General features: G+C 45.1%; 7 protein-coding genes and 1 non-coding gene across 10 annotated transcripts; 5 read left to right on the top strand and 3 right to left on the bottom strand.

Annotated features, from left to right (window-relative positions):
- The first annotated feature begins 1,533 nt into the window (after positions 1–1,533).
- Positions 1,534–13,790, top strand: LOC133924249 (kinesin-like protein KIN-7E, chloroplastic). Of its 2 annotated transcripts, none has more exons than XM_062369697.1 (25): positions 1,534–2,135; positions 2,249–2,346; positions 2,948–3,037; positions 4,182–4,234; positions 4,495–4,560; positions 4,664–4,717; positions 5,085–5,144; positions 5,427–5,505; positions 6,167–6,234; positions 6,584–6,643; positions 6,787–6,891; positions 7,354–7,458; positions 7,648–7,755; positions 7,834–7,980; positions 8,246–8,428; positions 9,168–9,335; positions 9,411–9,644; positions 10,190–10,330; positions 10,464–10,589; positions 10,843–10,893; positions 10,991–11,038; positions 11,114–11,347; positions 11,448–12,113; positions 12,288–12,377; positions 12,575–13,790. In XM_062369697.1, exons 1-25 carry the CDS (start codon positions 1,756–1,758, stop codon positions 12,593–12,595), a joined length of 3,435 nt encoding a protein of 1,144 aa, XP_062225681.1. In that variant the 5' UTR covers positions 1,534–1,755; the 3' UTR covers positions 12,596–13,790. The 2 variants fall into 2 exon arrangements, with proteins under 2 accessions (XP_062225681.1, XP_062225680.1); XM_062369696.1 differs by having other exon boundaries at positions 1,535–2,135; positions 9,408–9,644.
- A 2,411-nt stretch (positions 13,791–16,201) lies between these two features.
- Positions 16,202–17,575, top strand: LOC133923503 (zinc-finger homeodomain protein 8-like). The gene has a single exon (XM_062368788.1). The coding sequence runs from the start codon at positions 16,471–16,473 to the stop codon at positions 17,287–17,289; it is 819 nt and encodes a 272-aa protein (XP_062224772.1). The 5' UTR covers positions 16,202–16,470; the 3' UTR covers positions 17,290–17,575.
- A 6,414-nt stretch (positions 17,576–23,989) lies between these two features.
- LOC133923502 (uncharacterized) lies at positions 23,990–26,134 on the bottom strand. The gene is made up of 2 exons (XM_062368786.1): positions 24,749–26,134; positions 23,990–24,656 (listed from the first exon to the last, which is right to left on the bottom strand). The coding sequence occupies exons 1-2, from the start codon at positions 26,054–26,056 to the stop codon at positions 24,297–24,299; spliced, it is 1,668 nt and encodes a 555-aa protein (XP_062224770.1). The 5' UTR covers positions 26,057–26,134; the 3' UTR covers positions 23,990–24,296.
- A 601-nt stretch (positions 26,135–26,735) lies between these two features.
- LOC133924248 (uncharacterized) lies at positions 26,736–30,256 on the top strand. Its single transcript, XM_062369695.1, has 11 exons — positions 26,736–27,018; positions 27,128–27,166; positions 27,348–27,439; positions 27,780–28,029; positions 28,209–28,328; positions 28,416–28,491; positions 28,585–28,793; positions 28,919–29,027; positions 29,167–29,259; positions 29,351–29,511; positions 29,600–30,256. The coding sequence occupies exons 1-11, from the start codon at positions 26,854–26,856 to the stop codon at positions 30,137–30,139; spliced, it is 1,854 nt and encodes a 617-aa protein (XP_062225679.1). The 5' UTR covers positions 26,736–26,853; the 3' UTR covers positions 30,140–30,256.
- Positions 30,257–30,440: 184 nt separating this feature from the next.
- On the bottom strand, positions 30,441–30,512 carry TRNAM-CAU (transfer RNA methionine (anticodon CAU)). The gene has a single exon. It is a non-coding gene; the product is annotated as a tRNA-Met (tRNA).
- Positions 30,513–32,441: 1,929 nt separating this feature from the next.
- Positions 32,442–40,458, top strand: LOC133924247 (uncharacterized). The gene is made up of 8 exons (XM_062369694.1): positions 32,442–32,667; positions 33,707–36,953; positions 37,519–37,642; positions 38,494–38,579; positions 38,689–38,927; positions 39,080–39,166; positions 39,284–39,383; positions 39,798–40,458. The coding sequence occupies exons 2-8, from the start codon at positions 33,756–33,758 to the stop codon at positions 40,074–40,076; spliced, it is 4,113 nt and encodes a 1,370-aa protein (XP_062225678.1). The 5' UTR covers positions 32,442–32,667; positions 33,707–33,755; the 3' UTR covers positions 40,077–40,458.
- Positions 40,459–42,697: 2,239 nt separating this feature from the next.
- Positions 42,698–49,790, top strand: LOC133924246 (uncharacterized). Of its 2 annotated transcripts, XR_009910790.1 has the most exons (4): positions 42,698–43,054; positions 43,176–43,489; positions 49,114–49,439; positions 49,535–49,790. XR_009910790.1 is itself a non-coding variant. In XM_062369693.1 (3 exons), the coding sequence occupies exons 1-3, from the start codon at positions 43,033–43,035 to the stop codon at positions 49,330–49,332; spliced, it is 555 nt and encodes a 184-aa protein (XP_062225677.1). In that variant the 5' UTR covers positions 42,698–43,032; the 3' UTR covers positions 49,333–49,450. The 2 variants fall into 2 exon arrangements, 1 of the variants encoding a protein (XP_062225677.1); XM_062369693.1 differs by lacking the exon at positions 49,535–49,790 and having other exon boundaries at positions 49,114–49,450.
- A 15,342-nt stretch (positions 49,791–65,132) lies between these two features.
- Positions 65,133–66,541, bottom strand: LOC133923501 (COPII coat assembly protein sec16-like). Its single transcript, XM_062368785.1, has one exon. The coding sequence runs from the start codon at positions 66,353–66,355 to the stop codon at positions 65,756–65,758; it is 600 nt and encodes a 199-aa protein (XP_062224769.1). The 5' UTR covers positions 66,356–66,541; the 3' UTR covers positions 65,133–65,755.
- Positions 66,542–68,089: the final 1,548 nt, after the last annotated feature.

Here is a 68,089-nt window from a genome sequence, read left to right as displayed (position 1 = left end):
TATTAAAGGGCTAAGATTTGGGGTTATTAGAGAGAGTCAAGCTATTGTAGATACTGTTCATGTGAGGTCTTAAGTATGTATACATATATAGATATTGATGCGTATACATGTATGTATACAACTACACATGTACATATGCGTATATGTGTACATACATATATATGGATACATACGTATGCATATATTATGCATACACATATGTACATGTATACAGTAGCTACTGTAGGGTTTAATTATTTTGTGAAATTCTAGAAAAATAGCGAAATGAATAATAGTTATATTGATAAATCAGCTGAAATAATCTAAAATGCATAGGAAAGTATCTAAAACTCAAAAAATATGAAACAAATTTAGTTAGGTTCGTATTATTATTGTCTATATATTAAAATTATGTGCATGCATGAAAGTGCCACGGTTTTCTCCATAATTAAATGAATGTGTTAAATTTTGATATATTCATAAAAATAAATATTGAGATGCCTAAAATTGGTGAATCTAATTTTTTTAGTCTTCTTTTGTCATGCTCTATGCAACAAAAAATAGACACGACTTAAGCGCGCCAATCCACCTATATATTTGTGTAGACAATGCTACTTCCAATTCACATACAAATTGTATTGTGTATTAAAAGTAGAGCGCTCCTAGAGCAAGTGGATAAAAACAAGCGAATTTCTCGGATCCAATTCGGACCCCTCCCTCTTCATCTATGGTGACCTTGTTGGTGGCGAGAGGGATAGGGGTAGTCGCCTCCGTAATAGTCTAGTAGATCTAGTCTTTCTCTCGAAGTTGTGCATGTATGGGTGTTGTGTGGTTGCGCACGCTCTGCCATTTTGCCCTCGTCATCTTGCTATGTGTTGTTGTGATCGTTGGTACTATCGCCGCGCCACCATACTCTAGGAAGACAAGGTGAGAACGAATAAAATAAATTCTCTTCATGGTAGTTCCGGTGATGGTGATGTCGATGACATCAGCAAGATCCCCGATGATACGCTCTGGAGGTTAGTGTATCTCCATCTTTTTTGTGAGGGGGAGTTTGATTTGTCATCCCCTTAGATGGGTTGTTTTTCTGCGTCATTGGCAACGGTGGATAATGTGTTCTATGTTGCTACTTTAAGATTTGAAGGTAACACTGCCAAATTACTTGTTCGTCCATTTCGATCGGCGAAGGGATGATTGATGCTCTTTGACCAAATTAGATGCGTCTTGGTTTGAGTCCTAGGGTGTTGGATCTCGCGGTAGTTCTAATGTTTGGAGTCACTCGTCGATTGAGTAGGAGGATTTTACTCTGTTTGTGACGTTCATCGATGACGAATGCAACTAGAGATGATGAAGAAGAAAACTAAGACCTGAAAGGATCTTTTTGTAATTTTCTATTTTCAGGTTCTATGTGTAAAATGATGATGTATTGTGCTACCTTCTTAATAATATTATTCCCCTTTTCGAAAGAAAAATAATCGGTGCTAAAAGCCTCCATCATGCTCATCAAAACAACCTCAATCTGGATACGGACATTTTCTGATCCCGAAAAAGCCGCGGTAAGCTCACCTCCGGTGGGCCTAACCCAAGGAAACTTCAGAGCTTTTAGACCAAAAACACCAAAAAAGGCGGCACCCGGGCGCCTCGGACTCGGAGGAAGACGACGACGGCCCTCCAAAGCAACCCCACGAGCTCGTGCTCGCCTCCTCCCCTCCCAAACCCCTAGTCCTCCGCCTCAATCCCGGCTGCGCTCCAAGCTCCATCCGCCGCGGCTCGGCAATGTCGTCTTCGAGGTCGACGCGTTCCAGCATCTCCCCCTTCCGATCCCGCCGCTCGGCGCCGGCAGCGTCGGCGCCGGCGCCTCCTCCCCCGGGGAGGACCTTGTCTGGCGGGCGTCCGTCCACGCCATCCTCTTCCTCCGGGCGGCCCACCACCCCGTCCTCGTCCTCCGGCAGCCGCTCCGCCATCCCGTCCGCTGCCTTCGCTCGGCCCACCACACCGTCGTCCTCGGTGCGGCCCGCCACGTCGTCCTCCACAGCCTCCGCGCGGCCCACCACGCCCTCGTCGGCCTCCTTGCGTGCCTCAGCAAGGGCGCCGCCCGTGGACGCGGCTAATGCCAAGGAGAACATCATGGTCACCGTCCGCTTCCGGCCCCTCAGGTGTGCTTCACTCTCACTTGCGCGCTTTGTGCTGTGGACGGCGTGAGGTTTGTGGTTTCGTGTGATTCGAGCTGGGTGTTGTGTCTCATGGGTTTTTGTATTTTATGGTGTAGTCCTAGGGAGATCAACAAGGGGGACGAGGTTGCGTGGTACGCGGATGGTGACAACATGGTGCGCAACGAGTACAACCCCAGCATTGCCTATGCTTTCGGTGAGTGCTCTTGAGCACATTTCGGCGAAATACTACATTGTGTAATAGGTGATGATGCGCAGGAATTATACCTCTTTGTTCAAAAAGTGGGGATAAAATACTTTGACAAGTAAAGCTTGCCCCTACTGCTTAGTCGAGGAATAAGGGCAATGGGTATGACATATTTGGTAATAGAGTGCCAGTAGAAGCTCAAATTCCTTTTCTGGTGTATACCTGGGCATTATAATGTTGATACATTGTCGCAGTAGAGCGTAGAGGCTTAAACTTTGAAAACAATTCTCTAGGGTCAGCGTCCTAAAGGACGAAGAGAAGCAGATTTCTGCTTCGTACTGTTTGCCACTATTGTTGATCAAGCAGGCTCTATCGCATGCAAAATCAAGAGTGGTGTGGTTTTCATGCTTGTCAGTAAAAAGTTGCAACAAATGGTAAAGAATAAATGTGTTTAATTCTGTTATTGTTTTGAATCTGAGGTCAAGTTCCAGCCCAAGAACCTTTAATCAGATATGAGTTATACATTACAGTTACATTTGATATTCACCAGGTCTGTAGAGTTTACTAAACCATATGCATCCTTTTTGTTTGCATTTTTTCACTTTTGCAGATAAAGTTTTTGGCCCTGCTACTACAACTCGCCATGTATATGATATTGCTGCTCAGCATGTTGTAAGTGGTGCCATGGAAGGAATCAATGGTATGTTTCAATTTTTAATTCTCTTGCTTTTACTAGAAATATAAGTGATGTTATAGCTAGTTGCGAGACTGGGAACCGTTGTTACACACCTATTAGACTTTTGAGTGGGACGAAAAATTGATAGTCACTTCCTACCATAGCTGCATGTCAGAAGAGCTTTGTAGACATCATATTTGGCCTATGGGAAATGGAAAAAGTCTGTTGTAAAATGCAGATTGGAAGGCTCTGCAGCCCTTCTATAGAGACTTTGGGGGAAAGCCACCTACTGCTTGTATATCCTCTGAAGTGCTCCCTGTTCCTCTGATCACAAAATTTGACATAGCTAGCAGTTAGTGTTGCATGCTTTTTGTCACTGCCACCTCTGCTTTTGATTATGACTTAAGCACTGCTGGTTGCTGGTGCAGTGGTGCTGCATGCTTTCTTTTCTTCTATTTTTTCTCTAATTGGCAGGAGAACTGCCCGTCATTATATTAAAAAGAAGTAAAAGGACAATGTCCACAAGACAGAGCCAGAAAAAGGCCAAAACCAAAACCAAAACCAAAACAGAAATGGAGAAGAAAGAAAAAGGACCGATACGGTCCAGCTAACTAGGAGACTACATGCGCTGCGGAACAATGGAGCATGACCGATAACAGGCACTATGGTAGCAGCTCCGACAGGCCCTTTATGCCCGTCTTGATCTAGAGCACCACCTCATCCCATATGGCATGTTCCAGCCGTCACACATCCGGAGGCACACCCTCAAACACACTCATTCCAATGTTTCCATATGAGTCAAGCTGTTAGGATAAGCAATGTGCACTCATTCTGATGTTCCTTTTATTCTATTATACTACCTCCAGGCTTCAGTCCAAAATGGATGTCATCCTAGAAACGTGTGCACTCAACCTTTCGAAACTTTGAATCTTTGACCATTACGACATATAGAAGTACTTAATTTCGTTACATGGAAAATGACACAAATGGATTCATCATCAAAAGTACTTCTATGTCATCATGATTTTGTTAAACATACACTCTTGGAAAAAAACATGTTAGTTGGAGACCATAACAATATCCTAAACGACAAGTAAACTGGACTGGAGGTGGTATATTTACTCGCTGAGATTTATTCAGTTTCCTAAAATTTCTCTGTTCCTCACAGGCACTGTTTTTGCATATGGCGTAACTAGCAGCGGGAAAACACACACTATGCACGTAAGTTTCTGCTTTGGTGTTATGTCTATGCATCTACTATCATCAACACTTTTAGTGATGTACTGCTGCGTACTTATTTGTTCAACACAACACAGACCTTTATTGTTTAGTGTATGGCTACCATCGTCTTCTGCTTCTTAGTTCTTACGATATCAAGATAAAGAAACTCGTTTTTTTCATCCTACAAGAATGGGCATGACGTTTTTATTAGTTTTGAATACTGAACTTCCTTTCATGGTACACTTGGATTATTGTTGCAGGGAGAACAAAAGTCACCTGGAATCATTCCATTGGCAGTGAAGGATGTATTCAGCATTATTCAAGATGTAATTTGCTCATTTTTGTATCCACTGTTTGACCCCCCCCCCCCCCCCCAAAAAAAAGGCTTGCATGACATTATCATCTCTTTTGTTGACATCATCACATCAGACACCTGGACGAGAGTTTCTTCTGCGAGTTTCATATCTTGAAATTTACAATGAGGTGACTTCTCTCTTCAAGCCGTGCATCTGCTTGCTACTGCTTTGCAACACCAAGATCAATTACAATTTCAGCTCCCTATTGGAGCTTTGATTGCATACTCTGGGTACCTTCTAGATGCCAGTTTATTTCCTATCCATAATTCCATATACATTTATGATCACTTGATCAGGATTTCCATGCTGCTCCTGATTATGATGCAATTGATAAGTTTTCTGATGTTATTATTCAACTTGAACCCCTAAAAGTAATGGAATGGACAAGTTCAAAGTGGTAAAATATATATGGTGAAATGAACTGACACACAACTCAATCGTGGAACTGTTCAGTATTTGTTCACACGTTTGATTTTATCTTTATCATTTTGCAGGTTATCAATGACTTGCTTGATCCGACAGGACAAAATCTCAGAATTCGGGAGGATGCACAGGTACCTGCTGTAGTGGTATTTATTAGAATCTATTGTGTGATTACTCAGTCATGTCCATTTAATCCTATAAAACACAGGAAGTTAAACTGTACAGGGTTTCTTTTAATTACTTGATATGAATTGTTGCATATTCATCACTTATCTGTTCTTGGTTTATTTTGTCTAATGACCGGGTCCTTTTTCTCATTCTTCTAGAGAAAGATAATCTTGTACATGAGTCAAGTCTTTCCTTAGCTGATAAATTATTGTACCCTTATTCTTTCTATTGATATAATGATTTAGGGAACTTATGTAGAAGGGATTAAAGAAGAGGTTGTTTTATCACCTGCACATGCGCTCTCTCTAATAGCATCTGGAGAAGGTATTTGTTTCTATCTAGAAACAACCTTTTATCTTTATGTTGATGTATATTGCCCACCCTTCAATAGATTAAGCCTTAGGGTGAATTGGCTGGTGCATGAATCCCGATATTGTATCAAATCCAAGAGATCTAAGTTTGGAACTTGGTTGATGCAATTTGAAGAAAAAAATAAAAATGGGGCGCACTTCGATTGTATGTTTTAGGCTCGTGTAGTCTAGGCATATAGGGAGTGTTGAAGTACACTGTCCACCTTTCCTCAATAGCTTAAGCTTTTGGATGAACTGGTTGGTACATGAAACTCAATACTTCCTCTCAAATTATTACCAAGACACCAACTGCACCCAAGGATTTCTCAGGTTCCATGCGGTTGAATTTGTTAATGTACACAAGCATTAGGATTTGGGTCCACATTGTATTTCCTTTTCTATACTATCTCTTGTATGGTCTACGATTATCAGGATTGGTGTTTCCCCTGGAGCGCTTCTGATGTCTTTTTGATATAGAATTCAAACATGGAGAACAATTGTGCCTGCATATCTGTGTTCACTTATGTGAACGCATGTGTTTCAACAATTCCTTTTTTGTTATGTCTTTGTAGTTTGTACACATCAGAATCAAATCAGTCTTGTACTGAACTACTGATGCCATTGCTTTCTTACAGAGCACAGGCATGTTGGATCCAACAACTTCAATCTTGTCAGCAGTAGGAGCCACACTATCTTCACATTGGTACGCCCCCCTCCCTCTCTTTTTGGTTCATTAAACTTGCGTTATGGGTTGAAGTCTGGTGGTCACCTAAATAAGCTCATGTACATACTTGAATTCACCATGCAAATTTATGGACTTGCGGTGTTATTTACTCCAGATAATAAGTACAATAACAAACGCTTGTTAAGTCTGTGAAATACTGTTAATTGTCTCACATAGTACTTTACTGGATCTCAAGCTCTGCTGTTTCTCCTAACAGAAGTTTGTTTGATAAATACTAGTTTAACAAATATCAGTTATTTTCCCCAAAAAATATAACAGTTAAATCAGGTAGACTTGTTAATCTTATACTGTCACAACATGTCTGCAGACTATTGAGAGTAGTCCCTCTGGTGAAAATGAAGCAGAAGAAGTCAGATTGTCTCAGTTGGTAATTCCTCTCCTCCTGTATGCTTATAATTTTATTCTATTTCAACTGCTTTATGTCTTGGGGCATTTAAGATACATGAGCTTGGTTAGAAATTCTGGGACATCTACATGCTCTTACAGTATTCTTTTATATCCTTTTGTCAGAACTTGATTGACCTTGCTGGCTCTGAGAGTTCCAAGACTGAAACAACTGGAATACGACGCAAAGAAGGTTCATACATAAACAAGAGTTTGCTCACCCTTGGAACTGTAAGTATCCTATGTTGCTAAGGATTTCTCTTGTTACTTTGACTTACTCATAAATATAAAGATTAACTTCGTGACCCATTTCATAGATTTGTGCCAACCAGTGTTCCCTTGGTCTCTAGGAGCTAGTTGGATGACAGACTAGTGCCTAGTACCTAATCGGCATTCAGGCAGGCCTAGGCGGGATGGTGTTGCCTATCAGCTAGGCGGCCGCATAGGGGAACACTTGAACTGCCAACTGCCAAATTTAGTAGAATTAACTTGCAGTGATACAATCATTCTACTATTAGACATATTATGCTCCTTCTTGCATGCTTCACCTAATTGCTACAACCTAAATTTATTTGCTAGTCCTTAAATATAACTGGCCAGTAGGGAGGGGTACTGAGAAAATGGTCATATTCTTTGTTCATCTATTTGGTTGTTCTTCTCTTGGTAAAATTGTCGTCAACATTTTCGTTGCAGGTTATTGCTAAACTTACAGATGGTAAGGCTACTCATATTCCCTATAGGGACTCAAAGCTCACACGCTTACTTCAGTATTCTCTGAGTGGGCATGGACGCATTTCTGTGAGTAGTTCTTATACAATATACCTTGTGTTTCCTATCTTGCGTCGCCAACCCCCCTTTTCTTTTCTTTATATTTCGCTTTTGCTTTGTGGAAAAATATCTCTACATATACAATTATGCATGGTGTACCACATTTCATAGTGCAATGCAGCCTATGTTGCTATGTTCTAACCCTTATCTTTGTTGCAGCTTATTTGCACAGTTACTCCTGCGTCCAGCAACAGTGAAGAGACACATAATACATTAAAATTTTCCCACAGGAGCAAGCATGTTGAAATAAAAGCTTCGCAAAACAAGGTAATAATTAATTAGTCTGGAATCCATATTATTTTGCACTATTGTGCTTGCCTAATGTTCATGAATTTTCTTTTTCAGATAATAGACGAGAAATCCTTAATAAAGAAGTATCAAAAGGAGATATCTTGCCTAAAAGAAGAGCTACAGCAACTGAGACGTGGTATTATGGGAAATGGGTATATTATTCCTACGGATCAAGAGGATCTTGTTAATTTAAAACTTCAGGTTTGCTTTGCATCCTATTCAACAATTCATTTAACCTTTGGTGAATAATTCTGTTTTCTTTCTTGCTTTTTGGAAACTATTTTAGAACTGTAAAAACATGCAGCATCACCGCATGACTAGCTTTTGCTTTCATCTTACGTGTGTATATGCTATGGAATATCTACATATATTTGTTAATTCTGGATGGCATCCTTTGGACATCACTTATTGTCCATATTTCCGTTCGCATAGATTAATCTATTGCATGACATTTTTTGTGTGATAGCTTGAAGCTGGGCAAGTCAAACTTCAATCAAGGCTAGAACAGGAAGAGGAAGCAAAAGCAGCACTAATGGGTAGAATTCAGAGGCTAACAAAATTAATATTGGTATCAACCAAAAGTTCGATATCCTTAAATGTTTCAGGAAACACTAACCTCCGGCGACGGCATTCATTTGGGGAAGATGAGGTTTTTGATCCCATGCTCTATTTGTTTTGTTTGTTTGATTGCAACATTTTGTTCTCTTAATCAAACTCAGAACAATATATTTGATTAAACTTAACAATAGCATGTCGTAGAAACTAAGAAATATAATGCAAGTGTGAAAGAGCAGCATAGGTACCACTTTTCTTCTGTTATCGTGGATTTAATTTGAGAATATTGTATGATGCTATTCTTGTTGAAGTGATAATTCCTAGCTAGTTGCAGCTTTCTTTCTGACTAATATGTAATACTGTGAGACAACTGCCTGAGATTGCACTTCTGCTGCCTAATACACAAGTAGAAAACTTGTGCTATATGTTTCATGTTTGGTATAAACAACAACATATTAAGATTGTTTTACCCCACATGTTCCCTTTTAGCTGAAATGTGTGAAAGTATAGTCTGCCATCACACTATAGTGCTTTCAGGACAGTTAATTAATCCTGCGTGTTAGTATTTATGAGGATGTAGTGCCTAAGATGTTAACAGTATGCAATGAGAACAGATCTCTTCATGACATTGTTTCACCTGAAAAATGGTTACATAACAAGCTGGATGGAAAATGAAAAATTGCTCTACACCGTGATATTTTAGTTTTTGAAGCACTTCGTAATATGATTATTTTGGTTTTGGCACATAATGAAGCACTATTTCTCTTGCATAATTTATCTTTTTCCTGTGTATTGGAGTGTACCTATTGTTCTTATTCTGTTTTAAATTGCAGCTTGCGTATTTGCCTGATCGAAAGCGGGACTTTGTAGATGATGATGATGTTAGTCTTGATTCTGAGCTTTCGCTTGAAGGGAAACTTGATTCAAGCAATCCTGATGAGTCAGTCAGGTTTGACAGAAGGAATCGCAAACGTGGAATGCTTGGTTGGTTCAAACTAAAGGTATACATGAATAAAGGCAGTCTAGCCATATAGACTATCTGCATGAATAATTAAATATATTGACTTATGCAGAAGTCCGACCAATTATCTGGGCTATCATCTAGTGTGGATGGTGAGAGCACTGCTAGCGGCTCACCTTCCTGCTCTAAATCATCGCAACAAAAAAACTTGCTGCTTGACCTGAAGGATGGTCGAAGGAAATCTATGACTAGGAAAGGAGATGACTCAACACTTGCTGATTCTTTTCTTGAAAGGACTCAAGCTGGTGATTTATTTAGTGCCGCGTCCAGAGCACGACACCCTCCGCCGGTGAGTTGAATTTCTAATTTTTACTCTTTTTCTCTTTTGATTTTTCTCCCTGCTTCCGCATTCACTGTGCATGCATTCCCTTGTCTCAACAAGCAACTTAGCTGGCACAAACTATTTTATGAAATATGGGGTCGGGGAACATCGATGTTAAATTGTAATTGAGGTCTGGTACTTCTCGGATTGTTGCTTGCTGGAGGACAATGGCATTTTGGGGACATTTGCACAAATTTTGTGGTGCTGCTGCCCATCAAGGATAATGTGATACCAGACTATAGTGAGTGAAAGAAGCTGCCAAGTGGATCTGGGTCTGAAGTTATGACGGAATTGATTTCATGCTAGCTCTGAAAGTTCGATGGTATTTCATAGTCCTTATTTTCTTTGCCTGGCTACCTCGTCTGGCCAGGAGCAGCAGCATGACCATGCCGTCCTTGCTAATAGGACCTCCAATCATGTTGGTTTGGTCTTAGCATCTTGTACTACCTGCGTACTGTTTCGGTGGGTATTTGCTATATTCATCGACACTGACTGCCATGTTACCTTTTTAGAGTGGAACAACCATCGTGGATCAAATAGATCTTCTACAAGAACAGGTCAAAACGCTGGCTGGGGAAGTTGCACTTTGTACAAGCTCACTCAAAAGGCTGTCAGAGCAAGCAGCCAGCAACCCTGAAGATTTGCAGATTCAGGTAAATTTTCTGATAGTCCTTTTGTAACCAACTAAACATATTTCTGTGATCATTGTCCTTATCATATTTGCCTATCCCAATTTTGGTACATTTTTACCAAGTATTTTTTTCCCCTTTATGTCTTATGCTGCAGGAGCAAATTGAGAAGTTGAAAGATGAAATCAATGAAAAGAAATCACATATACATATGCTAGAGCAGCGGATGATGCAATCACTGGAAACTACTGAAGACCCAACAATTAAGACTGAATTATCCCAGGTAATAATTCGTATAATGGCTACATGATGATAAGCTGGAAGTTTAACCTCATCTTATTTGGCTTACATGCAATTTTCTATCAATTATCATTTGGACATATTCTAATTATTGCAGTAATTAGGTCTAATTTCGTTCTTAGCATTTTAGTTGCTAAACTGTGAGCCAATCTCGCATTTAGAGAAATTTATCTTTTGATGGTCATTTCCTATGCCAATGATCTGACGATGTTGTGTAATCTGATGTTTTCTCAAAGACCTTTTCAAAGTTGAGCACACAATTGAGTGAGAAGACATTTGAACTGGAGGTTTGTCCACAGTCACTTTGTCAGCTAACATTTGTGTTTCAGTTGATATTTATGCTGGACTATTTTCTATTTTCTTTCTGACTGGTCGTTTCTCTAGATTATGTCTGCGGATAATAGAATTCTTCAAGACCAGCTACAAGCAAAGGTGAGCGAAGGGTGGGGGCATAATTTTTTTGATGTTCAACATATCAGTTTGATTTCCTTTTTCCTGTTCAAGCAGGTAACAGAAAATGTAAAACTCCAAGAAACAGTTGCGCAGTTGAGGCAAGAAATCAGCAACTTGTTGAAAGCTGCCAGAAGCAAGGATAGCTTTGTTAGTATGCAGTCTAGTGAACCATCAATGACGAGCAATGATCCCAGGGATCAGGCAAATGAAGTCTCAAATCATTCACATGTGCCTTCTAGAACAACTGAAGAAAACGAGTCTGTGTTAATATCTCAAGTGCTGACGCAGGTAAAGAGCATATGCCCCTCGCTCATCACCTCCCACTGTAGTCAATCTGCTTCATCTTCTTTTGTGATATGTCGATTGAAACCTAAAACCGGTGCTGCAGGCTTCAGAAATTGAAAATTTGAAGCAAGAAAAGTTGACGTTAGCAAAAGAGAAGGATGGATTGGAAATGCACAGTCAAAAGCTGGCTGAGGAAGCATCCTATGCTAAAGAATTGGCAGCTGCCGCTGCAGTTGAACTAAAAAAATTGGCAGAAGAGGTCACAAGGCTTTCTTATGAAAATGCAAAGCTGAACGCAGACTTAGCTGCATCAGTTTCAAGGAGTAATATTCACAATGACACAAAGCGACGCGATCATGAGAATGGAATTTCAGTTGATGAGTTGCAGAAAGAGTTGGTTGGTAGTTGTCAAAGGGAGGCCGTGCTTGAGGACACAATGTCCCAAAAGGTCAAGCGAGAGAGTGAGCTTCTAAAGATGCTTGATGATGCCAAGTGCCGTGAGCATGATTTGGAAAACGAACTGGCAAGCATGTGGGTTCTTGTTTCAAAGATAAAGAACAAAAGCTCTCAAGAAGATTTATTTGAATTCAAAGCAAAGCAAAACGGCTTTCACTCACCTAAGGCTGATACTGGCAGAACGTTAAGTGAAATGCAAGCTTCAGGTAACGGGAACTGGGATGGCCTCAGTACTTTGGAAGAAGCAAGAGCTGCATACAGTTTCGAAAGGAGACGCTGCAAAGAATTGGAAAGCGTCGTGTCTAGATTGAAGGTTATTCTAATCTCTTTATCCTTGCAGTAATTTTTCCAACAGGGAAGATGTTAGCTAATCTACTTTTGTGCTCTAAATTTTCTCTTTGCCAGATTACCTTGAACAGTTAGCAGAATTTTCTGAAATGTTAGCTTGTCGTGCTTCTATTCTACTGATGCGAGCTTTGCTTTTCAGGGTGAGGACCTCAGGGGTTTAGATGTTAAAGTTCTTGAAGAGCTACAGAATTTCCACGTAGAAGCGCTGTCAAGGATTTGCCAAGAAAAGGTATTCCCTTCCAATTGCGACGCCCCACACAGCTCTTGAACACGCACACGGCACATGGCACATGGCACACCCAATCTGCGTGTACTCAAAGCTCGGACCTGAACAGACCGTGACTCTTTCATGCATACTAGGGTATTTGAAACCAGCGTCTGTAGGTGTCTCCTCCGTCTTAACACGTCTCTGTTCGTGCTATGCAGATGGCAAATCAGGTACTATAGCAGTAGCAGGCCTTGCTTGCCTTGAGCTCAGAAGCTGCTTTCATCCGAGGTCACAGCTTTGCAGCCCTGCAGATGTCCCCTCATGCCCGTCGCTCTGATGTCTACTCACAATTTCACATCACTGCTGCTACAACCGAAGCAACCTTGATTAACCCGCATTTGGACATTGATTGCCCTCGTTTAACCGGAAGGAGCGAGATGAGGTTAGACTGCTGGCGCTGATGTTTAGTTAACATGCAGATACGCTCTCCTGTACAGCTTATTGGACCAGAAAGATAGTATTGGTAGGAGTACTCGATTGTATCCACTGGTAGGAGCTAGGAAGACGCCGAAGGCGGAGTTTCTGTACCTGAACCGGTGCTCTGTCCCCATTCCCGTGTAGAGCCGAACGGAGGCAACCGTGTTGCTGATCTGATGCGTGACTGCCCTGGATCTGATGCCGTACCCGACGTGAGCTTTGACTTCACTGATCAGCCGAGCGTGGCCGCTGTATGGCTCTGCCTCGCCAGGCTTGTGACGCTCTGACTGTTGCGTCATCTGCGCAACTGAGCGGCGGGATGGCGTTTCCGTGCTCCGAATCTCGCCATAACCATCTAGCCGTGGCTCCTGGCGTGTACGGATAGGTCGTCCACTCGTCCTCGCCGGCGATAGGCATCCTACGGCTCAATCCTGGAGCTGGAGGCCAACACGATGGATTAGCCTTTAGCCTGGACACGTTCCGTCCAATGTTCCGTGGCTGCACCCGTGTACCGCCTTGAACATGGAAATAAGCTCACTGTGCTCGTGTAACAGCAGCTGCCATGTACAAGCAGGCCTGTGTCGACTATGTAAGGTGCCCGGTAGCTGGTTCAAGCCTTTGGTTGAGGCGATTGGTACGTTGGACTCGAACCAGATCAGGTCGGGTGCAGTTGATACTTTCCTTAAACGATGCACTATGGAAATTTGTTCAAAGAAAAAGGAGAGCTGAAGGCTGGGCATCCAATTATCATGTCTTGGACTTGTGGAGGACAGACAGGCTAAAAGGCTCTCCAATTTGCAAAAGAAGCTGTTGAGATGGAAACCTTGGCTGAGCTTCAGTGCATTGGTCAATCATAGATGTCCTGACTCCTAGCGGACGGAAACTTTCGACCGTAGTTAGAAAAGGGAAAATATGCCGGCCCAAATGACAAGCGGAGATTATAGGTTCGCCTGTCCGGTCTTTCCATGTGCTTTTGGCCTGGGAATGGAGCACCAGAGCTTTGTGTAGCTGTAGGTCGTATTGCTGCCTACAACGTTTCCTTCAAAGAAGTCTGTACCAACACCAAGGTATACTACTCCCTCCAGTTCCATATTAAATATCATTTTAAATAGAACTTAGATATCAAGATGGTTTAAATAAAGCTTTTTCGTTACTATTTTACCCATCATAACTCAATTATCTGAGAGTTATTCAATACATCAACAAAGTTTGAATGAAGGTAATAGTGCATGTAAGACTGAAGTAATTACAGAGGTAAAACAGACTGAATGACCCTAAAATCCTTAAACTACCACTTTTCAAGCATCCCAACCAAAAATCCTTACACCAGTATATCTATGCTTTAGTACTCTTGGATCATAAATAACTGTCGATTTTGATTTTTTATGGTTTTTAATGCACAATTTTGATCATTATTTTTTATTAGAATATAGTTATAATATCTAATAAAAATATAATATTATAAAAATATTTTTCAATAAATCTACGTATATAATTGTTATATTTTAGACTATTTGAAAGTTATTAATCATCAAAGTTTTAAAATTTTAATCGAATCTTAGATAAGTATTTATGAAACGCATGGGAGTATTTAACAAGTGGAGTGTAGTAACGCATGGGAGCAGTGTAGTCAAGTTAGCAGATGTGAAAGCACATGAGTAGGAGTGCATGTAATCGATGGGGGGGGTATAGTGTAGCTTGGGAGTGCATGCATTCGATGATCGTCCCAAGTTCCCGAGACATGTGCAGTGAGTGCATGCAGCTCCAACTTGCTGCTCAGTTGCGTGCGGAAAGGTAGGGGACGAAGGGGCAAAAGCTCATGTAGGTAGGGGACGAAGCGGCAAAGGCTCATGTTCTATCAGCCTGTCCGTCAGTGTTGGAAGCAATTACGCAGGAGCAGAGCAGGTGGTGAAATGATACTTGCGGCAGCTTTTTGATCGCAACAAGCAAACAAAACCGAAAGCTAAAGCAGACGATTAAAGGGCGGACGCGACGGGACGCGACGGGACGAGGCTACAGAGGTGAGAGCGTGGCAGAGGCTACACTGCTGCGGCCTGCGGGCAGGCTGCCGCTGTCGTCTCTGTTGCAGATTGAGCACACTGTCAACACTACTATCGCTGTGATTCCCTTTGCTGTCTGTCTGTCTGTTGGCATACATGCAACTCTTTTAACAGGTGGCATTGCGATCCAGTTGGATTAAGCAAACACACGAAAGTTTTATGCCATCCGATCTGCATAATGATCCTAATATCTCTGTCCAAGCTCAGCCCTACCGCAGTGCTATCACTACGCAACGAGTGATCACGCCCTGTCTGATGCCATTGCCTACCCGGGGAAACGGAAAGGACGGCACAGGCAAGAGCCATTAATTGCCGGCCCAATTCCGTCAACTGCCACTGACACCACCAGTAGCCGGGGGATCAGGATCCACGACCCCGCGAGATAAGCATCGCATTTGCTATCCACCTGCCTGCAGACGGCCTCTGCCGAAACAGAATCGATTCCTTGATTCGACGAGACCGGGCTCAGCCTATGGCTCGCTCGCTCGACCGAGATGAGACCTATCCAAACGCGTGCCCGGAGCATGACTCACGCCAGGCGACTCGGCAGTGGCCATCGAGATCTCTCGTACGTATCGATCGTGTCACGGACGCAGCATATCCTCTTGTCTTTACTGCACTCACTCGGCCTGCCCTCGTCCTCGCGAAGCCGTTGCATGCGGGGCGGCACTGCGCGTGCATGCGTGTTGACGGTGGGGGCGAGTGATCAATGCAGGTGCACAGCGTCGTGTGATCACCATGAATGAACGGAGTGGCGGGTGATCCGATCAAGCCCTGTGAGTGCAGTACGATTCTCTTGTGTGAGGTGAAGTCGAATAACCGGGCATGAAAGCATGCATTTGGTCACAGATTACCCGGCTACGTAGTCGCAGGTCACGGGTTCGCTAACTCGTCACAGATAAGGATAATTGCAAGGGTGAGCAATGAACCAAAGCAGCTGAGCAGAGCCTCGTGGCGATCACCCACAGGAAGCACGGTCGATCTTGATCAGAGCGGCCCTAGCCCACCCACGGCCGCCTGACAGTTAGCATCAGAGCCGTCCGTCCGTCCTCATCGGACGCTGCACGGCGCACCACCGCCCCCACGTGGCGGGGCCCCCGCGGTAAGGCGTCGCCAGCACCGCCCTCCAGTGCCGGCTCGACACGTTACCCACACTCGTGCCTCCGGCTCACGTGGCGCGCGCAGGGCCGGGATCAGCGCTCCCGGCCGCCGCGTGGCGTGGCCTCGCCGCCTCACGCGACCGCTAATCGCAGCTTTGAGGGTTTTAGCCGCGGTTGATCACCGTGCTTCGTGGCTGGCACAGGCTGACAGCGACGTAGCGGCGAGCCGCGACGCCACGCGCGGATAAAAAACCTTGCCGCCCTCCTGCCTGCGGCAACTAGCTGTCGGGGTCGCTGCTACTCTGCTACCACGGCTGCGAAAGCGATTGATAGCCAGGGAAAGCGCAAGCCTGGTGGAAGACAACATCGCGCGGGCACGGGCACGGGCACGCGCGCGGGAGTGGAGAGGCGAGGGAGTGGAGTGGAGTGGAGCGGAGCGGAGTGGGGTGGTCGTTAGATCGTTTGGTTGGTTGGGACATGATGGATCACCTGAGCCTGGTGCCCTACGAGGGGGGCAGCGACGGGAGCGGCGGCAAGTACAAGGAGTGCATGCGCAACCACGCGGCGGCCATGGGCGGGCAGGCGTTCGACGGCTGCGGCGAGTACATGGCCGCCTCGCCGGACACGCTCAAGTGCGCCGCGTGCGGCTGCCACCGCAGCTTCCACCGCCGCGCGGCGGCGGCCGCGGGGGCGTGCGCGCCCATGTTCTTCCGTCCGCCGCCTCCGCCGCACCACCACCACCACCACCACGCCGCCGCGCTCCAGGGCTTCCTCCCGTCCGTGCCGGCGCCGCACCTCGCGCTGACGTACGTGTCGCCCGTCGCGTGGCACGCGCGCGGGGGGTCGGAGACGCCGCCGCGACCAGAGGACTCCGTCGCCGGCGGTGGAGGAAGCGGTAGCTTCGGGCGGAAGCGGTTCCGGACCAAGTTCACCCCCGAGCAGAAGGAGCGGATGCGCGAGTTCGCCGAGAAGCAGGGGTGGCGCATCCAACGGAACGACGACGGCGCCCTCGAGCGCTTCTGCCACGAGATCGGCGTGAAGCGCCACGTCCTCAAGGTCTGGATGCACAACCACAAGAACCAGCTCGCGTCCTCCCCCACCGCCGCCGTAGCAGCAGCGGGCATCAACCCCGCTGGCGGCACCTGCCTTGGCACTGGCACTTGCCTTGGCACGGGTACTGGCACCGGAGACGGCGACGGCGACGGCGACGGCGACGGCGACGATGACGACGACACCGACGACTCCCCGCCCCGCGCCGCCGTCTCCTCGCCCTCCCCGTCCCCTATCAGCGTCTAGCCCAGCCTCGGGCGCTCTCCCACTCTCCGGCGCGCTAATGAGTTCTTTTAATCACTAGGGGTTAGTAATTAATTAGCTCCAGGTAACTGTCAACCATCCCAGGTTAACCTCCTGCCTCCAGTGGCGCGGCCGCTCCGTACGGTCGCGCCACCGGGGGCATATCTGTCATTTCTTCCACTGCACTGTCCCTTTTAATCGTACCATCATGGCATCATCAGTGACTAATGATCGTATCTCGGTGAGTAATGCAATCTGCAATGCTTCAGAGTCGGTGCATGGAAATCTCATTCGGAAGGGTCTGAGATTTCGTTATGATTTTGCTTGCGCCATGCGTTGACACGACTAGTAATTGCACTGTTCTTCTGTAGCCATACTTTTCTAGCTGCAATAGTGGTCACGTTTGTTTGTGGTTTAGAAGAGCCTATGCGTGCTTTGGGATCGGTGGGTGAAGGTTTCCCAAAGTTGGTGGTGCGCTGGCCTGATATTTTGTTGCCATTTGCGCCATACGTCCCAGCCGCGCGGACCACGTTTCGGCCTTCTCGCCGTTGCTGGCGGGCGCACGCCGGTCGTGCGGCCGGCCGGCGGTGGTGGAGCCCGACCGCAGCGCCTTGCCCTGCTGCCCCCCTGGCCTGGCCTTTTGCTGGTTCACAAGTGCGGTCGATGGTTTAGGATGCGACGGGATGGGATAGGGGTGATGATGGATGGCTACTAGGCAGGCACCGTTTGGGGCTTTCGGTGCGGGGCAGGATCCGACACGGATCTCTCGTTTGGTTATGTCACTCCCTCTGTGCAGTTCTGGCATGTCACGCCTTCGATACGACGATGCCCTCGTGTTTACTTGGTCGGGGACCGGTCGTTCTTGAACGGTCTGGAGATTTGTCTTAGCTATGATCGTAGACAAGGAATAAGTTCTTTTTGTAGGCATAAGCTTTTTTTTTAAGGCGGTTTGTAGGCATAAAGCTAGACAGCTGAGTCTGAGGCTGAGGCTGAGGCTGTGATCCTTTCACTTCAGTAGAGCAGTTGAGCCTATGGCCTGGCGGCCCTGCCAAGGTTAGCGCACAGACCCGTGCTCCCGAAGGCCGGCCCTCCGTCCCCCGCGCCGCGTGCCAGGCCTCGGGTCGCACGGCGCCACCGAGTGCGTCACGGGGCACGGCGGAACGGGCGCTTCGGCCCGTGCGGCGGTACACGCGTGGCCCCGGGAACCGAACCAGCCCCACCGCGGCGCGGCCCATGTGATGAGGGGCTGGATTTTGCCAAAAAGAGGGCGTTTCGGCCCGTGCGCTGCGGCTGCCGCCCGGCACGAGGGTGGGCCAAGCTTCCAAAATCGCAGCACCAGTCGGGTTCGGGTTCGGCAAACCCCGTGACTGGCTCGTTTCGCTCGTCTGCGTCGTCGTCTCGCCTTTTACCAGCCACCACACCCGTCTGCTCGGCCATCCGCTTCGCCTCGGTCCATGCCAAGTACGATACGACCGGGCTGCACGTACGACTGGTTTCTGCAGAGGGGGCCAGGGGAGGAACGCTGTGTGGGGGCGAAAGCTAAGCCTAGGCGTTTTGCAGCTGACACCCAGTGACCCAGAGAGGGTTTGTTTCAGTTTTCAACCGTGGTTTTCAGTTTTTACAATTTAAAGTTGAAATAAACAGATTTTTTATAGCTTTTTATAATTTATTTATTGAATTGTGGAAATATGAGAAGCTGATTTCTTTTATTTTTATAGATTGTAAAAATCTATTTTACTAAATTATTCATAATTTTTTATAATCTACTATCTAATTTTTTTACAATCTAATATTTTAATATTACAAGCTGCTTTTCATAATTCACTTAAACAACCTTACACCGGTCGCTCGGCTGTGATCATGTGCTGCTTGCTCTCCGCACCGGCCCACACGGGCTCCTGGAGCGCGCACGTGCCTGTACTTGTCGCCCGTGTGGTCGCTGTCGTTTTTACTGTGCGTGGCTTCAACTGTTCAAAGCCTCTCGGGGCCGGGGGTGGATGAGCGCGCGCCAAGAACACATTTTTCACATGATCATGCCGTCCTGATTTCCGAGGAAGGTTGGACGGGTGTCAATGACTCAATGTTGTGTGGACATGGAATTTCATTCAGATCCCTGGTTACTATGCACCTCATTTGCAGACCACATTGCCTTGCCTTGCCTTGCTTTAGTATAAGAACCTAATTAAGTTCCGAAACTAAAGAATTATGGTGAGATAATGATATCATGTTGTTAAATTTAGAATATGCATGGTCCTTCAGCATTTCTTTCGGCATTGTCTTTACCGTGCAATGCCATGCCCGGCCACCAACTTTACTGCTATGAAGGTCTGCACCTGCAAACTGTGGACTGATGTTGCAAGCTCTAGTTCCCACATTTCTAACGGTTTGTTCTTTCCAAGTGGTTTTCAGCTTAAGTACCTTTTGCTGCACTCTTTGATGTGCTATGTTTGGTCATCTATAATGTTTGATGTATAACTGCACACTGATTTATTTCGCGGCGTTTTTCCTTTTGAAACGTGTGTACAGTATATGAAGTTTGAGTGTATATAATAGTAGTAGAAGGCATAATGTTGTGTAAACTGACATTTTTTTATCTACCAAATCAGTTTTGTTACTCCATGTACATTCTGCTTCGCTGTCCACTTTGTCCTTTGTATTTCCAACATGTCCTCTATCCTGAATTCCTGATCTTATATGATCGATAGGCCTTAGCATGTTCAGTGTGTAAGTCACCTCTCTCTCTCTCTCTCTCTCTCTCTCTCTCTCTCTCTCTCTCTCTCTCTCTCTCTCTCTCTCTCTCTCTCTCTCATATCAGAATAAGCCAATTCTTGCTGCTGGTATTCACTAATGAACTCCTCAACAGTTCAGATTCAGTACAGAATGTCCACAATCAGCAGGCTCCATGACAACCTTCTACATCTTCTTTGAGTTACGCTTATCTTTTATGTTGCAAGGTTTCTTACCCGAAGGTGTTATATAATTTATTATGTTAGCAACAATCATGACACACAATTCTCTTCTAATAATAGAATAAAGATTATCTCAACCTCTGTATTATATGATGTATGTAGTCATTCATTATTACAACACTGCAAATACAGCCTGACACACCGGTATGGATAAAAATATCTTAAAGCCTTGACATGTCATATTTTCTAAACGTCAGTTTGTTGTTTCTCTGCCCATCGAAACGAATTGGCATAAGAGCTGCCCATTGCATTAATAAGAAAAAAAGCTCGACGGCGGACTTGTTCAGTTAATTAAGTGAAAACTAATAAACAACTATAAGACATAGCTGGATAACTACCTAGCTAAACTAGGTCTAGAGTACCGCAAAATGACCCAAACTCTTGTCTAACTATCTAGCTAGACTATGCCTAAGATGGTCCACAACGCCGCATAGCAGATGAAAGCCAGATCAGAGCTAGCGATCGCTCAAAACAGTGGGGAATGTTTCTTCTAAACGACGCCTCCCAGGAAGGCACGACACCAAAGATGTCGTTGTCATCCATTCCGAAATACTGGAAATGGGTTTCACCCGAAGAACCTCCTGAAGTCATCAGGAAACACCATAACACCACCTCGAAGAAAGGAACAACGCCTGAGGGCATTGCCGATGCTGACATCGACAAGACATCGAACAAGGCTTTTCGCCTGGTATTCCTGAATCCACTAGGTCGAATGGAGCCAAAAATGCATATGTTGCCAAGAAGCCACGAGAAAAGCATTGTTGTCGTCGCTAGCCCCTTGAGCACCCGCAGACCAAAGGAGCCATCTCACTAGCACCACAGGATTAAGATCGGAGCATCATTGCCACCAAACTAACCATTGCCAGACTCCAACCTAAGGCACGCTGACACTTCAGGAACGTAAATGGCCTAGACACTTCAGAGGATCACCATCGCACAAGGCTAGAGAGAGAAGAATAGAAGCAACATCATGATGAACCATAAGCTATGCCATGGCCAAGACTAACACGGTGAACACACACTGCTAGGATCTTTGATCATCAACGACAAAATGACAAGGATGAGAAGAGGTTGCCGCTTAGCTTGGTAGCAAGAAGGACGACATGCAGGAGCTCCGACGGGGTAGGGAGATGGTTGCGGGGCGTTGTCCTCGACACTGCTACTGAGAGCCTCGATGGTAGCAGCGAGGCCCAGGGAGAGATGGAGCATGGCACTGACGGCTACCTAGGCGCGTCAACACACAGATCCAGGCCAAGGCACAAAGATACCGACAACTGCGCAAAAAACCAATGACATCATGCAAATTAGGCCATTGCGTTGCGCCATCGTGCTGCCGAGCGTGGAGGTTTGGCCACCAGAGCACTGCATAAACAAGCTGTCGTGCCTTCGTGCCACCAGCCTGCCACATGAAGAAACCGATGGCATCATGTGGATCAGACCACCGCATTGGGCCACCACGCACACCGGTCAAGCCACCTGTCGCCGCACATATTTGCATGATGTCCCTGGTTTTTTCATGCCACCACGTCACCACACCGCTGCACCATCAGGCCACCGTGTAGATCAGATTGTTGTGTCGCATCATCATTGGTCAAGTAGATCTGGCCACCTTGAAGGAAATCGATGTCTCAAATAGATCTGACCGTCATCCAGACGCGATGATTCGAGGACACAACATAGGTGCGCAGATCAAGGCCCCCACCTCAAAATCACGCTAAGCTAGGAAGGAGCCATCCACACGGCCACCGCTACCAGAAGAAGGGAGGGAGGAAGGATAGGGAGGGAGGGAGGTCGCATGGTTCTGACCCTAGCCACCACCACCAATGCTAGATGATAATGGCAGAGGTAGCCACGCTAAGATCGTCATCAGGGCTGGGGGTGGCGAGGTGGAATCACACCTGAGTTGCCCTAGAGAGGGTAACACGAGAGCCGATCGCTTTACGCTTTTTTTCTTTGCTCATCAAGCATATGAAATGCAAGATAAGTTGAAACGGTGGATATAGATAGAGGTGACTTGATGTAGGATTTTTACTTGAAGCAGACAAGCTAATGAAACACAAGAGTTACTTGGTATGGCTCTTGAAGTTGGGAGCACGAATGGCCATGGCAATTCAAACCTGTTTTTTCTTTTTCTTAGGCTGATAAATCTATTGTTTGTGTGGTGCTCTGTTTGGTTTTGAAACGAGCCCGCAATTGTTATTGGATCTTGATCCGTTTTGTTTGCTAAACCGTTAAGGGGACATGAACTTGTAGTGTTACGAGTTTTTTATTGACCTTTTTTATTCTAATATTTTAACATTAATCCCTTCCATAATATATTTTTAGAACTAACCTTTTCGGTCATCCCACCATGGATGGCGTGACAAATCAACTTGTCACACTAGAGGAAAAACACGATGTGTCGCATTTTTCTGGCATGCCACTAAGACAACTCTGCCACCTGAGGGTGGCGTGATAATTAGAAACTTTTTGAGTATGTGGTGTGATAGTAGTTCTTTGTCATGCCACGAGGACCGGTGTGATCAAATGGGATAGTTTATGAAAATATAGTTTGACAGGGATTAAGACTAAAATATTATAGATTTGTAGGTGGAGTTAAGCATCTTAGCAACACTTACAATTTGTACATGCTCCACACCCAATCTTTTCTTATTCAAGGATAACATATGTCAGGGTCAATTATCTTGAGAAAACAAGGAATCAAGGCTTAGAAAAAAATTCAAGACGAGATAAGGGCTAAATAGATTAAACTCAACCCCTTCTCCTGTGAACTGGAATCATTTTTATCACAAAATTTTAGCGCAATATGGTTTCATCTAATGGCATGTGGCAAGACCTAGACTAACCCAACAACCTTTGTTCAAAACCAGAGGCATAACCCAATGTAGTAGAACAATAACCAACACAATCGTTTCATTACTTTTAACCTTTTCATTTCATCATTTGATAAAAGAAGGCTACTATACTGGTTGTGTACATATGAGAAAACTACTACCATTGACAAGAACAAAACAAATAATCTTGTGTTGAGAGGGAGGGGGCATGTGCCCCCGCTCACCTCTATGTCTTGAAACCAAATTTGTTATATATCCTAAATATTAGGGAATTTAGTACTTTCTTTTTTCCATCTATTCGCATGGTAAAAAATCAAGTGTGTTTATTACGCGGGAGATTGGGAGTCCAGTGGCATTGACCATTTGCCCTTGTCGTTGGGGAAGCGGACCTTAACTAGCAATTATAGTTCCTCCTAGAGGTGGGACTTGGACCGGGTTAGGCTGGCCCGATCTGGCCCCTTTGGGCTTCGGGTCTTTCGGGTCGTGCTAGGATGATCTAAGAAACTGTTCGGATCGGGTCGGGCTGGCCTAAGTCACCTTCAGTTAGACCTAGACCCGGCATGGATGCACGATGAGCCTCATCGGGTCGGGTTGGCACGGACCTAGCACCGCCACACTCCACCGCACTGGAGGACGCGGACCCATTTTTTTACGGACCGGACCGCCTATTAAACCCCATATCAAAGCTCGGCTTATAAATCGAGCCGGATTAGCCCGACCTATCAGTGCTCATGCCGAATCGGGCTTAGGCTGGACCGGACCGTGCCAGATTTAGACCGGCCCAAAAAGCACGACCCAAAGTCACAGCTCTAGTTCCTCCCACACCCACCTATCTGCGCGTTGTTGCACCGAGTTGTAGTTGAATAGAAGAATCACTTTGCAGTGTGTATGGGCATAGGAATCACTTTGCAGTGTGTATGAGCATATAGGTAGCATTCCGCGGAAGGAGTGAATGACTACGGTTCGGTTTGTCAGTTCGGGAGTTTTATGCATAGCCACACCCGATTTACTAACTGTGCCGAGCAAGTAAAACATGACCGTGTAGACTTTACAGCAACAACTGAAACTTGGGCACTACCATCACCACCCTACGCACACATCTGAAGCCTAACTGAACTGCTAAACATGTTAAAAAAACTCACAAGACGACCTGACTGAAAGCACAACGAGACGACGAAGTCTGAGAGCTGCAGAGCACACGGATAGCCTAGCAGGCGTTGCCCGTCTGGAGGCGGCGGGCCAGGTGCACGAGGTGCCAGGTGAGGGCCATCAGCGACAGCACGTTGCACAGGGACGAGTAGGTGTTGAGCTTCTTGAGCCGCTTGTTCAGCCTCAGAACTCTCCTCTTGGACATCTCCGCGTCGCCCGTCGTCGACACAGTCGCCGGCGTCGCCCTGACCGTCGCCACGCCGCCCACGGGTGTACGTGCTGCGGCCGCTTCTGCGCTGGCGGGCGTGGCGGCGTTGGTGGCCGTCGTGGGAATGCAGACGGCCGTTGGGTCGACGATGTCGGCCATGTCCATTCCTCTGCCTTCTTCCTTCTCCACTTTCATCCTCTCGAACATCACCTGTGTTTATATGGAGGACGGATGCAATTTCAGTAACTACGAAATCATCGAGTATTACGGACGTGCATGCGAAAGAACGTAGAAGAACTTACTTTGGTGGCCTTCGGCTCGAGAAGCATCAAATTGGCGAGGATCAGGGCAAACGCGGCGAGCAAGTTGAAGCTCTGGGCGCGCGACGCGAGGGAGCTCCGCTCGCAGCCGAGGAGGTGCGCCGCGAGGGCCACGCCGACGCCGTAGGCCATGGCGCGGAAGTACACCGGGAACAGCTTGCTCTGCAGCATGCCGAGCTGCTGCCTCGGCAGCGCCGCCGCGAGAACGTGGCTGGACACGAACGTCACCCAGACGCAGGTGCCGTAGGCCATGGCGAAGCCCAGGAGGTGCATCACGGCCGTCGCGGTGCGCGCGGCATGCCTGGGCCCGCCGAGGAGGTACGCGGCGGCATCGGACGCCACCTCCTGCGCCCTCCGGGCGATGTCGGTCAGGTTCTTCTTCACCTCACCGGCCTTCGCTTTCATGACCTCCTCGGCCTCCGCGGCCTTGTCCGCGGCGCTCTCGGCGGCATCTTGCGCGTACTCTTCGGCTCTCTCGGTGATGTCAGAAACCCTGTCTCTGGCGCTCCTGGCAGTCCCTTTGGCGCTGTCCTTGGCGTTCTTGGCCGCCTCAGACACCCTATCTTTGGCACTCTTCGCAGCTTCAGCTGCACCGGGCTGGATGTTCGATGCCTTCTCCTTGGCTTTACCGGCTGTTTCGGACACTTTGTCCCTGACGCTTTTCACGGTCTCCTTCCCTTGCGACGCAGCGTCGAACGCCTTGTCCTTGGCGCTCTCCAGGGTCTCCTTCCCTAGCTGCGCAGCGTCGAACGCCTTGTTCTCGGCGATGCCCTTGGCATCCGTGAGCGTCTCCTTGGCGTCTCTCATCGCGTCCTCCGCGCCATGCTCGGCTCGCGACGCCGCGTCTTTGGCACCCTCTTCTACTTTCCTGCCCGCACCGCAGAGCCTGTCCTTGCACCGCTTCACCGCGCCGAGGACACCGCCCTTGGCGTCGGACAGCTTCTCCTCGCCCTCCTCCGCCGCGCCGGCCACCTTGCCGACCGCGTCAGAGACCGCACCCCTGGCCCCGTCGAAGACCGTGTCGCCGCCTTCACCGCCGTCGAGGGAGCCATGGTCTGACAGGACGCGCACCTCCTTGACGCCGGGCGAGAGCTGGCGCTCCCGCTCGTACTCGACAATGACGACGCGGCGGCCCTCCCGGACGACGTGGTCCCCTTGCTGCTGAGCCGGGGGCGGCGGCGGCGGCGCGGGCGACCAGACCCCCGCGGCGGCCAAGGTCGAGAGGACGAGCCCGATTGCCACGACGTTCATCATGGCGGCGGCGCGCCGTCGCATTGGATGAGGCAGCATCAGCTGGGAAACAAGAAGGTAGCTTGGGAGTAGAGAGAACACACCGTGTACTGTGATCCGCCGTGCTTAACGGCTTAAGTCCACGGCGGCCGATGCTTGTAGAAGCCAGGGAGATGAAGCCGTGTTGCGCCTTTTACACGTGGAGGGGCGGCGAGATATGCCACGGCACGTATGGCACGGGCAGGAGCGACACGAGAGGGTGCGCGTGGCCGCGTTCCGGGTTGTTTGGGTTCTCGCGCGCTTGGGACCGCCCGGTGGTAGCGATTTTTTTTACTTATATATATATATTTTTCCTAGAATTCGAAAAAAACGTGCATTCATTTTAAAAATTTGCTGATCTATACGCTTGCAATTGACATCCGACCATTACTATCTGTCTTTTTTTAGAAAGTAATTTTTAGAATGAGCGAATTTTTGCTAATTTCGGGAAATTATATATAAATAAAAATATTACGACCGAGAAACCGCTGCGAAGCACGACGCACGCGAAAGACCGGCCCAAAATTACGTCCGTCTGCGCAGAAATTATCAGCGTAAACGGGCTTCGAGCCAACGACCAAACGCCAGCCCAATCAAGCGGGCCGGTTAAATCAGTTCGGGCTCCACGGCGCGGTGCTCCATCAGAAGGCCGCGAACGCCTTCCCGGCCCATCCTAGAAGCCCACTTGCCTCGCGTCGCCTCGCGCGGCGGGGCTGATCGGGGGCGGTTCGCGTGGCACTGGCTCCGCAGGGAAAAACCCTACCCGGAAAGGCACCACTGGCCTGGACGCCGCTCCGCCGCCGCCGCCGTAGCCGGAGATGGAGGACATCGAGGATGTGCTGGGCCCAGCCGGCCTCTCCGGCCGGGGAGCGCCTCTTGGACTCCGTCTCCCCCTCGCCGCCGTCGCGGTCAAGCCCAAGCGCAGGTCGTCCAGGGTCGCGCAGACGCCGCCACAGCCCGAGGCCCGGATCCCAGGCACGCAGGTACTACCGCTACCATCATCACTCGAGTTCACTTACGGGCTTCGACATGCTCCATGTGTGTTGCTGTGATCTGATGTGCGCGCCGGTTCTTATGCTATTTGTGTTGCAGACGATATACGTGAAGACGTTCGGGTGCTCACATAACCAGGAAAGTTTCCTCCTCACTACTTTCTGCCTTTTTTTAGCAAGCTTCCAAACAAGTTAGTTTGTTGATATGAAGTGCTGCATGATTTTTGAGTTGCTGGCTTATTCCTTGTGCAAATGCTGAGAAGCCAATTATTTTGCTCTGCTATTGAATTGTAACATTTGTTCCCTATTCTGCTCTGCAGAGTGACAGTGAATACATGTCAGGGCAGCTTTCGGCTTTTGGATATGCTATTACTGAAGAGCCTGAAGGAGCAGATTTGTGGCTAATTAACACGTATGAGTTGCCCTTTCTTTTGCTCGGTACTCTGTCCTTGCCGTCTTGTGCCGCTAATTGTTCATAGAAGTCTACAAATATACATGAAGTGAATTTAACTTGACTGGACTCTGGAGTCCCAAATCGCGCGGCTCTGGGTTTGCAGCATTGAACTCCAGCTATTTTCATGTGCGTCACCATTTTATTGAACTGTACTGTCTGGATACTGAGTACATTTCCATTGACAATAGCTTGGGCCTGTGATGTCTAGGGACAAGGGACAGATATTTTTATTGCAATAGCAAACTTGATAAAAAGATTACTATAAATAGCTTAACATTTAGTTCTTCTGTTATTCCAGATGCACGGTGAAAAATCCTAGTCAATCTGCAATGACAACCCTCATATTGAAATGCAAGAACGCAAACAAGCCACTAGTAGTAGCTGGATGTGTACCGCAGGGAAGCCAGGGTCTCAAGGAGCTTGAAGGTATAAGTATTATCGGAGTGCAACAGATAGACCGGGTTGTTGAAGTGGTTGAGGAAACCTTAAAGGGCCATGAGGTTCGGCTGTTGAGTCGGAAAACACTGCCTTCACTTGATTTACCTAAGGTACAGGTCATACTTGTGCACATTATCTTTTGATTAATACTTGTACCTTGTCAGTATTAAGAGCACAGTGGTGAGCTATTTTCTAGTTTCATTAGCCAATTGATGTGCTAGTACCTTTTGACAAGTTGACAGATCCTGTAAGATTCTTTCTGATGACTCATTGAAGCTAAACTTTACAGGTAAGAAAGAACAAGTTTATCGAGATTCTTCCTATTAATGTGGGGTGTTTAGGTGCCTGCACATACTGTAAGACAAAGCATGCTCGTGGTCATTTGGGAAGCTATACTATAGACAGCTTGGTAGGTGTATTAGAATGTTTCTATTGCTGTGCAATGCTGCTGATGTTCAAACGTCAAGTGAATCATTTGGTCTTCAATCTATTATAGGTGGATCGTGTGAAAACTGTTGTCTCTGAAGGTGTCCGAGAGATATGGTTGAGCAGCGAAGATACTGGTGCTTATGGTAATCTCAGTGTCCAATTCTTTCTGGCTCATGAGTGTGATACATGTGATAGTTACATGGTAATTTGCTTCTTCTGACTTGCAAAATTTTCAGGCAGGGATATCGGTACAAATCTTCCAAATCTGTTAAATGCAATTGTCGCGGAGCTTCCTGTCGACCGAAGCACAATGCTCCGCATAGGCATGACAAATCCTCCTTTCATACTAGAGCATTTGAAGGAGATAGCTGCTGTTTTGCACCATCCCTGTGTTTATTCTTTCCTCCATGTCCCTGTGCAATCTGGAAGCGATGCTGTTTTAACGGTATGCTTGAACTTCAGCATTTGTTTTTAAAGGTTCTTAGCACCCAACATAGAACATAATATTTCTTTATTTGCAACTTATATCAAGTGTTTGCACATGACTCAGTCTATGATTGCACATCCCAGGCAATGAATCGTGAATACACTGTCGGTGAGTTCAGAAAGGTGATTGACACTCTGTGTGAGCTTGTCCCTGGAATGCAAATTGCTACAGATATTATTTGTGGCTTTCCTGGTATGCTAAGCAAGTTCTCAACTTAGCAATTTGATCTTAGTTATCATTTATGAGTGCGTTTGAACCATGTCTTGAATTGAATGCCATCAAATATTTTGCTGCTAATAGGTTGTACTGAACTATAACATGCCATTTTCAGGTGAGACTGATGAAGATTTTGCTCAGACTGTTAACCTCGTAAAGGAATATCAATTCCCTCAACTCCACATATCACAGTTTTACCCCAGACCAGGTGTCGTGTCATAATTTTTCTCTCGCAAAAATTGACACGTAATCGCAGTTATTCTTTTCCAACATGTACATCTACTACATGGTTTTTGCAGGGACACCTGCTGCTAGGATGAAAAAAGTGCCGAGCAATGAAGTGAAAAAGCGGAGTCGTGAATTGACCTCTGTTTTCGAATCATTCTCACCATATCAAGGAATGGAAGGCAAAGTAGAGAGAATATGGATCACTGAGATAGCTACTGATGGTGTTCACTTGGTAAGTGCATAGTAATTCTTGGCACCAATTGCTGATGATGCTTATTCCAGATGCTGAACTTATCCTGAAATTATCTTTTGTTGCACAGGTTGGACATACCAAGGGATACATTCAGGTGCTGGTCATTGCTCCTGATAGCATGTTAGGAACGTCGGCAGATGTGAAGATCACATCTGTTGGAAGATGGTCTGTCTTTGGTGAAGTGAGAGAAGGATCTGTTGTGGTAAAAGCACCTCAGCAAATTAGTGCCGAACCGCAGAAAGAATGCGGACAAAATCAGGTGGAGGAAGCCAGCTGTTGCGCCACCAACACTTGCGGTGCCTGTGCATGCTCCGATGCGGTGCAACATTGTGGTCCAGTACGATGTGAAGGTCCACTAGATGCTCCCCAAACTCGTGGTGATGTTACTCATCATGAGGCAAGTCAGTCTACACTTGTGAGGAGAAACGTAGCAAGTGAAAGCAACGCAGGAAAACCGGTAGGGAAGGAACAGCAGGTGAATGTAGTGACTAGGAGAGCAGTAAATATTGACACGATCCTGTGGTGCGGTCTGGCTGTGAGCTTTGCGGCATCGGTAGCCCTACTTGTACTGCTTACGTACAAGGTTTCTTCCACATCCTCCTACTAGCTAGGCGTTGGGATTTTCAGTTGTAATTGTTCTTGAGCGGTGTGTTACTGATCAATTTGGCAAACAAGTTGCAAAGTTGTGGTACTGCAATACACGACGCAAACAAGTTTTCTCGTAGCCCTTTGCTCAAATTGAAATTGAAGAACATGCCAGTTTGGTGCCGTTCGAAGTAATTTTCGAGTCCACGTATTGAGTTTGGCCATGGATATGCTCTAGGTTTGACTTGCAGCGTATCATCGGATAACTGAAAGTGAGCAGGTACTAAATAGTCAGGTCACATAAAAAAACACTCACAAAGTAGTATCAGAGCCAGGTTTCGATCCTGGGACCTGTGGGTTATGGGCCCACCACGCTTCCGCTGCGCCACTCTGATTTACGTTAAACAACACGCAAATAATTTATTAATATGATGACTCCAGAGAAACAGAGGCCCGTAGCTCCTGACGGAGCGAACATAGCCGTCGCCGATGCGCCGCCCCTGGGTACGTACTGGCCTCCTGCACCAGCCTGATCACCCCGCGGTGAGCGCCTCCAGCTTCGCGGCCGTCGACTCGGCGGCGCACCTAACGCGAAGCCGTTGCCGTGGTAGCTGACTGCTGGGAGCTCCGGCTCCACCCGCCGGCGAACGTAACGTCCACGGTGAAGAAACGTTGCGCTCATCATGCACGCACCCCCGGGGCACGGGCAAGGACGACGACGCCTCGCCCAGCCACACGTACGTGCGCGGCGGCCCCCACCCCCAGGGACCAAACACGAGGCCTGCAAAGTGGCAAGCCAGCTCAACGCACACCCACAACCTGGAGAGCACGGTTGGGAGCTGGAACTCGTAGGCAGCCACTATCCAAATCCGGAAATAATTTTACCGCGGCGGCGCAGCCCCAGCAAAGCTAAGTGTGGAGTACTGCCAGTCACTTCACTCCAGCTCTGTGCCTGGGGTTCGTTGTTCCGGGCGCCGGCAGCCCGGCAGTACAGCACCCTGTCGGTGGTGCTGGCGCCTGTAGCATCGGCGCGGGAGCTCGACGTCGACGTCGCGCGTGTCGGCCACCCCGGTGGCACGGCTCGCATTCGGTGGCCGCCCGTTTCTCCGAGAACGGAGAGAGGGCCGTGCGCTTTCGCGAGTTTCTAGCTTCTGCTTTCTACCCTACCCTTGTCAGTGGAGTGAGCAACGAGCATGCACTCCAAATCAATGCCTCCTGCGCTACACCCACAGGTACATGTAAGTTTTCGCTGTAGCTAGCCACAAGATGTACCACCACCCAACCCCAACCGATATCAGGGTCCACCCATGCAAGTGCTCGAGACTGGAGCTCCAATTATCATCAAGCAAATTTTCTGTTTTCATATATATTAGGCATAGCCCTCCACCCACCATGGGCTAGCACCGAGTTCAAATAGGCCGAGAAATCCTTAGATCGAATGGTACGGTTCAAGATAGATGACTTAAGGGTTTGATTTTAAGTCTCCTTAAAAGTTAAAACTAGACCTATATATGCGTTAATTATGTCAAACTTGCAGTCTTGTACCTTACAAGGAGCGTTGGCCCTTGCTTGACATGGTATTTTTTTCCTTCTTCAACAAAAGACGGTCAACTCTTAAAAAAGCAACAATCCTACCGTCACCTAGAGTAACCACGAGTAGATCCAGAGAGGCGAAGGGGGCGTAGGGTGTGTGGGGCAAAATTCTCAAAGCAACTCTTTGAGTGAAATTAAAGAAATCATGTCAAATAACAGTTTTCAATTTTCAATTTTAGAATAGAATCTGTAAGAGTGATTATCTAAGAATAAACTAGATGTTAGGAGAGAAAAAAAATAACTATTTCATTTTCTACATAAAATCACTTACTCCATAATATATATTTTAAAAAATCACTTTCAATCACATAATCATTTTAAAAAATCAATCCCTCCAAAAATTTTGAATTAAGAGAAACTCTACCAAAACAACCTTAAATCCCTACATTAGACACATCTGAAGCCCCTACACTCCACCCCTCCCCTCGAGCCCTTAATTTTGGATATGGAGGAGAGAAGAACTAAAGAAAAAAGAAAGAAAGAAAGTATTCGGTGATCCTTAGAGAACTGACAGTAGCTGCATAGGAACAGCCGACCGACCGGGATCGAATCCCGACACCCACAAATACCTTCTTTTTAAAAAAAATCCGCCGCTGCCATTTCAACCGGCGGACACCCCTCAGGCTCAGCCCGGGGCCCAGGCTGCCAGTGAGACCGCGCGGGTCTGCATGGGACGCAGGCACGTAACGGACGGACACGCAGCAGCATCCGTTCGCGCGCCCCCTGCCCGGTTCTGCCGCTCCCGGCCCGCGAGGTGGTAACAGTGGGGGAGCGATTTGTGCGCGCGCCCCGGAGCGGAGCAGGGAGGGAGTGCCATTACTGTTCGGTGCGGTGTGGGTGCCGAGTGAGTGAGGTGCAGAGATAAGGAAGCTGCAGGCGACATCTCTCTCCAATGGCGAGGGGATAGGGGAGAGGCCGGTGGGCGCTGGGGGGCAATGCCGTGTCTCTCTCTTCTCGGTTAGTATTCCATTTCCATCCTCCCTGGACAATGCGATTCGCCTTGTCCCATCTTGATCTCCTGGATTCATGGGGTGGCCGGGTGGATTCTTGGCGGATTGATCTGCTGGCCGCGCAAACGGTGGGCGGGTGAAATGTTCTTCTTTTTCCTTGAAGAATCTGAGCGGTCTGGAATGTGCATCAAGAACTCTGGTCGAGTGAAATGTTGGGTAGATCGGTAGAGTTCTCGCTGCATGTAGATGTAGGTTCTGGTGGATTTTTGGAGTGTGGACTCTCGCTGATAGTGATTTTTTCCCATCGAAATCCATTCTTCGACCTCTCCAATTCATTTTTGGTTTGTTTCCCCCGCCACTCAAAACGCATCATTTTCAGTGATAGAAATTAGAATGCCCGTCTGGTTCAAGTCAGTGTGTTTTCAGATGAAAATTATTCTCCACATCGAATGCATGATGGTAGGTAAAGATTATCTTAGGGTCTGCGACTCTGTGGTGTCGGGTGGTTTCAATGCTATTTTCTTCAGTGTTTTTGATATCCATGCAAGGAGACCCGTGCAGCTGCTGTTCTATGATTACTGGGTCCTGCGGTTTAGTACTTGAGTAGGTTTCTTTTTTGGTCATGCTTCCATAGGTTGACAGATTCGGTACATGTTATATTTTTGGAACAACAGCACTTTTTGGTGCCTCAGGTGACCCCTTTTCTGCATTTAGCGACTGATAAGTTAGCATTATCACATGACTACTCATGCTGGCATAGTGCAATTGTATGTTGTAAGACAGTTATAGTGGCCCAAAAATGCGTCAGAGTTTTCATGCTTTGATTGAGCCTATTTTCTTTAGTTGTGTTTCGATGATTTCAGGCTGAATATTGCAAGTTTTGTGCTCTGATTGAGCTTTAGTTTCCCCCATTTTCAGTGAGCCCTGTAAACTGATATATGTTCAAATGTTCATCCTTTCATTGCAGTCTTATTGCTTTTCTAGTTTTGGTCCTACCATACTTTGCTTCTACCGCGCTTTAATTCATGATGCTTATTGCCTTGCAGAATAACAAGTGCGTGTTTAAAGTGATCAAGCTGACTGGTATTCAACAGGATGGACGGAAAAGGCTTGTTTGTGGAAACAGGGATGAAGGAGGAGGACATTGCAACAATGCTGTTCGGGAAGAAAGTTGCCGAGCTGACAGAAGACACATTTGATGGTTCCAAGGGAGAAAGACAGATCTTTGAGGGTGTCTTCTGTCTCACAAGCACCGTGGGAGTAATCGATCATCATGTCAATGGCAGTGGACAGGTTGCAGACGCAGGAGAAGCACCGGCAACAGCTAGCACACCATCGAGCTCTGCCCCCAATTACAAGACGGTGTGTCGCATAGTCGAGTCCTTTACTTCTGGCAATCTATCAAGCTACCATGTATTCTGTCCTGGTGCCGATCAACAGGCGCACAAATCAACGCCTTCTCCTGATTCCAGCCCTCCCGAGTTGAAGGTACAGTGGACGCCTCCTTCCACTGATAAGGTGTACACTCGCAGGGCGGTGACTCGCAGGAGCGAGAGAGCAAGACTTTGCAGCGCTCTGGGTGTGGAGAGAGTTGACATTAGCAATGTTGGTCGCCAAAGGTATGCCCGTGGCTATGGAGTGCTTTGGAATAATCTCCGTCTGCACGCACATCTTCTGATGGTGGATGCTGGATGGAAGATCGAGGGCAAGGAAAGGGAGGACAAGAGTAAGGTTGATCACGTTTATGAGTCACCTGACAAAGTAACGCGCCTGTTTTCTCTTCCCAGGGCTTGGAAATGCTTTGGTCAGTGGTTACTTATGAATTCTTCTAGCTTTTATAGAAACGAGTCAAATGACTATGGAAAGGAATGGCTTAACTTGCATGACTTTCTGTATGATTTGAAGAACACATTGCTATGCTTACAATATGAGGTCCAGCGTCCGAAGCAATCTCTGTCATTCCTCCACCAGTGGTACCTCCTTGATCCTTTCATGGCAGTAGTTTGTATTGATAAGAAGGTCGCAGCTCTTAAGAATGGAGTGGCACTCAAAGCTATGAACAGCACTGTTACATTCCTCAGTCGTAACAAGTGTAAGTTGTTGAGTGCCAGGAATGCAGGCAGTCCACTTGGGCTCAACTGCACAAGTAATTATAACAATGCACATCCCAGATCACGAAAAAGTCTTCTGCCACTTCTCTCCGATGGCCAGCCTGGTATGGAAGGAAATTTTGTCTGCAACAAACAATCTTCTATGTTTGGAACAAACAAGCCTGGCGAATATAAAGCTGATCAGCAATTGTTTTTCATGTCAGAAATAAATGGAAGAAGCATAAGAAGCACAGCTCATTGTATAGCGATGGACCTCCACGATGCAACAGCTCTTCTCGGCTCAAGGCAAACTTGTTTGAGCAGGAAGAAGAAACTTCCGTGCATCAAGACTAAAGTGGAACAGCAAGATGAAGACAAGTCTGACCCACTATACTTCCCACCCAATTATTCTTCAGCTTCAGGTGACCTGGTTGAAAATGTTCAAATAAATGATTCGAGTTCTCATGTCTATGAAACCACAGAAGTTGTCGATGTGGACAATTCTGCAGATAGTCCTGATGAGATGCTCCTAGGAGAGAATTTGCTGTTTTCTCAGGAGGTTGACGAGATGCTAATTGGAATATCAGATGATATCAACAATGAACAGCATGATGCTGCAGCTGTCTCTGAGCCCCAAGCGGCAAATAAAGATGCCGGGGATGGACCTTCTGATGCATCATCAGTACCACCAGAAAACGATACATACTTGGGAGGTAATAAAGATGGTATTGCTAACGAACATCATGATGCTGAGGTTGTCTGTGAGCTCCAACCAGCAAATAAAGACGCAGGCGATGAACCCTCTGTTGCATTATCTCTACTATCAGAAAGGGATACGGACTTGGAAGCTAAAAAGATGAGTTTAGAAGATCCGACAAAAACAGGTCAGTTATCATCTGACGCCGCTGGCCGTTCATTGGTAATCTCAGAGCCACAAGTATTGTTTGTGTCCCCTCAAGATGGGTCTCTTTCTTTCATGAACAACAGTACATGCAGCCAAGAGATGTGGAGTTGCCTCAATGCTTCCCATGACACCATGGGCACTAACATGCAGCTGGACATTGACACATCAGTTTACGAGGCAAGCTTAATACAGGGTTTCTTATACCTTGACAGTGAGGGTTCTCCAATATGTTGGACGGTAATGAACCCAGAGCCTCCCAGGCAGTTGATCCGTGCTGCTTGTTTGGAACCAAACTCAAAGGTGTCAGAACACTATGGTGAAATGAACATGAAGAATGATGCATCAACATCTGAACACAAGCAAATATCAGAATCCGGCTCAAGTAATAAGGGGCGAAAGAGGCCCAACAAGACTGCAGATATCCAAGACAATGTCAGTAGAAAGAAACAGAAAGTGAATGAGGCTCCTTTAAGTAATTGTGTGAGTCAGTATATGGATAATATAAATGACAAACCTATTGGTCCTGTAGTTCTCAATGAGGAAGAACAGACAGGTACAGCGATAATTGAGCAGGTTCCTTTGAATCTACTGCCCGAGAATAAGGATGACAAGGATCAAGTTGAGCAATGCAGCGAACATTCAAAACAACTCGTGTTGGAAGAATCACTCAAAAAGGATGCCAAAAAGGGAAAGGAAACAAGGTCACACAAATGCAAGTTTGATGATGATGATCTTCTGATGATAGCTGTAATACATAGGCTGACCACACGTTACAGAAACCGGTTTAGTCGAAGGCTCACAAATAAACTTGGTTACAGGCGTCTTCCAAGATCTCGCTGGGAGAGTGAAGAGAAAGGTGACAGGAAGAAGTTTCCTAGAGGAGCAAGAACAGTGTTGAACAAGTTACTTGAAATGGGCATTGTTGCTAGAGTGAATATTCTTCAATATCGAGGTCCAGGAGGCAAAAATGTGTTAAAGGATGGGAATATAACTAAGAACGGCATTCGATGCCGGTGCTGTGGCACCACATTTACAATGTCCAAGTTTAAGTGTCATGCAGGTCTCAAGCAAGAAATTCCATCTCTGAATCTTTTCTTGGGTTCAGGTAAATCATACAGTTTTTGCCAGCTTCAAGCATGGTCTATCGAGCAAAAGGTGAGGAAAGAGCGTGCAAAAGATACTATATCACTCCAAGCAGATCAAAACGATGATACCTGTGGATTATGTGGCGATGGTGGTGAACTGATATGCTGTGACAGTTGTCCTGCTAGTTACCATCAAGCATGCTTGCCTTGCCAGGTTTGTTATCCTGATGTCACTCTTTTCTTTGTGACCTACAATATATAATTATCCATACTTACTGTTTGGGAAAATAAGAAAATTGACTAACGACTAGTTGGAAAAGAATTATATTTACTGCATGCGGTTTAATTGTTGTTTCAGAAATTTTTATGTCGTTGCTGTAATTTTGCAAAAGAAAAGGATGGCGTATCACTACTTCTCATCCCACGCATATTTACTTTACTACCATGCTAATTGGCTAATCCTGCTACTACATTCGTTTTAGCATGGTTCCGAATTATACTGATTTGGTCAAAGATGTACTTCAGTTCCATCCTGAATATGACAGCCTCTGTAACATTCTGTATTCATATTTTGCATCACCATCACAGAACAACTGTTTTACAACTTACATATTAGAACTCACTTTACTGATCTAAGCATTCATTTAGTTTTCTATAATTACCTGTTCTAACAAACTTGCTTCAGATTGTCTACCGTACCATCTAAACACAATAAGGCTCAGGTTTTCATTACTGTTACTTTACTTAATCGTTCCTACCATATTATATTTTGCCTACAGGATATTCCAGATGGCAGCTGGTACTGCTCTAACTGCCTTTGCGATATTTGTGGGGAAGTGACCAATTCAAAGGAGCTCAGAACTTCCCTACCCGCTTTAAATTGCTCACAGTGTGAACGTCAATGTAATGTCATACTATGCATCTTTATTGCCATCTTAAATCTCTCTTGTCAGTTAGATTGTTCTCAGACCATCCATATTGTATCATTATCCATGCATTATTGTTTGGTCTTATTAGCACATTATCCATGTGTTGTTGAGTCAAAACTTTAGCGCACAGAGGCACAAAGCTTATGATGGTCTGTTTATATGTCAACAATAATTTAACTTGAGTAATTCATTTTTATGACAATATAATTGCATTCAATGAGATGATATGACCGACTTTCTATGGGTCACATAGACATCCAAATAAGCAGTAGAAGTAGAAATGAGATGGAGAAAAGAGGATCTTAAATATATCAAAAATCCAATTTTGTTTTCTCATCATCTTTTTAGTTGGATCTTGTGGGTTTCATTTCTAGCCTACCCCAACTTGCTTGGGACAAATGCTTTGTTGTTGTTGATAGTTGCATTCAATGTTTACCCCTTATAACAATTATAATATGCATTTCAACTTCACAAACAAATCTTTGGTTATCACAGTTATGGTTCCTTATAATAAGCAAGCCCAGAACAAGATTTGGCACTGCCTTAAAACCTTCTTACTGTTGAAGGCGTAGTATATTCTCCTACGTATTCTTGAGGAAACAAAAAAGATTTGCAGTATTGGCGCATAAATGATAAAACTCAATATGGCATCAAACACAAAGGTCCTGGGTTCATGACCTAGTAGACACAACTGTATTAAAAAAAAAATGCAGCCCACTTTCATAACCTAGTAGCTTAAACTTTTGGGTGAATTTGTTGGTGCATGAGACTCAATACATACTACATATTTTGTTGCTTATTCATTAACCAATTCATTTCCTCCAGATCATGTAAAATGCATATCTGGTAAGGTTTTATGCAATGGGGAAGGTGGACCTGGTACCTGGTTTTGTGGAAGAATATGCCAGCAGGTATGTTTAAAAAGAACTTTACCTGTTCTTTAACTAACACTAGTTGTATATTTCCAAAGAAGACAGAATGTTTACTTGAACGAGACTGGTCTTGTTCTGATACTGTCAGATTTTTACGAACTTACGTTCTCGTGTTGGAGTGCCTGACCACATGGATGATGGTCTTTCGTGCACCATTCTTCGCAACAATGGTGATCAGAAGGTTCGTGCAGCTGCGGAGATTTCTCTCATGGCAGAATGCAATATGAAATTAATGATTGCCTTGAGTATTATGGAAGAATGCTTCTTACCTATCTTAGATCCGAGGACAGGGATAGACATCATTCCCTCTATATTATATAACTGGAGGTGAGGCAGCCTTTTTTTCTTTCTTCTGAATCAATCTGTACATGACTGGCATGTTTAGTTGATTACTGCACAGTCAGTTGATTTTGTTATTATAGTTCTCTGGAAGTTTTTGCCTTCACTACTCCATTTACCCTGTTATATTCCTTTGCTAGGTCTGACTTTATACATTTGGATCACAAGGGGTTCTATACTGTAGTCTTGGAAAATGATGACAGCATCATATCTGTGGCATCCTTCAGGTACCATGTGAAAAGCAGTCTGACATTTTATTGACCCATTTTCATGAGTACAGAATCCAACCGTAATTTAATAGACTACGGGAAGTCAACATGGGGCTAACGCAGATGCGGCTGCAGGTTACATGGTGCCATTGTAGCAGAAATGCCTCTAATAGCTACTTGTACAGAGAATCGTCAACAGGGGATGTGCAGGCGCCTCATGGATTACATTGAGGAGGTATGGAAATAAGTAGAGTAGTAGCCACTGATACTTGAGTTGTCTATGGATTGTTTCTTAAAATTGTCGTACAGAATTATCATGTCAGACTTATTCCACCACTTATCCTTCTTAATTACCTAAAACAGAAGTCTTTGGATGATCACAATAGAGAAAAATTCCAAAAAATACCTTGTCAATATGAGGAAATGAATCCAGTTGATCTTTGCCCTTGAAAGTGTGTATTACTCATCTAGGAGATTCAAAACATTTTAATGATTTATCGAACAGCTAGAGATATTATTTGTATTCTTCAATGTGCACTACATAGCTGTTACATTGCTACTCTAATACTTTTGAAACGAATTACTATTTATTTATCTTTTAAAACAACTACTCTAATGCTTAATGCCTAGACGATTTCTTTTTGGACAGATGCTGAAATCCCTGAAAGTTGAGATGCTGCTTCTATCTGCAATTCCACACCTAGTGGACACATGGACATCGGCATTTGGGTTCAGAGAGATAGATGATTCTGATAAGAAGAAGCTAAGTAAGGTAAGGCTGGCCTCAGTGCCAGGAACTGTTCTACTGAAGAAGAACCTGTATGAGTGTTCAGGCACTGACACCGGTGAGCTGCCAAGCCCTAAACCCTTCAAAGTTTACTCACGCATGCCAAGAAACCGCACCGGTTTGAATATACTGTGCCAATAAAATGACGCAGAGGATGGCATGGGATACCTCTCGTGTCGTGACCAGTCAGTCCCTGAAGACAGCAGCGGATCGTCACGCAGGGCCTCCTGTTGTCGGGACCGAGCAGCATCAGCCGTCTGAAGTTTCCACGCTAGTTTGTGAAGTGGGAAACCTCATTGACAAGCTAGGAATTCTGAAGATCACTTCATCCTGTGCAACTGCAAACCCTCCATCAGCTGGTAGTCTTTGTAAATGTAAGTGCAACGATCATTCTGTAAAATCTGTCACTGTCGACGAGAATCCCATGAATGTAAACTGCGGCCTCCGGCGGCCCGAGTCCTGAACCTGTATGAGGAAACTGACTGTTAGTGCCAGTTCTTTCCCAGGCATAACTTTGACACGATGCCACCGTACATTTGTTTCCTAGGGAAAAATTTCAGACATGATGCCATGTCGATGCAGACCTATTCTTTTTCAGTCCAGAATCCTACAATTTTCAGGGAAAGAAAACTGCGGCGAAATCAGGTGATCCTCCCATGATCTGCGGGGTGAAAAACAGCGGGCCGTTACCTCCTTTGGAACTTGCGGCGTTCCGGCCGGGAACAGTGCCGGAGGTTGAGGTCGCCGACGGGAGGTAGGTTCATGGTGATGGCTGATGAGGGCACAGCAGCGTTGCTTTCATGAGCGCACTAACGGCAGCTTGCTCGAAAGCGCCGCACGGCCAGCGGCCGGATTTGGATTCGACGGGTGTAGATAGGAATTTATTATTTGTTCCTGTAATTGATAGAATCAGAGAAATTTTGTGGTTTAGGGTGAAATACTGGAACACAAAGATGGGGATATTGGGGATAGTTCTAGAGTGATGCCTCTTTTTATCCTCTTTATACTTCCTTCGTTTTTCAGTACTCATCACTTTTGATCAAACACGTATAACAAGATATACTAAAAGTAGTACTAATTTTAAATGTGAAATGATAAAAATGCCATTAAAAACTAGCTAAAATATTGTAGAACCTACTGTAAATAAGTAGATAAAAGATATTTTGTAGGTATAAAATTGGAAACTACGTCTTAAAAAATAAAAAGTGACAAGTATTTGAAAACAAATAAAATGGTCAAAAGTGACAAGTATTGAAAAATATAAAGTACAATAATAATTCTTTACATTTTAGTCCTTAGGGCATCCTCAAAATTTCCAGCACTGTTCACAGAGGCTTACTGTGGGTTTGGAGGGAGGAGAAGAGTAGTAGAATGTAGGAAATAAGATAGCTGTTGGAGATGAAAAAAAATAAAGGATGCTGTAATAATGTTAGAGGATACTGTAATAGTGTTATAGGAAACGAAATTTTAAAGTATCTGCTAGATATGGTCTTATAGCACTTCACAATTCTAAATTAATTGAGGATAGTTCTAGACTGACACCTTTTTCGTCGCGTTATCCTCTGCAGGGATTCGTGGATGTATACAGATATGCGTGTTTCCTAAATTATCTGGAGCCACTCGAATGCGGTAAAAAAGAAGCAATACGGAGTAGTACCATATAGGAAAAATTAGGTAGAGATTATTGTAAAGATATCTATATTGAAAAATATTATCAGCTGTGAGAATAAATATCCTATAGACACCGATAATATTTTTCAACTTAGGTGATCTTTATAATGATATTTTCTAAATTCATCAATATATACGGAGTAGTAAGTATGTGCGTATTCTATTTCACATTGTCAAAGATTCCGTTTATTAGAGTTTCAGTTCTTAACTCCATATTAGATCTTAGGCTAAGATTAAGTGATTTAAATCTCTATTTTTAAATTAAAGTAAAAATAAAATAGCTTACCTAAATATCCTTGGCATACTCACAATTTCAACTTCACGAATTCTTAAAGCTAGCAATAACTAGCTCAAGAATTCTTTCCCCTAAAGTCCTGTCAAACCCAAAGTCAACTAATGCGCGGAACTCAGACCCGCAATGACATTCGAAACCACCTGTTTTCTGTCTACTGCAAGTGCCAACTGGTGATAACGGCGCGCGAGGGACCGGTTCGCCAGCGCAAGACCTCCGGGCCGGCCGGGGCATGCGCGCCGGCACGTACGGTCGCGTGACGCCCGCTCCACCGGGCAGCGGCCGACGCACGCAGCGCTCGTGTGCCGGTGCCGCGCGCCGGCCCCTCGCTCCCTCCTGCTAGGGGTAGCTGATCAGGCGAGCAATGGCGCGCACGGCTCGGCACGGGACAATCTTTACTTGCATGCGGTAAGAGTGGTGGTGGCTCTTGGGAGTTGGGGCCTCTGGATCTCGCAGTTAGGTGAACGACCGGACGTGAGTTTCAAGAGCCAGGATTTGGACGTGACGGCCAGGGTCCGTACCATTTGGACTGCTGGACAAGGATTGATAGGCATCGAAGTGCAGATTTATTTTTACAGTGGTCAGTCAGTGTTCCACTCTTACCGCTGCTTTCTAAGGGGGAAAACAAACAAGAATGCACGCACCGACAATATAATTCTGCATGATCCGGTATGATGGGAAGAGAAAGGAGGATATGATGACTGAACTTATAATACTCCTGATATGACATGAGAAGAATGAAATGATCATTTTTGGGGCCAATAATAGGGTACTAAATGCCCACGATTTTTTCAACGGAGACTTTAAAATCGACAGGCTTGGAAAAATTCGATCTTTTTTCTCTCTTGGACTTCATGCGCTCCATTCTTGGCGCGTCTCCTGTGTGGGGTGTTTTTCTTTTGGTTCGGTGGTTGATCTTTTTCCAGCGACTTATCCGGTCCTTGCGCCAAGGGCGCCGTCTTTCGCCCCCCCCCCTGTCGACTCGTGCGGGCATTCCGTCGAGCATCTTCCGTGCGCCGTCTGGTGGCGTGGGGGATCTGCGGATGTCATGGTCCGTCGTGTGAACGGGCGGCGGTTCTTGGTTTCTCGGGGGCGTTCCTTGATGCCGGTGTTGCGGAAGCAAGCTTCTCGCGGATGGATTGCAACGGCTGCTGCGGTATGTGCGTTCTATGCTTTCCGTGGTTCTTGATGCTTTGGGTAGTCAGTTGTCACAAGGTAGGACTGGACTATACTGTAGTGGGCTATTTACAGAATTCTGCTTGTGGTGTGTTTTGCAGTGTTGAAATCAAGGAGGTTCGTTGGCATCGCCGACGCGGGGTTCGAGGATGCGGCTGATGGCATCAGCGAATTCTGTGAGGCGATGAGTCTTGCGCACAAACAGAAAGTTAAGGGTGTTGAGGAAACCGTGGAGATGGAGGAGAAGCAGGAGTTGAGTTGGGATTGTAACGTGCTCTTATCAAAGGATGATGATTTCCTTCTTCCGGGGAGCAGTAAGCTCCACGCTTCAGCATCAGGAGGGGCAGCTTTATCTGGCAAAATGGGGTTGTTTGAGTCGAGGACAGACAGGTCTGGAAGCAAAGGAACAAGCAAGGCAAGTGGTTGACAAAAAAATAATGGATTTTCATTTTGCATACAGTTATTATTAGCCGAATTAACGACAGACAACCACTTTTTATAATTCGTTAGTTATGTTTCGTATTATATTGTTAACGCTGCTGTACCTGTCCAAGCTGCCCAAGCTAAAGAGCAGGCTGAGCAAGCTGAGCCCAGAAGGAGGCGTGAGCGAAGAGGAAATGTGAGAGTCACGGGCTCGGAGTGGATCAGGCCCATGTAATAGGATAGCGTGTGCGTTTTTGCTATGAGCGGCTACAAGTAACAGAATGGAGAGAGAAGAGAGGTTCAGACAAGATGTAACAGAATTCCTGCAACTCCAGTTCAATTCCTCTCTTCTTCTTCTCCACCTGATCTTCCTTCTTCTACTACCTGACCTACTGCTTCTCCTACTCCCGATTGCATTCCAATTCCGCCGTTACTGCTAACAATTGGTACTCAGAGCCAGTCTCGCCGGTGGTCGATCTGGAGAGCCACGAGCATTTTACTCGATTCCAGAAGAAGCTTGGCGCCATGGATCCGCAGACCAAGTTGATCATCGACGAGATGAACAAGCGCTTCCTCGAGCAAGATCTCAAGTGGGATCAGAGGTTTCAAGAACTCGAGCAGAAGAAGGACGGCCGCGTCGACGCCTTGGAGTTGGCAGCGGCTTCGATCGAGTCCTGGAGGCCGCAGATCGAGACCACCGTCGACAACATCAAGCTCGAAGTTACCAAGCTCAACAAGCACATGGAGCGGGCCGCATTGGAGGGTGCGGCGAGCAAAACCGGGATTCTCGAGCCTATGGTGTCAGCTGCCGCGCGCCCACCTGCCGGATTTCCAGCTTCGAGAACGGTTTTCACCCATGCTCATCTCCCGGTCAAGGGTATGTTCAATTCCACCCCTCCCAGCCCACCCAAATCTGATGAGCTGCACTTCCGTTTTGGTTCGGATCATGTTCCTCGCGCCAATAGCCATGGATTTCCTACTGGTCGTCTCCCTAAACTGCAGTTTCCTCAATTTGATGGGGACAATCCTAGGTTATGGCTATCTCGATGCGAGAATTATTTTGAGATGTACAATGTTGATCCATCTGTGTGGATTAGAGTCTCTACAATGCATTTTACTGGGGCTGCCGCTTGTTGGTTACAGTCGGTAGATCAGCGTCTTAAGCAAGCTTCCTGGTCTGAATTTTGCAAATTGATTCATGATCGTTTCGGTAGAGATCAGCAAGAGTTATTGATTAGACAGCTCTTTCACATTAAACAATATGGCACAGTAGGTGAATATGTTGAGAAATTCGCTGAGTTAGTAGATCAGTTAACAGCTTATGGTCATACGACTGATTCACTTTATTACACTATGAGATTTATTGATGGCTTGCGTGATGATATCAAAGCTACAATTCTTGTTCAACGCCCATCAAACTTGGATACTGCTTGTACTCTCGCCCTTTTGCAGGAAGAAGTAGCAGAACCATTTCAAAGAAGAGATTCACGCAAACATGAATCGTTGTTTCTGCCCAAATCTCTTCCCAAGGGTCCTCTCCCTCTACCTCTACCACCACGCGCTGACAAGCCATGGGCTGCAGCACCATCTGAAGAGAAGAAAAGCTTTGACAATAGCAAGTCTACTGAAGACAAGCTGTCAGCACTCAAAGCTTACCGAGGTGCTCGGGGTCTTTGTCAACGTTGTGCTGAGAAGTGGAGCAGAGACCATAGGTGTCCTGCAACTGTCCAGTTAAATGTGGTGCAGGAACTCTTGGAGTTGTTCAATGTGGAGGAATCTGACGCTTATGACACCAATTCTCACCATTCTGATGAGCAGGTTTTTCTGGCTCTTTCTCAAGAAGCTGCTACTGGTCTTGAAGGACCTAAGTCTCTGAAATTGCTTGGTAAAATTCATGATCTGGATCTCTTGATTTTGGTGGATTCTGGAAGCTCTAATACCTTCTTGAGTCACAGAATTGCACAGCAACTTCCAGGTGTTTCTGCCTTACACAAACCTGTCAAAGTCCAAGTGGCTAATGGTGGTATTTTGACCTGTACTTCTCATATTGACAAAGGTACTTGGTACATTCAAGATTATGCATTCCAGACTGATTTGAAGATTATTCCTCTCCTTTCTTATGACCTCATTTTGGGCATGGACTGGCTTGAGGCATTTAGTCCCATGAGAGTTCACTGGCAATAGAAGTGGATGGTCATACCTTACAATAATACTTCTGTCTTCTTGCAAGGAATTGTTCCCAGCATGCCTGAAGAGGTTCTCATTCAGCTTTGCAACAATTCTGATGTTGTTCCATCAGTTGCCAATCCTCAGTTTCCTGAAGCTATCTCTGTGTTGTTATCGGAGTTTTCTCATGTCTTTGCTCCACCTGAAGGTTTACCCCCAGGCCGTGCTTGTGATCATGCTATACCTTTAGTGCCTGGTGCCAGACCAGTCAATATCCGACCATATAGATATCCACCAGCTTTGAAGGACGAAATTGAGAAACAGATTGCTGACATGCTTGCTAATGGACTGATTCAACCTAGTGCTAGTGCCTTCTCCTCTCCAGTGCTTTTGGTCAAGAAAAAAGATGGAACTTGGCGTTTTTGTGTGGATTACAGATATCTCAATGCTCTCACTGTGAAAGGCAAGTACCCTATACCGATTTTTGATGAGTTAATGGATGAGTTAGCCAAGGCTAGTTGGTTTTCTACCCTGGATTTAAGAGCTGGATATCATCAAATTCGACTAAAATCGGGTGACGAATTCAAAACTGCCTTTCAGACCCATAGTGGCCACTTTGAGTTTAGAGTGATGGCTTTTGGGCTTTGTGGAGCTCCTGCCACTTTTCAAGGGGCAATGAACACTACTTTGGCTCCTCTCCTCAGAAAATATGTGCTAGTATTTTTTGATGATATTCTTGTCTACAGCCAATCTTTTGAGGACCACATTGATCATTTGAGGCAGGTTTTGTCATTGTTAGCTAAGGATCAGTGGAGTGTTAAAATGTCAAAGTGCACCTTTGCCCAAAGACAGATTGCCTATCTTGGTCACATTATTAGTGACAAAGGAGTGTCTACAGATCATTCCAAAGTGGAGGCCATTCTGTCTTGGCCTCAACCTGCTAATGTGAAGGAGTTGAGGAGCTTTCTAGGTCTGGCAGGTTACTACAGGAAGTTTGTAAGACATTTTGCTATTATTGCAAAACCTCTCTCAAATTTGTTGAAGAAACATTCCTTGTTTATTTGGGCTGCAGAACAAGATGTTGCCTTCAACACCTTGAAACAAGCTCTCAGTAGTGCTCCTGTGCTAGCTATGCCTGATTTTTCAAAACCTTTCTGCATTGAAACTGATGCCTCTAACAATGGTGTAGGCGCTGTTTTGCTTCAAGATGGTCACCCTCTTGCATTCATTAGTAAGCCATTGGGTTCCAAGACTAGAGGTCTATCTACATATGAGAAAGAGTATTTGGCAATTTTAATTGCTGTGGAGCAATGGAGATCATATTTACAGCATGGAGAATTTGTCATTTACTCTGACCAGAGGAGCCTTGCTCACCTCAATGAACAAAGGTTAAATACTCCATGGCAACAAAAGGTGTTCACCAAGCTATTAGGCTTACAGTACAGAATTCTGTACAAAAAGGGGGCTGACAATAGTGCTGCTGATGCTTTGTCTCGAAGGAGTCATGAACCACTTCAATGTTTGGCATTATCTTCTTGCAAACCTCAATGGGTTGATGAAGTGATCCAAGGCTATTCCTCTGATCCTCAGGCTGCAGAGTTGATCACCAAATTGACTATTGCTCCTGATTCTGTTCCTTGTTTTTCATTCCATGATGGTCTACTCAGGTACAAGAACAGGGTTTGGTTGGGGTCTAACACTGCTATGCATCCCAAAATTATCTCAGCTATGCACTGTTCAGCTCTAGGTGGTCATTCTGGGATACCAGTTACATATCGCAGAATTAAGCAGTATTTTGCTTGGACTGGAATGAAAAAGGCTATTCAGGAATTTGTTGCTGCCTGCACTATATGTCAACAAGCAAAACCTGATAGGTCCAGGTACCCTGGATTACTACAACCTCTTCCAGTCCCTACTTCTGCTTGGCAAATTATTTCTTTAGATTTTGTGGAAGGGCTGCCTAGATCCAATGGCATGAACTGCATTCTAGTGGTTGTAGATAAATTTTCTAAATATAGTCACTTTGTGCCTTTAAGTCATCCTTTTACTGCCATGTCTGTGGCTAAGGTTTTCATTAGTCACATTTACAAACTCCATGGTTTGCCTGCTTCCATTATATTTGATAGAGATAAAATATTCACAAGTCAATTGTGGCAAGAATTGTTCAAATTGGCTGGGGTTTCTCTTAAGATGAGTTCTGCTTACCATCCTCAAACGGATGGCCAAACCGAGCGAGTTAATCAATGTGTGGAAACATTCTTAAGATGTTTTGTGCAAGCTTGCCCTTCTAGATGGTTCCAGTGGATTTATTTGGCAGAATACTGGTATAACACTAGCTTCCATTCAGCTATAGGTCGTTCCCCTTTTGAGGCTCTGTATGGATACACTCCTCGAAGTATGGGTCTTGAAGCTGCTTCAGCATGTTCAGTGTCTGATTTATCTGAGTGGTTACAAGAGAAAGCAACCATGACTCGTTTAATCCATCAGCACCTCAACCGCGCTCAGCAACGTATGAAGTCTCAGGCTGATAAGAATCGATCTGAGCGGCAATTTGAGGTGGGAGATTCAGTTTATCTGAAACTCCAGCCATATGTTCAGACATCTCTTGCTCCACGTGCAAATCAGAAACTTGCTTTCAAGTTCTTCGGGACTTTTCGTGTCTTACAGAAGATTGGTGCTGTCGCCTACAAACTGGAGCTTCCTTCTTCTTCGTTGTTACATCCGATTTTCCATGTGTCGCAGCTTAAGAAAGCTGTCCCTGCTCATCGTCAGGTACTTCCCGAGTTACCTTGTGACACTGATGCCTTTCAGCTTCCTGAACAGGTCTTGGACAAACGCTTGTCTTCTCGTGGTGTGGATGCTACTACTCAAGTGCTCATCAAGTGGTCAGGTCTCCCTCATTCGTTGGCCACCTGGGAAGATCTGGAGGCTGTTCGTCAGCGTTTTTCGCGAGCTCCTGCTTGGGGTCAAGCAGGTTTTCGTCAGGGAGGGGATGTTAACGCTGCTGTACCTGTCCAAGCTGCCCAAGCTAAAGAGCAGGCTGAGCAAGCTGAGCCCAGAAGGAGGCGTGAGCGAAGAGGAAATGTGAGAGTCACGGGCTCGGAGTGGATCAGACCCATGTAATAGGATAGCGTGTGCGTTTTTGCTATGAGCGGCTACAAGTAACAGAATGGAGAGAGAAGAGAGGTTCAGACAAGATGTAACAGAATTCCTGCAACTCCAGTTCAATTCCTCTCTTCTTCTTCTCCACCTGATCTTCCTTCTTCTACTACCTGACCTACTGCTTCTCCTACTCCCGATTGCATTCCAATTCCGCCGTTACTGCTAACATATATTTGTGCCAGATTTTTGTCGGAACGTAGGCGAATGACTTGGAATATGTTTCATGATTTGGCTTAGCCGTGTTGCAGAAATGTATTACATACTGAAATCCTTGACCTTTCTTAGCAGGTCCCAAGACTGGGATCGGTTCTTGGGACAGCCATCATGGCTGGATTTGGCAAAGCAGTGGAGATTGTAGACACATTAGGCTGCCTAATGACAACCCTGAGCCCAGATGGTGGCTTTATTTCTAGGGCGAAGACCAAAGGGTGCAAGATATCAATTCTTGCTTTTGAGGTTGCCAACACAATTCTTAAAGGTGCCAGTGTTATGCAATCTCTCTCCTAAGATACTGTCACATACTTCAAACAAGAGGTGCTTCCTTCTGAAGGTGTACAGAGTTTGGTTTCCAACGACATGAGTGAGTTGATGCGAATTGCAGCTAATGACAAAAGGTAGATTGGATGATTGGCCTCAATTACCACTGTGACCTTTTGATCACCTTTGACCAATAACTGTCATGTGAAATCTGGCTAATATTTTTTTACAGGTGTCTCTCCACTGCGTGGTCTACTTTGTAGATCTTTTGGGATATGGAACGGGAGTCGAACTCCCGCCGGCTCTCTCTACCTATGGAGTTTTGCCACTGGGCTACCAGCCTGTTCGCATAGCTCAAATTTAGTAGTAGAAATTGGCTTTGTCATCATATCAGCAGGATTATAATAAGTGTTTATCTTGCATATTTTAATATCACCTTGAGCAATGATATCTCGAATATAATGATACCTCACATAAATATGTTTTGTTCTTTCATGAAACATCTAATCTTTTGTAAGACAATCGCACTCCGACTATCACAGAAAATATTAATACAAGAATGATCTCCATAAAGCTCAGTGTACAAACCTCTCAGCCAAACAGCTTCTTTGCATACTTCAGAAATAGCCATATATTCAGCTTCAGTAGTTGATAAAGCAACAATAGCCTGTAAACATGCTTTCCAACTAACAGCACAACCATCAATGGTGAAAATATAACCTGTAAAAGATCTCCTCTTGTCCAAATCACCGGCATAATCTAAGTCAACATAACCAACAAGTCCATCTCCAGATTTCTCAAACCGCAAACAAGCATTAGAAGTACCACGCAGATATATGAAAATCCACTGAACAGCTTTCCTCTTTGCCAGGATTAGCTATGAATCTACTAACAACACTTAGTGCATGAGATAAATCAGGACGAGAACTGACCATGGCATACATAAGTGAATCAACTGCATTTGAATATGGAACTCTAGACATGTACTCAATATCGTAATCTGACTCAGGTAATAACGCTGAAGATAATTTGAAATGTGCAGCTAACGGAGTACTCACTGGTTTTGCATCATGCATATTAAAACGACGATGGACCTTCTCAATATAGTCTTGTTGACTAAGATATAACTTGCCAACTTTCCTATCTCTAATGATCTCTATGTCAAGAATTTTCTTTGCTGCACCTAAATCCTTCATCTCAAATTCACTACTCAATTGTGATTTCAATTTGGCTATTTCTGATTTATCCTTTGTAGCAATCAACATATTATCGACATAGAGAAGTAAATAAATAGCTGAAGCATTAACAATCTTTAAATAGACACAACTATCATAATCAGAACGCTTAAAACCATTAGAGAGCATAAAGGAGCCAAACCTCTTGTACCACTGTCTAGAGGATTGCTTCAAACCATAAAGAAATTTCTTTAATTTACAGACAAGGTCTTCTTTTTCAGGAATAACAAAACATTTAGGTTGATCCGTATAAATATCTTCATCTAACTCCCCATGTAAAAATGTAGTTTTAACATCTAATTGCTCAATATCATAATCACGCATAGCAACAATACTGAGTAAAGTGCGAATAGAACTATGCTTCACAACAGGGGAGAAGATATCATTATAATCAATACATAGAATCTGGCTATAGCCTTTAGCAACCAACCTTGTTTTATGCCTTGCTGCTTTATTAGGAGAAATACCCTCCTTTCTTTTGAAAATTCACTTGCAACGAACATGTTTCTTCTCTTTTGGCTATTATTAAATTTCAAGTATCATTCTTTTCAAGTGACTCCATTTCATATTGCATTGCAGTCATCCAATTATTTCAATCAGAAGAAATAATAGCCTCATTATAATTAGAAGGTTCTACATTACCTTCAACTTCTTCTGCACAACTCAAAGCATATGCAATAATATTACACCCCTCATTAACCTCTTGGGTGGATTAATTTGTCTTCTAAGCCTATCAACTGCAATAGAATATTGTGTAGGTTGCACAACGGGAGAAGAAGGTGGAATACTAGATGGATCATGGTCAATAAATAAATTTTCAATAGGTGCATCTTGGACAGTAGCATCTGGTGTACTATCTGCATTAATAAAATGCTCCACCTGCACGCTAGAACTCTGCTGACTCTGAACAAGAGTATTAGGCAACACGACAGATTCATTAAAGACAACATTCCTGCTAATCACCACCTTTTGTGTTGCAGGATTCCACAATTTATAATCTTTAACACCAGATTTATAATCAAGAAAGATACACTTAATAGCTCTATGCTCTAATTTACCATTATCAACGTGAGCATAAGCAGGACAATCAAAAACTTTCAATTCTGAATAATCAGCTGGAGAACCAGACCATACCTCAATTGGAGTTTTCTTATTAATGGCAATGTTTGGTGATCGATTAATAAAATAGCAAGTAGTGAAAACGGCTTTAGCCCAACGGGCCTTTGAGATGATAGTTTTGTTCATACACTCAGCTACACCATTTTGTTGTGGAGTACCAGGAACTGTATAGTGCCTCACAATGCCTTCAGACTTATAATATGAATCCAATTCATCAGAACAAAATTCTATCTCATTATCAGTGCAAAGTTTCTTTACCTTCTTTTCAGTTTGTCTTTCAACCATAACCTTCCACTCTTTAAATGCTTCTGATTTATGCTTCAAGAAATAAGGCCAAACTTTCCTAAAGTAATCATCAATAATAGTTAACATATAACGAGAACTACCTAGCGAAGGCCTACGAGATGGTCCCCATAAATCAGAATGCACATAATCAAGAATATCTTCTGTTGTATGAACCGAAGTGTTAAATTTCACCCTCTTATACTTGCCAAAAATACAATGCTCACAAAATTTCAGCTTGCCGATGCTATGTTCATCAAGAAGACCTCTCTTGTTCAATTCTGTCAAACCAAGTTCACTCATATGCCCAAGACGTATATGCCATAGATTAGTAGAATCAAAATCTGATAATGAATGTGAACTTACAACGGCATCACCTGTGATTGTAGTGCCTCAGAGATGATATAAATTGACAAACTTTAAATCACCTTTCATTACAATAAGGGAACCTTTTTTCACCTTTAAAATGCCATCTTCACCTGACCAATCATACTCTTTATTATCAAGAGTACTCAAAGAAATAAGATTCTTTTTCATACCTGCAACGTGCCTCACATCTGTCAATGTTCTAACAATGCTATCATGCATCTTTATCATAATTGATCTAATTCCAACAATTGAGCGTGGGTTGTCATCATACATTCTAACAGAACCAGCATCTTGAACAGAATTATAAGGGGTGAACCAATCTCTATGTATGCATATATGGAAAGACACAGCAGAATCAATAATCCATTCATCACCACTACTAGCACATCCAGCAAAAACAATGAGAGTCTCTCCATCAGAACTATTATCGAAAGTAGCAACACAAGCTTTACATTCTTCATTAGATTTACATTTCCTCTTTTCTTTATTCTTCAACCTAGATATATCATGATTATCTTTCTTGCAATACCTACAGAATTTTTCCTTGTCTCTGGACTTCGAACGACTCCTGTAACCATTCAAACTTCTACCTCTTTCACTATTATGTGAATTCTTTTTCTTTGTCCTACCACAAACAATCAAACCTTCTCCATTATAAGTCGAGCCATCAGTAGACACCATTTGTTTCATCTTTTCCTTGGCATGCAAGGTCTCATAAACTTCTTTCAAAGTCAGTGTAGCATGACTGTATAATATGACATCTCTGAAGTTTGGAAAAGAACTAGGCAATGAATACAAAAGAATAAGGCTCAAGTCCTCATTATCATATTTTACCTTCATAGAATGTAGATCAGCAATGATCTCCTTAAAGACCGAAAGATGATTCAATACAGAACCACCCTCTTGTAATTTGTGCATGAATAGCTTCATCTTCAGATGCATTTTGCTGGTCAGATCCTTTGACATGCAGATTGATTCCAGCTTTAACTATAGAGCAGTAGTGGTTTTCTCCTGCAAAACCACCTGCAAAATATTATTTGATAAATAAAGATGAATTCGTGACAAAGCCTTACGATGCTTTTTCTTTTCTTCATCGACCAAGACTTTTAATCTTTGTTTCCAAAATTATCAAGTGCATCATCCAGATCAGTATGCGCAATAACAACTCGCATCTTGATTTGTCATAGAGAAAACATTGTATCTCGGTTTAGCAACAGAATATCATACTTTAAAGAAGTCATGGCGAAGAATAATCAGCAACAAAATAGGCTGCAATCCTCTGGTACAACCTTGTGTGCATGAAGCAATAAACTGCAGAAATCCTGGTACACTTCGCATACGTGCAGCAATCAAACAGAAACCAATCTCCTGTTAACTTTCCTCGGGTGCACGTAGCAAAATTGCAAAAAAACTTTTAACTTTCCTCGGGTACACGTAGCAAAATCACCAAAAAAAACCTTATTGGAACCGCACCAAGAAGAGAATCTTTGGAGCAGATGCGTTCGCGTGGTCGATGGAGTACGAAAGATGAAAAAAACAGTGATTCAACCCCGACGACAAACGAATCCTGCGAGATGGACAACGACGTAGAATGGACACGCGCGAAGTCGACGAATCCCGAGCGAGAACTCGGCGGCGAGACGAATCGGACACAAACCGATCAATTTTTTTCTTGTACTTATGTATCCAATTCGGCTCTGATACCACTTGTAAGAAATCAAGCACGACAGGATCGAACACGAGACACGATTTTTGCGTGAAAAACCCTTGCGAAAAAAATCACGGGCACTAATCGGCGATCTTCACTATATCAAGGATGTGTACAATACAAGGGATTACAATGAACGTCTCAACTCTCCTTGCAGCTTATAAGATATATTTATAGGGGTGCGAAGACGTCCCTTGTATAGCCCAACAAGCATTCGGATCACAATCCAACATACACATCCTCCAACTCTAGCATTTTGCGCCATGCCGCCCCGCCTCGTGCCCCCGCCCCGGTTGCGCCGTACGTGGAACGTGTTGGCGAACTGGTGGTGATCGCCTGACCGCTGGGCTCACGCGTGTGCCGCCCATCACTACGTGAAAAGAGACCATCAACGACAGGTAATAACTATTATTAGTAACGGATTTTACACATGTCATTTTGAATATGTCACTGATGAGTCATCATTTGTGACGTATGTGCCACCAAATAAGATCATTAATGATGGGTCATAACCGTGATTCGTCATTAATGAAGGTAATTAGTGACAGGTCGTAACAGTAACATATCACTAATAACTAAATATCAGTGACGAGTTGTAACAATGATCCATCACTTATGATTAATAAATATTTTTTTGTTTTTAATACGAAAAAAATCAAAAAAAATATTTTTTTCACCCAAGCCATCCCAACGTAATGGCCCATCGCATATGCCCTACAAGACATGCTATTTTTTAAACTATTTTTAGTCTGAGTTCTGTGGGCCTCAAATCTGCAACCTCTCCTTGCACTATAGCTCCCTTGTCACCTCACCAATCATGTAGTTGTGAGAGAAACTTAGCTGTGATAGAAACCGGATTTTTTTTTATCTTTTTAATCTTCTTTGCTGAAGGTCATAGATGACGGGTCATAGCGTGAACCATCATTAGTGACGAGTTAGAACTATGATCCGTCACTAATAATTGAACATTAGTGACGAATCGTAATCTTGATCCGTTACTAATGATTTATTTTGCTTCATCCAAATTTGTACATATATTTTATGAATTTTTTCGAGGGTTATAATTTATATACAAAAATTTTCTTCATCCAAATTTATACAAATATTATATGAATTTATGAATCTCATCCAAATGATCGCAATTTGATAGATGATCCAGAGTACCTTCGGTAAAACAGGCATAATATTTACATACGGACTCTGATTTCGATGTTTTTTCACTCTACGGATATCTACAAATTTGCATACGTCGGGTTCGACAATTTTTTCGAGGCCAAATTCATCTTGAAAGATTGAGTTCTCGTCCCCTAAAATTTTTGTACTGTTTTCGGAACCCGTGTTTATGTCCATAGCCGTAACTCCTTATATCAAGCTTGAGCAGAAATGTACAATGATTCTTATTCTAGTGTTACTAGGATGAGAAAAAATAAGAGAAAAAAAATTGTGAAAGATGAAGTGGTCAGAAAATTCTTATAACAAAAGTATAAAAATGCTTGCTCACATACTGCACACATGTAACTAACAATATTCTCTGTCCATAAATATATACCGTTTAAAACAGCGACAAATTAAAGCTTAATTTGATGCTCTTTTTTGCAATCGTGAAAAAGCTTGTTGTCTTTTTTGCCGTAACTTAGTCAATGTATATTTCTTTTTTCTTTTCCTACTCAAATTGTTCTATAAAATATTGTGCTCTTGTGCATGCTTATATAATGGTGAATGATTTAAATAGTTAAAAAAATTGTAAATACCATCATTAGTAATGGATCAAAATTTAACCCGTCACTTATGACTAGCCTAAAATAATTTAAATAACGGGTCACAACTTGATACGTCACTATTAACTAGTTTAAAATGACTTATCACTATTTTTTATCATAAATAACGAGTCATAATTTAACTCGTCACTTATATCATCAGTGATGAGTCACTTATGTCATAAATAACGGATCATAATCCTAGTTCTAACTAAAGACTGTATAAATAATGGATCATAGTAGTATCCGTTACTAAAAAGTTCTTCATTAATTAGTCATGCTATAAACCGTAACTTATATAGTGTCTTTTTTTTTTATGTTTTCCACGTAGTGCATATCACGGGCCGTGCAGGGATCGGCACTCGCTGCCGCCGACGCTTGAGGCTTCTTTGGACGCGGAGCGATAAATGGCGCCGCAACTTTTATCTTGGGGGACAGCAGCGCGTCGTGATGAAGCCGTGAAGCGCCGCGCGCAGCCGCGCACGGACCGACCTCTGCTCGATCTGCTGCGCGCGCGGGCACGGAGATCATACGCGACCCCTGTCTGCCTGGCCTGTTCGACCGTGCCGCTGCCGAATGCGATCTCGCGTTTTGCTAGTAGTGGATCGATGTTCGGCGACCGCACGTGCTCGCGAGCTCCCTATCGCCGGCACTGGGCCAGTCGGATTCGGTCGGTGCCGTATGCCGATAATTCTCGACCGGTCCCTAGCCTGTCGAGACGACAGCTCGAGGTGCCGATGAAGTTCGTGGTGGGGGCCGGCAGCCAGCGGTTGGCGCGCGGGAGCCGGACCGGGCGGCCGTTCGCTAGCTGGTCACGAGGAATCGATTGCGCGCGCGCTGCGCGTCTTGGTCCACAGTTGAGTTGATCGCAACAAAGGATCGACCGACGAGTACACTACGGTCACAGCCATTGGGCATCTGTCCCTGCGACCTGATGTGCCCTGGCACACATGCATGCATCGGTCTGGCTAGTTCTGTATGGACAAATGACGCCGGCGGTGTCAGCCGCTATTACGTACGTACGCGGTGAACCTAGTGGGTATTACGTGCTCGCTCGTGACCTGATAATGCCACGCCCACGCGTTTTATTTACGACACAGAGCAAGCTGATTGGGGAACGTACGAATGTACGGTGCAACTGTGCGAAAGGGAGCACGTGATTCTCGTGAAGATTGTTAAGACATTGTAAAGTTATTTTACTACTAGTCACACTAACATATAAGTGACGATCGTTCAGAAATTATTATTAATATTATATTAGTAACGGGTTTAATAATAACTCGTTACTAATGTGACCCTGAGCTAAAACCTAACTAAGACCTATCAGTGATAGGTCATTATTGACGAAAGAGAAAATCCCCGTCACTAAAGATCGCAATGACGGTTCACATGAGAGCCCAAGTCATTAGTAATAGATAGAGACGGTACACGTCACAAAAGATAGCTTCTAGACCGCGTAATGCTGGAGCCACTCATTAGCGATGGTGACAACTATGGTCTGTCACTAATATGAAAGTTATAACCCATTATTAATGTGAAAACTATAACCTGTAACTAGTGACTGGTTGAATCTCGAGTTATAACTGCTCGAAAGAACGCATATTAGTGACAGGTTATAGCTATGAATTGTCACTAATGACTTTTACATTAGTGATGGATAGAGACGACACATGTTACAAAAGATAGCCTTTGGGTTGCATAGTACTGGGGTCACTCATTAGTGACCGGTGATAACTATGACCTGTCACTAATGCAAAAGCTATAACCTGTTACTAATATGAAAACTATAACCCGTCACTAATGATTAGCTGAATCTCGAGTACTTCTATGAGGATAACTGATCGGAAGAACGCACATTAGTAACGAGTTATAGCTATAATCCGTCACTAATGACTTTCACATCATAAGAACGTACATTAGTGGCAGATCTTCCGACCAGTATCAAAAAGCTAGTCAAAATCTGAATAGTCATTAGTGACAGGTGATAGATATAACCCATCACTAATGATTAAATACAACATATTTTAGAAATTTATAAGTTTTTCATACGGGGTCGGATGAAGACAAACTTTATATAAAAATTATAGCTCTCGATGGGATCTACAACTTTGTAGTTGACCATTTTTTTATTTGAAGTCATATAGATGTACAAATAAATGTTAAAAGACTGTAAAAGGAAATCACACACTTGACCATAAACTAAATTAATGTATCTAGTGTAAAACTAGTAGGAATGATTGAAAAAGCTACGCACAGGACCATACAATTGAAAAAATACAGATTCAAAGAATTTTATCATGAGTTTGTTAATTCAGATTAATGAAACATCTGCACAACACTAACTTTCAGATGTAACACTATGTCTCAAAAAATTTCAAGCAAATTAGATAATATCAATTTTCAACTAAAAACTTCAATGATCTTGTCGAAGGTCTTTCGAGCCTTTTTTGGGGTTAAAAAGGTACATGTGTAAACACATATTTTTTTCAGATGCGCCTCCTCATTAGCTTTGAAAGTAGAGATTGAACATCAAAATCGGACTTCGTATGCAAAAGTTATAACTATTTTACTGAACATTGCATGGATTGTACATAAACTTTTTTATACGGAGTTGGATGGAGACAAACTTTATATGAATATTGTAGACATTGATGAGATGTACAATTTTGTAGTTGATAACTTTTTTATTTAAAGCCATATAGATGCCCAAATAATCATCTAAACATTTGAGCGGGAAAGATTAAAAGAATAAATTTTGATATATTCATCAGGTAAGACTATGAGGTGAGATGGTAAGGAAGCTTTGCACGAGGAGGAGGTCGCCGGTTCGAATCCAAGAAAATGCACGTCTCACGTAATTTGCACGGTTTGGGTGAGAGCGGCCACACGAGCCATGGGGGTCGCAAGGTTTGTCCGTTGAGTGCAAAAAAAGTTTCCTTTTTTGTTTTTTAAACAAAACCATCATTAATGAGTCCACATTAGTGACACATTTGGAGTGACGGGTGTGACATCCGTCACTAATGGGTTTTTTGATGTAGTGTTAGCCTATTTGTAGTCACCAATTCAGCATGGCTGCATAGAATAGCTTCGATCCTCTGGCAATATTAGGATTGTTGCTGCTCCTGCGCTTGAGAGTCTCCAGCCTCCATCGGTATGTATGATTTATATCTGGTCAGGCTGTGGGTCCTCCAACTCCTTTGCTCTAGGCGTCCAATCGACGATGAAGTTTGCCAGTGCCTGTGACTTTATGGTTGTGCAGGCCGTGAAGGTGACGCACAACGGGGAGAGTTCGACCGCCCACTTACTTATGCGTCCGGTGAATTCACGAGAAGACCTCCCTCAGCGGGTATGAGATCAGTACCATGATAGGGTGAGCCGTGAAATAGTGTTTAACTTCCTAGAGGCCATGACCACTACATATGCCATCTTCTCAACTTCGGAGTACCGCTCCTTCGTGCCACTCAGTGCCTCAGAGACAAAGTAGACCGGTACCTACCGAAGTCCTTCATCCTCGTTCTCTTGGACCAAAATGGCACTTACTACCAATGGTGACGCAGCTACGTATAGCAGCAATCCACTCCCATGATCTGGGCTGGCCAGAGTGGTCAACTTCGCCAAATAGCTCTTCAAAGCTTTGAAGCCTCCCTGCTGTTCATCTGTCCACCTGAAAGGGTCCGACCCTAGGAGAATCCAAAAGAAGGCACGCTCTTTTTGTAGATCTTGCGATGAAACGATTCAGCGAGGTCATTCTTTCTACCAAGCATTGTGTGTCATTGATCGATTTCAGAGGCTTGATATCGATGATAGCTTGAATTTTCTCCGGGTTTGCTTTGATGCCTTTGTTGGACACAAGCATCCAGGCAATTGGCCCGGGCAGATGCCAAAAACATACTTTTTTGGGTTCAGCCTCAGACATGCCTTCCGAATATTGGCAAACGTCTCCTCCAAGTTAGCCCCATGGCCCCCTTCACATCAAATCCAGACCACATATGTAACTACATCGCGGTCCAGCTGGGTCCAAAATACTTGCTTACCAGCCATGCCAAGGTGGCCCCGCATTGTGCAAGCCGAAGGGCATCTAAACATAGCAATAGGTTCATGAAGGTGTGATGAAGCTTGTATTTACCTCGTCCTCTTCGGCCATCCAAACTTGATGATACCCCGAATAAGCGTCAAGGAAGCTCATGAGCTCTGATTCAGCGATGGCATCAATCAGTTGGTCTATTCTAGCCAATGGAAAGTCATCCTTCAGGCACACCTTGTTCAAGTATGTGAAGTCAACACACATACGCTATTTGCCATTATGCTTCTTCACTAACACAGGGTTCGCTAGCCACTTCGGGTGCATGACCTCATGAATTACCCTACTTTCAGAAGTTTTTTGACCTCCTCCTTCGTAGCATCCAGGCGATCAGTGGACATCTTCCAAAGCTTCTACTCCCGTGATTTCACTCCTGAGATCACATTTAGGGTCTGTTTGGTAGAGCTCCTCCTGATCCAAATTCTCTGGAGGTAGTGATTCTCTAAGGAAAGTGATTCTGTAGCTGAAAGTGATTATCTATGGTAAACTATATGTAGGAAGTGATTCTATGTAGGACTTGAATCAAGGGAAACTATTTTTTTCAACTTCCTCCCATAGATTCCACTCAGGGAGCTAAAAACTGAAAACTGCTATTTGGTATAGCTCCCCTTGATTCCACTCTAGGAGTTGCTCTGAGAGCTCTGCCAAACAGGCCCTTAGATGGTGCTCTATTAGCTCTCTTGGCACTCCTGGGAGGTCGTTCGGTGAACATACGAATATGTCTTCGTTGGCCCGAAGAGTAGCCAGCAACTTCACTTTTTGTTCGGGCGACAACTCCACGCCTATGTGCATGCATTTATCCTCATCCTCCGTGCGCAGCAAGATCCGCTTGATGTTTCCTTCAGGCTTGGCCCTTGGTGGAGTGCTCTATTTTTAATTCACGTTCGCTTTAGACAGTATGTGCACCTTCCGCTGACCTGAGGCATGGCCATATTCTATTCAACAAGCTATGTTTTGATCTCTCCAGACAGTTATAACACCCTCCGAGCTGGGCATCTTCATATATAGTTAACCGTGATACACCACTGTGTAAAACTTGGACAACACCCCTCGCCCAAAAATGGCATTGTACTAGTAAGGAACATCGACTACGTCAAATAGGATATACTCTGTCCGAACTCCTCTTCCTTCACCAAAGGACACTAGGAGTGGGATCCTTCCAAGAGCTTCAATTGGCATCCCTTTGAAACTTTTCAATGGGGTCCCAGCTGGCCGTAAGCGGCTTCTAGGAATTCCCATCTAATCAAATGCCTCGATCAGTACATGGCGTATCTCCGATCTAGACACATCTGCAGAAATGACAAAGGCGTCCGTATGAGGATAATTGTGAACTTGGAGGTCCTCCTGAGAGAAGGTGATCGGCTGATGTGACCACCAAGACTTGACCATCAATGAGCTGGTTTCCACATGATTAACCCTACACACATACTCCCTCTGATGCCTTTCAGACTTGAAGTCATGGCTGGCACCCCCGAAGATGGCCATTATCACGCTTTGAGCCCCCTCCATATTCTGGATAGACCTCGCTCCAGTTAATTAGAGTGGCTTCAATAGCCATTCTCGACGGGGGTGGCAGCAATTCGGGTGTCTGCGACTGATGCGAGGGAAGGGCTCTAGTCCACACCGTGGGGAGTAGGGTGGCTGGGCCCATCTCACATCTCCACATGGTGCATTGTCTGAGGATCGTGCGAAGACCCCGAGCATGAAAGTCCAAACGACTGTCGGTTTCGCCCTTCCTTCAGGGCCAATACATGAGGACACAACTTGGTTGTGTGACCGACATTTTTATTATGTACTGCACAGTATAGCGGGTAGGGCCACCCAGAGCTGTGACCCTAACCCCTTGTTGAGCCACCACCTCTCTACCTACTCTTATCTGAGCTCTCCTCGATGTTGTGCACCCCTCACTTATGGCCCTTTGGCTAGTGAAAATAATAATAGTTGGTTCTATGTTTGTCTGAGGATTTGTGAGCTTCCCTTGGATGTTCTTCCTTATCCCTTCCTTGGGATGTTCTCCCTTTGCCTGTCCTGTTGCTCTTAGTCTCAGAGGTCAGCCTATCCGTGTGCCACCAAAGCTCATCCTCCTTACTTCCTTAGTCCTCGAGTACTCTTCCATATTAGTGAATAACTCATCCATATCCCTAACCAGCTTTCATGCTAGGCACGAGGCCAGGGCTCTCGGACGAAGGCCTTGCCTTGAATCATCTATCAATGTATCATCACCGAGGCCCTTCGCTTGGCACTTCACTTGCATGAAGCATAGTGAATTCCTTCACGCTTTCACCCTCCTTCTGCTTGACTACAAAAAGATCTCCTGCGGTGACTGGAGCTGCATAATTGCCCTGGAAGTGTGAGAAAAGTGCTTCCCGAAGCTATACCTAGGAGAATATCGTTCTTGCTGGAAGAGAGGTGTACCACGAGATCGTGATTCCCTTGATGGCTAGGATGAAGGCCTTAGCCATGGTGGCTTCATCTCCCCCCGCAGACTCTATCTCAGTCTCGAAGCTCAATACAATTTCCTTTGGGCCAGTCTCGCCGTTGTACAAGTACAGTCGAGGCATTTTGAACCTCAGAGGCCACGATCTCATTTGCAGACTCATAGCCAACTAGGAGGCTTGATCTACCACCTGTAATCGATGAGGTTCTTCCGACCCTTGCTGATGAAGTAGCTCCGGGTCTCCGTTTCCACGGAGGCCTCCCAGAGGCCCCTTGCTGAGATGAAAGGGACTAGCGGAGGGACCTGGGTTCATCGCGTAGCCCTTGGATTTGCTTATTGGCTTCCTCCACCTGGCTCCTATATTGTGTGTCATTACCATCATGAACTCCTGTTCCATGGTACGTTGAGGCACCCATCGGGGCCATCCGACCTTCGTGGTCTTCCGACGCGACCTCCCCGGACCCCCCTGTTCCGCCCAAGACAACCATGCTGACTCTAGGTATTTTGACCCTAGGGGCCTCAACCACAGACCATGACCCTCTCGGTCGCCACCACGCCTTGCTACGATGGAACCTCTGAGCTTCCCTCGCTGTCCGTAGACGCTTGTGCCTTTTCTTTCCTAGTCTTTAGTGGCATAAGATCATCACGTAGTCGTGGGTTCGATCCCTATGGACAATGCCAAATGTTGGGATTATGATCGTAACATAGTGAATAATAACGTAACTATGGGTGTAATAATTGTTCCTTTCTTGTTATTACATTAGGTAAATATTAGGATCGTGATCACAACACAGTGAACAGTACCGTAACTATGGGTGTAATAAATATTATTTTCTTGTTATTACATTTGGTGAATAGGGATATTTATAGTCACACATCAATCACTCATATTATTATTATTATTATTTACAGGAATATTCCTTCTAACATGAGGAAATATCTTACAATATCCCAAGGGTATTACGATCATTATCCACCTATATTGCCCTAAGCAACCAATTCCTGACATGTGTCTTGTGGGACCTGTGCTGGACCCTTCATTGAGGCTACTGACGATCTCCCTCCGACTATTTCCTTATCGGGTTCTAACTAACTTGCAGACCCCTTCTTAGATGAGCCTTTGCTCTGTCACCGAAGGTCTTCATGTCGCCTCCCTTCGGCCTCAGGGCTTCGCTGCACCCTTAGTCCTTCGGGTTTCATCACGCCCCTTCGGCCTTTGGGCCTTTCCTCCGGGCTTTGTCCCTTGAGTCTCGCTATGCCTTCTCGAATATAACTCCCTAATAGTATAAAGGGAGCTATCCTACCTTTAGATTAGCCTCGCTGTTTTGGTTTTTAGAATTTGATCATTATAATCGAAGTCAATGAATGAAGATTCACACAGTTCCATTCCCCACCTCCCCCCAAATTAAGCATTCTCCTTTTCTTTTCTCAATCCTGAAGTGGAATATATATAGCATAACTACCTGATCGAGCTAACCCTAGGACCATGTACTCCTTTTTATACCTAAACATAATTCGTGGTCTAAGAGGAAACACATCAACAATTTCTGTGACTAGAAAATCAGCAGAAAAACGACAGCTCGTGTATTATGACGCTACTATAGTAGTACTCTGTACTAACGACGTAGGCATTTTGTAAAAAAAGATCCCATCGACATGACGCGTTTTTTGACTTTAGATGTACTGCGATTTGATAGCAAGTCGGACTTTGGAATCTCATCACATCACGAGATCGACTCTGATCGATAAAGGCTAATTAAGAACAGTTTAGCGCATTACGTGCTCCTGATAAAAGAACAGCTTCTCCAATTATTGGCTATTATTGGAGACCACTGTTTGCACAAGATTCAGACATCACATTCGCCACAGCTCTCTGTTTAAAGCTTTTGGCAGGCAGGGAGACAACCAGACGTGACGACAAGCGAGCGAGCGAGGAAGCCAGGCAGATTGATCACGCATGTGCTAATGTGCACGAAAGAGAGAGAGATTTTTTTTAAAAAAAAAATCTACATGAGAGAGGGAGAGTACCATCGCTGACTTTTTCGAAAGCGGTGTCGACTCGATCGGTGAATTTGACACTCCTTGTACTCCAAGGTAACTTCCGGCGTCAAACAAGGAATGAAAATTTTACTTTCACATCGACGACCGTAAATAATGCTTCTCTCAAACTAGTTACTACGTCATCTATGTACTAAACAAGTTCGAGTCTCGTAGAATACTACTACTATCTAGGTAGCAGCCGCTTAGTGAGGCGGGGCCAATTATATTAGTCTGCTAAACGTCACGTGAATCGATCAGACTTAATTTTACGAAACTGATTTGACCACTAATATATATAGTTTTAAATAACTAAGTAGCTAGTGTCCCCTGTCAATTGTCAAGACTCAAGAGGCTAGCTAACTCTCCAACATCTTCCCAGATCTGGCAGTGATTTGACACAGCCCAGCACTGACGTTACTAAACGATTGGATTGTTATTGTCAAAAGAAACTTTTTTTAAAAAAATCAATAAAAGGAGCCGATGGCAAATTAAAAGTGAACTTTATTTCGATCGAGCTGCATGCTTTTAGCCCGTGGCACCGCACACACTCGTACCCGCAAGCAAATTAAAACTTGTTCCGTGGTCAAGACGACCAACGTGACCCAACCAACGCTAGCTCTCACTGCACTGCATCTTCATGCACCGGTTGCTTGTGAGTTGTGACGGTGCTCTGCCTTCTACGCCACCGGTTGTTTGTCCCTGTGGGTAATTAAGAGAACTAATCGAAGCAAGAGCACACCACTGCACACTGATCGACTCTCCATTCTCCAACAGTTTGATTTATAGGTCAAATTCACACATTGAACCATGCATTTCAAGTGTTTTTTATATATAGGCTAACAAAAGAGGTTAATACAATTTGTCACAAACATAACGGCACATATATGTATCTCAATAGCTGTGGATCCAGAGCCAAAAACTAGAGGACTCTCCTCTTCTTCCTCATCCTCGTTTTATTTTCTTCTTCCTCCTGCATGCCCATGCCCAGAAATTGAATAGAAAAGGAAGGCTTGAGGGCTCCTAGATGTGTCCAGAGGTAACCCCGGGTGGATCTGCCGCTGTATCTCAACCAAGCTTGCTTGCAACCTAATTAACGGTGGGACACATGCAACGAACTAAATATCACCAACATGTAAAGTACGTAGCATCAGCACTACCAGCAGCAGCTGCATGCGGCATCAAGTCATTAGTTCGACCCACTAATTACCGTCCGGAATATTTAACCAATTTTTGCCTGGAAACAAGCACACGCACATGGGGAAACCACCTTAATTACAATGTCAAGCCAAGTGTGACTACTCCTAAGCACATTCTTAATCGGCACGAACGCCCACACCCACACACAAGTACGTACATGCGACGCCCGCGCGCAACAAGGAATTAAACACGCGGCGCGCGCGAGAGCAAACTCACTCACTCATCCGATCAGCGGGTCTTCGCCGGAGCGCGCGGGCGCGGCGGCTGCGTTCCGGCGAGGCAGTCGTGGGGCCTCGTGCACGACCGGTAGAAGCTCAGCACGGCGAGCCAGTCGGTCAGGGTGGCGGCAAGCGCCGGCTGCCGCGGCCGCCGCTGCTGCCTGCGCCGGCGCCGCCTCGCCGCCTTCGCGTTCTCGGGGACGATGAAGTAGTCGGCGGCGGTGGAGAAGGGGTCCTTAGCGGCGCCGACCTTGCTGGAGAGGATGGAGGGCGGGAGGGGCAGCGGCGGCGCCTTGGCGGCCTTGTTGACGCGGGCCGTCTGGCGCGCGGGGGTCTTGGGGATGCCGGGGCGGTGCTCCCAGGAGAAGGGCACCGCGGAGGCGCGGAGCGGGGAGAGGAAGCGGTGGTGGAACGGCGAGGGCGCCGGCGAGAAGGACGGGAAGGAGAAGGAGAGGCCGGAAGAGGAGGAGGACGACGAAGACGAGGTCGCGGAAGCACCGGAGGTGGAGGATGACGGCGGGAGGAGCTGCCAGCGGCGGCGGCGGCGGCGAGTGGCGGCTGGCGCCGGTGGCGGGAGCGGCGACGGCGAGGCGGAGGAGGGGTTGGGCATTGCTTGCTGTGTTTCTGGCCTGAGTGTGGACGACTGCTGGAGTGGAGGCGCAGGTGTGGAGCTGCAGCTGCGTTGGGCTTTTTATGGTCGGGTCATGGCGCGATGACGTGATAGATTGATCTCGGTAATTTTGTGAATCCGAGACATCGGAATAATTCGGTAACAGCGATGTACATACCGTTAGACTGGCATAGGTAGTAGCAGTGGAATTAGTTAGAGCAAATTTTTGCGATGACAGATTCGAGAGGAATCGAGATCGGGGACGGGCTCTCGTGAGCATGATTTCTTTTCTCTTTAAAAGAAATCATGGGACGTCAATGTAATATCTCTCTGTAGCAATTATTATATAATCCTCCTATTCTTCGAATGCCTGGAACACAAGCTCGATTTCAGACGATGAAGAATGATGGCCATCGACGAGATTAGAGTCAGAGGTTTTGGGATTTAGGGAGATCTCTATAGTTGTTGGACTTAGAAGAGACTCTGGGAGAGACAGGTAGGCCACACGGAGGAGGCGGGGACGCCACCAGCTATGAGCGAGGCGATGGACTGTCGGTGGGCCAGTGCCAGGACTCCAAAACGGAGGTTAGCGCAGTGGGGATGAAGGGTGTGGATCCAGTGGCACCCCTGTCGTCAGAGACGATGGAAGCAGGTGGTAGGCAGGGCAAGCAAAGAGCATTGAGGGTGGAGAACAAAGACAATGCATGTATGCTCGTATCTCAACGGGACGATTGAAATCTATCACCTGAAGCAACTGCCATTTTCATATGCTTGAAAAATAGTATGATCCATTATCAGCGGCGGATCCATAGGGAAGGGGTGCGAGCCCCCTGCAGTCTCCCCATCAATTTTTTAGGAGAGCCTCATACTTCATAGCTCTGGATCCATCACTACTCATTATAGGAAAGTTACTATTTTTGAAGTGGGTGAAATTAAATAATTTTGCAGTTGACGCACTCGAACGATCGGATATGCGTCCAACGGTGAAAATCCTTTCTTCAATCTCCCGCGCCGCTTGTAAGGCTGCACCGATTCTGTTCTCCACACGTCATCGTCGCCTATCCCCTCTTGTCTGTGGCATCTCTAACAACCTTTGTAAGCTACTTAATCCGGTCATAAATAATTGTCATTTTGACTAAGATCTGGTCAAACTTTTAAAACTTTGACCATCAATAGCTTCTAAAATATTTAGTTTGGAAACATAAAAAATCACATGCGTAGATTTGTCTTGAAAAATACATTCATAGTATTATATTTTTATTAGACATTATAACTATATTTCTAATACAAAATTATAGTCAAAGTTGCACGTCGAAGACCGTAAAAAGTAAAAAACGATAAGTATTTATGACCGAAGGAAGTACACGTCAAGGTAGTAACCAAGAATGTTACGACAGAACAAGCAAGAGAGCATTGGTCTTCTTATCTCCAGAGAGGGCGTGCGTCTTCTCCATGACCGGCAAATGAAATGTCGTAAACGAATGCAAGGATAGAGAGTAGGATAAGCTCAACAAGTACACCAACAACAATTCATGCACGTATCATGAGTTCATAGTTAGGAAAAACATCACTGAAGTAGAGATGGAGTCGTTAGGCCTCTCACGTGAACAGCGCTCTAACGATTCCACCTGCCAATCCACAAAATCCACCAAAATCCCCAAATCCAATCCAAATCCCCATCTTCCTCCCCTTCTTTCCAACAGATCACTCGCCCTCGCCCTTCAGATGCTTCTA

Source organism: Phragmites australis, chromosome 7, assembly GCF_958298935.1.
Source record: "Phragmites australis chromosome 7, lpPhrAust1.1, whole genome shotgun sequence".
NCBI lineage: Eukaryota > Viridiplantae > Streptophyta > Magnoliopsida > Poales > Poaceae > Phragmites > Phragmites australis.
This window is presented reverse-complemented; position numbering and strand designations above follow the sequence as displayed.

What these genes read in the sequence shown, in the direction of transcription:
- LOC133923502 (XM_062368786.1), bottom strand. Translation starts at nt 26,056, where the DNA reads ATGCTGCCTCATCCAATGCGACGGCGCGCCGCCGCCATGATGAACGTC. An exon ending in TCGAGCCGAAGGCCACCAAA is followed by an intron (nt 24,657 to 24,748) that starts GTAAGTTCTTCT and finishes ATATAAACACAG; the next exon opens with GTGATGTTCGAGAGGATGAA.
- LOC133924249 (XM_062369696.1), top strand. Translation starts at nt 1,756, where the DNA reads ATGTCGTCTTCGAGGTCGACGCGTTCCAGCATCTCCCCCTTCCGATCC. An exon ending in TGCCATGGAAGGAATCAATG is followed by an intron (nt 3,038 to 4,181) that starts GTATGTTTCAAT and finishes TGTTCCTCACAG; the next exon opens with GCACTGTTTTTGCATATGGC. An exon ending in CTGAAGATTTGCAGATTCAG is followed by an intron (nt 10,331 to 10,463) that starts GTAAATTTTCTG and finishes CTTATGCTGCAG; the next exon opens with GAGCAAATTGAGAAGTTGAA.
- LOC133924247 (XM_062369694.1), top strand. Translation starts at nt 33,756, where the DNA reads ATGGACGGAAAAGGCTTGTTTGTGGAAACAGGGATGAAGGAGGAGGAC. An exon ending in CTCACAGTGTGAACGTCAAT is followed by an intron (nt 37,643 to 38,493) that starts GTAATGTCATAC and finishes CATTTCCTCCAG; the next exon opens with ATCATGTAAAATGCATATCT. An exon ending in GTGGAAGAATATGCCAGCAG is followed by an intron (nt 38,580 to 38,688) that starts GTATGTTTAAAA and finishes TGATACTGTCAG; the next exon opens with ATTTTTACGAACTTACGTTC.
- LOC133924246 (XM_062369693.1), top strand. Translation starts at nt 43,033, where the DNA reads ATGGATTGCAACGGCTGCTGCG. An exon ending in GGATTGCAACGGCTGCTGCG is followed by an intron (nt 43,055 to 43,175) that starts GTATGTGCGTTC and finishes TGTGTTTTGCAG; the next exon opens with TGTTGAAATCAAGGAGGTTC. An exon ending in GAAGCAAAGGAACAAGCAAG is followed by an intron (nt 43,490 to 49,113) that starts GCAAGTGGTTGA and finishes CTTTCTTAGCAG; the next exon opens with GTCCCAAGACTGGGATCGGT.
- LOC133924248 (XM_062369695.1), top strand. Translation starts at nt 26,854, where the DNA reads ATGGAGGACATCGAGGATGTGCTGGGCCCAGCCGGCCTCTCCGGCCGG. An exon ending in CGAAGATACTGGTGCTTATG is followed by an intron (nt 28,492 to 28,584) that starts GTAATCTCAGTG and finishes CAAAATTTTCAG; the next exon opens with GCAGGGATATCGGTACAAAT. An exon ending in GAAGCGATGCTGTTTTAACG is followed by an intron (nt 28,794 to 28,918) that starts GTATGCTTGAAC and finishes TGCACATCCCAG; the next exon opens with GCAATGAATCGTGAATACAC.
- LOC133923501 (XM_062368785.1), bottom strand. Translation starts at nt 66,355, where the DNA reads ATGCCCAACCCCTCCTCCGCCTCGCCGTCGCCGCTCCCGCCACCGGCG.
- LOC133923503 (XM_062368788.1), top strand. Translation starts at nt 16,471, where the DNA reads ATGATGGATCACCTGAGCCTGGTGCCCTACGAGGGGGGCAGCGACGGG.